This window comes from Lissotriton vulgaris, chromosome 1_1 (assembly GCF_964263255.1).
Source record: "Lissotriton vulgaris chromosome 1_1, aLisVul1.2, whole genome shotgun sequence".
NCBI classification, from domain to species: Eukaryota; Metazoa; Chordata; class Amphibia; order Caudata; family Salamandridae; genus Lissotriton; species Lissotriton vulgaris.
The window spans coordinates 1,384,928,182-1,385,000,270 of record NC_141685.1 but is presented as its reverse complement, the minus strand read 5'-3'; positions in this window follow the sequence as shown (position 1 = coordinate 1,385,000,270).

Genomic DNA, 72,089 nt, shown 5'->3' with positions numbered 1-72,089 from the left:
GATGGAGAGGATGTCGACGGAGAATAAGATATTGCGAGAGAGGCTGGACGATCAGGAAGGGCGCTCTAGAAGGAACAATGTACGTATTCTAGGGGTTCCGGAATCTGAGGGTACTAGATCAATGGACCTCTATGTAGAAGAGTTAATAATGCAGAAACTCCAACCCAAGGGCCTGTCCACTTTCTTCTCTGTTGAGAAAGCTCATCGGGTCCCGGGGGGAAGGCCGAAACCAGGTGCAGCCCCGCGACCAATCGTAGCCAGGCTGTTCAACTTTCGGGACAGAGATGCCATCTTACAGGCGGCGCGAGTGTCTCCGCCAGTCAAAATCCAAAACTCCACACTGGCCTTCTTTCCGGACTATACGGCGGAGGTCGCGCGCCGCAGGAGGACGTTCATGGACATAAAGAAGGAACTCAGGTCGCGAGAGATACCATACTCGATGCTGTTTCCAGCCAGGTTGCGCATTGTGGCTGATAACAAGACTTGGTTCTTCGATAATCTGGAGATAGCCCGCGACTGGCTGGACGGATGGAGGCCGGCCAGTCAACCACATCACTCTAGTAGGACAAACCGAAATCAGGGAGCGCGCAGCTCCCCAAACTCGCAAACCTCGAGGGATGGACTGGAGGAGCGGTCCCCAATCAGAGAAGAGGTAGAAGAAGAAAATACCGAGGAACAATGATTGCCCGGAGCATATGGAATGTAGCATTGAGGCAACAGACTGTCGACTGACCCGTCACTGGACACTGAGCCACGATCGTCCGTGGAGAGCAAGAGGGGCCGCCGTCTCCGGAGAGTCCTTCACCTCAACGAGCAAGTACAATTGGTGTTGGGAATGGGTTGAGCACTCCGCTAAGTTGGGGGGGCCGGCGGTTCCGAGTCCGTATAGCAGGAGGGCAGGGTGGGGGGCAGTTGGGGGAGAGGTTGTTTTTGATGTTTTCTAAAGGTTTGACTCATGTATGGAAGGCACGATGTATCCATTATTTGACACGTACAGCTTGGGTGGGGCACGCAGGCAACAGCATCTGGACAGATCAACACATGGAGACAAGATATAAACTCACGGCGCCCACGTGTCTCACACCTAAGAGAAGTAATGGCAAGCAACACTCTGACAGGACCCGTAGAAAGGGGCTCTAACGCGGGGCAGGTAGCACCTCTACTCTTAATGTCATGGAATGTGCGGGGTTTGGGGGACAAGGTTTAGCGGGGGCTGGTATTGCAGGGTATCAGGAGGGTAGGTCCAGCAATGGTCCTGCTGCACGAGACACATTTACTGGGTGGAGCTAGCCAAGCGCTGGATAGGCGAGGATACCGCATGGTAGCACACTCAGAGTTTACCTCTGGCTCACGGGGGACGGGTATATTGCTTAAAAAATCGTCCCGATTCATACTGCAGTCCGTAAAAACGGATGATCAGGGCCGCTTCGCGGCGGTACATGGACAATGGGAGGGGAAACCATTGACTATAGTATCGGTGTACATCCCTCCAGCGCTTCAGGCGATTGCCCTACCCGAGCTGGGAAAGTTCATACTAGAACTCCCGGAGGGGGACCTTATAATAGGAGGAGACTTTAATGCAGTGGCACACAGCGCGCAGGATAGATTCCCGCTACGTACACCACATACTGACCCCACACGCTTTCACAATTTCCTGATAGCACAGGGTTTGATAGACCTATGGAGGCAGTTCCACCCAGGGGAGCAACAGTACACATATTACTCTGCTGTCCATGATAGCCTGTCCCGTCTCGATTATTTTCTAGCATTAGGGGGTGGTGTCCTTACAGTAAGTGACGTACAAATCAGGCCCAGGGGCATATCGGATCACTCCCTCTTGACACTAACGGTGTCGTGCCCAGAAGTAACTCACAAGCGCATCTTCCCAATCTTCCCAGGTTACCTTAAGATACCGAGTGTACGTAAGGAGCTGAAACAGGCCACCCGACATTATTTCGTGGAAAACACGGCCTCTGTCAGCTCGCCGTCGGTCCTGTGGGAAGCCTACAAAACGGTTCTGAGAGGGCGAGCGATCACGGCCATAGCGGGCCATAAACGCGCTCAAAGAAAGGAATTGCTAGAGTTGGAATTAGCGCTCAGCAAAACAAATTTAGCACATATGGCGGCCCCAACTGAACATACAATGCATGCACTGCAGCTCAGTCAGCGACTTCATAACGATCATCTGCGCCGGAAGACGGTTGAGGGCATTAATGCGACAACGAGCCGAGTCTACGATATTGGTGATAAGGCCAGTAAACTTCTAGCCTGGTTGGATAAAACAAAGGGAGGTAACAAACACATACTGCAATTGAGGGGCTCCAACGGAGAGGTAAATGCGAACCCGTCCGTGATAGTAGAGACTTTGGCTGATCACTTCCATAACGTATATACGCCTGAGGTACTCGTAACGCAGGAGGAGGCGGTAGTGGCTCTCGAAGGAGTGCCAACGCGGTCTTTAACGCAGGAGGCAAGGGAGGAGCTGGACGCTGATCTGTCTCCAGATGAGATTCAGCTGGCCATTAATGCACTGCACTCGGGTAGAGCAATGGGCCCCAACGGGATACCAGTAGAGTGGTATAAGGTAATGTCGGAAGAGCTCAATACACCCCTGCTGGAAATGTATACAGAGAGCATGGAGCGGGGAAGTCTGCCCCCGGACCAGCGCGTAGCGACATTGTGGCAATCCCGAAACCAGGTAAACCACTGGCCGAATGTACGTCATACCGCCCGATCTCCCTCATCAATGCGGAAGCTAAGATTCTAGCGAAGCTGTTAGCCACTAGATTGACGCCGCACATGACGGGGCTGATCCACCCGGATCAGTCGGGCTTTATGCCGCATAGATGCACGGCACTCAATTTACGCAGACTGCACGGGGCGCTAGCAAGGGCCCACTCACTGACGGAACCGGCGGCCATTCTGTCGCTAGACGCCAGGATGGCGTTTGACATGGTGGAATGGCAGTATTTGTTTGCAGTGCTGGAACACATGGGCTTTGGCTCTAAATTCATCCCCTGGATTCGGATCTTGTACGCGGATCCAGTGGCACATTTAGCGGCAAATGGCCATATCTCCCGTGACATTACGTAGGCTAGAGGAACGAGGCAGGGATGCCCACTCTCACCTTTATTGTTCGCCTTGGTCCTAGAGCCACTGGCTACAGTCATCAGAACATCACAACTGCTGAAGGGGATACGATGGGGGGAGAACTGGGAAGGTAGAGTCTCCCTGTATGCAGACGATATGCTCATTTACCTGTCAGACCCAGAGAGGGGCATCCCGGTACTGCTGGCACTGTGTGAACGACACGGGCATGCCTCGGGATATAAGATTAACTGGGCTAAGTCGGTTATTTATGTACTAAGGGATCCACCCCCAAATCTCCCGCATGACTGCCCATTATCGATAGTGAGCACCTCCTTCAAATATTTGGGGATCCACATTACTCAGGATGCTAAGGCTTTTTATGAGCTAAACTTGCTGCCACCTCTCGCCCGGCTGCAAGCTGACGCGAGACACTGGAAGGCGCTTCCGCTGACACTGTTGGGGAGGGCGGCCATGTTTAAAATGATGGCGCTGCCTCGCTTCCTATATGTGTTGGAGAATTCACCGGTGTTGGTGCACCCATCGTATTTCCGCAGGGTAACATCGGCGGTGACTGGTCTGCTGTGGGGGGACCGCCCGGCCCGTGTGGCGCACGTGAAACTGGTCAAGGATTGGTATGACGGTGGGGTAGCGTTACCAGATGTGCAATTGTACTACTGGGCGGCACACCTTAAGGTTGTCAACCAGTGGCTACACGCGCCACAGGATGACCCGGCCTTTCTCGCGGACAGAGCTCAGTTGGGCACGCACAGTTTGCTGGCCCCGCTGTATAACAAGAGCCTAACGGCAAAGCTCATAGGGCCAACCAAACACACAGTAATACTCTGGTATAAAGCTCAGACGAGGATGAAATGGGGAGGTATCATTACAAAGCTTAGGCCCCTGTGGGATACTAAGGCATTGGGACAGTTGAGGCACAGTAAAGGGTTCACACAGTGGGATAATATTGGTATCTCCACGGTGGGTGACATGTGGACCAAAGATGGCGTGATCCCCTTTGAACAGCTGCAGCAACAATATAACCTTGGTAGTAACGAAATGTACCGATATCTACAAATTAGACATGCACTGATGACGGTGATTGAAATGGGTACGGTGGTCCCGGAATCTTCACCGTTAGAAGACCGACTACTTACGGACTACTTGCAAAATAAAGCCACTTCACTCACATACAGGAAATTGTTAAACAATGCGCCAGACCCTCTGCAGAAGCTAAAGGAAAAGTGGGAGAATGAGATAGGGGAGATGGACGAGACAGAATGGAATGCTGCGAAGGCGTCCCCGAGGGAGGCAGGCATCTCAGCACGGTTTCGACTGGTGCAATTTAAGATACTGCATCGGGTTTATTACACAAGGACTGCGCTGCATAAATTTCACTGGGCTGAACACCCGTTTTGCCTTAGAGGCTGTGGGGAGGAAGGTACACTACTACACACACTTTGGGAATGCCCTATAATTGCATATTACTGGACACAGATAATGCGCACCATTTCACAAACTTTGGAAGTATCCATCACACCTAATCCACGAACCTGCTTATTGAATATTTGGGGGCCAAACGACCTGACACGACAGGGGCAGTACTGGGCCATTATAGGCATTGTGGTAGCTAAGCGTGATATAGCGCAAAAATGGGGGGCGGCCGAGGCACCAACCTTGATTCAATGGTGCAAAAACATGGACATGTTATTAGTGGTTGAGCGCGCAGTATATCAGCAAAGGGCCAACCCGTGGAAATGGAATAAGGTCTGGCTGCCGTGGAACAGGTACCGAGGGGACCTGTGTGAGCCTTTGTCAGATGAAGATCTAGACAGCTCAGAGGATGAGGAAGAGGTGGGCTAGCAGCCCTAGATGGAAGATAGGATAGGGGGCCCAGCTGAGGGAGTGATAAGGGGGTGGGGTGACCATGTGAATTTCTGAAGTGGGGGGACGTACGAGCTCGAACAGGGATGCTGTGCTGCCGGGTTGCCCGGAACGTGATGCCTTAGGATATTATGATACCTTGGAGATATTTGAGTCACAAGTTGAGTTTCGTGAGTTCGAGTTTTAAATGCAAAAAACAAAAAAGTAAGACGAACATTTCCCTTAATCAGTACGATCGTATTCTCTGCTACCATATGGGTTCATTGCTGCTGGACTATAAATGTACGGAGAGGAAAAGATTTTGATTGTGAAAGTACTATAAAAAGAACATTTCAAGGTACAATTCAAATGTCAATAGACTCAAAAAGTGAGTTTGAGATCAGAAATTTGGAAAACCAAGAAGGTTTATTAAACTATTAAAGTGCATTACAGAAAGAATAAAAGAAGGAGCATTTCAATAAATCAGTCAAAGGAAATATAAATCAATTGCCATGATGGCTCTCAGAGCTGAAAGTAAATGCAACATTAGGAAAATCCGAAAAATAGGCCAAGTCCGAAATATGCAGCAACTCAATTTAGGGTTCACTGACACATCGATGTCAAAAATATTGATGTAAGAAATATTGCTGAAAAAATATAGACAACAAAAATTTTGACTCCTGTATTTAAACAGGTAAGTACAAAAATATTGATAAAAAATATCGATGTAAAAAATATAAATGTATAAAATATCAACTTTTATATACATATAAAATTATATAATATATATTAAATATATAAAAGATAACATTTTATTTTAACTAAATAAAATAAATGCAATATACATTTTAATAAAATATGACAAATAAACTTAATAAAAAAGAAAAATACACAAACACACATATTTATATATTTATATTTATTTTAAACAATTAATTAACATTTTTTTAATTTATGTTAAAAGATTAAATTATATGAAAAAGAAAAATATATATCAATGATTTAAAATATAAAAAACAAAATTTATAATAAATTAAAAAATTCAACTATTTAAAACACTGTAAACTTAAATTTCACAATACAGTCAGTGCAACAGTAGGTAAAGTGTTGGATAGCGGAGGGGTAAAAATAACCATTTCCACTCCAACGAGTGCAACAGTAGGCTAAGTGTTGGATAGTGGAGTAATTAAATTTACTATTCCAACTCCAGTGAGTGCATTGGATAGGGGAGGGGTAAAAATTACTATTCCCACTTCAGTGACAGAAACAGTAGGGAAAGTGTTAGATAGCAGAGGGGCAAACATTACTATTCCCACTCCAAAGATTGCAACACTAGGAAAAGTTTTGGATAGCAGAGGGGCAAAAATTACTATTCCCACTCCAGTGAGAGCAACAGTAGGATAAGTGTTGAATATCGGAGAGGTAAAATGTATTATTCCCACTCCGATGAGCCCAACAGTAGGGAAAGTGTTGGATAGCGGAGGGGTAACAATTACTATTCCCACTCCAGAAAGTGCAACATTAGAGAAAATGTTGGAGAGTGAAGGGGTAAAAATTACGATTCCAACCCTAGTGAGTGCAACAGTAGGGAAAGTGTTGGATAGCGAAGGGGCACAAATTACTATCCCCAAGCCAAAGAGTGCAACAGTTGAGAAAGTGTTGGATAGCGGAGGGGTAAAAATTACTATTCACACTCCATTGAGTGCAATAGTATTGAAAGTGTTGGATAGCGGAGGCGTAAAAATTACGATTCCAACCCTAGTGAGTGCAACAGTAGGGAAAGTGTTGGATAGCGAAGGGGCACAAATTACTACCCCCAAGCCAAAGAGTGCAACAGTTGAGAAAGTGTTGGATAGCGGAGGGGTAAAAATTACTATTCCCACTCCATTGAATGCAACAGTAGGGAAAGTGTTGGATAGCGGAGGGGTAGAATTTACTATTCCCACTCCAGTGAGTGCAACAGTAGGGAAAGTGTTGGATAGCGAAGGGGAACAATTTACTAATCCCACTCCAGTGAGTGCAACAGTAGGAAAAGTGTTGGATAGCGTTGGGGTAAAAATTACTATTCCCATTTCAATTACTGCAACATTAGGGAAAGTGTTGGATAGCGAAGGGGTACACATTACTATTCCCACTCCAATGAGTGCAACAGTAGAGAACGTGTTGGTTAGCAGAGAGGTAAAAAAAATACTATTCCCACTCCAGTGAATGCAACAGTAGGGAAAATGTTGAATAGCAGAGGGGAACTGTTTTACTATCCCAACTCCACCTACTCCAGTTAGTGCAGCAGTAGGGAAAGTGTTGGATAGCGGAGAGGTAAAAATTACTATTTCCACTCCAGTGAATGCAACAGTAGGGAAAATGTTGGATACCAGAGGGGAAAGATTTACTATTGGTATTCACTTGGGGTAGCTGTTCCTTAAAATAGAGAAGAATCACCACCAATAGTGGTTGAAGATCTAGTTTTGTAAGATGTCAATCTCAATAAAGTTGGGTTTTTAAACAAGTGATGGGGGATCCCTCCTTTTAGGATGTTGCGCCCTTACACACCCTTGTGAGTGTCATGCTTCATCCTCGGGCATTGCTCCATGTAGGGGTGGCGCTGCTGTCCTCCACGGTCCCCGCGAAAGGGCTCTTTATCTGAGATCTTTTAAGGAGACGCTGCAGTTGTGCATGTGGGTATGTGGGCTTATGGTGATAAGAAAGTGAATGAGTTAAAATTACCAAATGATACCCAGAATCCAATTTTATTCGGGGGTCCGTGTGGCAAGGTTAAAAACATTATAAGAGACTGGAGCTACCTCTGTGCAACAAATAAGGAGGGTTTTTTATGTCTTACTCCTGCTCTCAGAATATGTGTGTGTGTGTGTGTTCAAGGGAAAATGATCAACATGTTTCGCACTTCTCGTCGGTCCATAAGTGATCCAGGGGTGCTTCATCAGAACCGTAAAGGGTGTAAATAAAGGAAAGATGTTTAAGGAATCAGGGGAGAAAGAACCCTGTATACCTGTTGTACCCCATGTCAGGTATAAATGCATCTCACGCTGGAACCAACGCGTGGTACAGGTTCCTAAACCCAACCTGGTGAGATAAAAAGAGACAGATGTACATATATATATATATATATATATATATATATATATATATATATATATATATCTATATATATTACAAACAGCACATGTAAACAGTGAATTTCACTGGTACTTTAATTTCATAGTGCTCTGGCATTCCACTCTGCTTGCAATCATGTGTGCATGCTGGACGAAATGTGAATCACTCCACAAATCATGATTAAGTCGACATAAAGTGTAGTGTGGGTCAGAACTAAACTCCAGAGGCCACCGCTGCCTGTGCAGATGAAAGACACAAACCTGGTGTCTGTATCAGTTGGAATCCTAACTTTACTACTCCTAAATGTCTTTTGTGAATGCCAAAAGTCGTAAAGTTAGGATTTTGTCTCAGATTACTTTAGTGAATCGGGTCCAATGTGTTTCGGGTGCATTTTAGAGACAAAGATTTAACGATCTTCGGTAGGAAACATTACTGCCTGACATGAGACGGGATCTAACAACAATAGTCAGAATGCTGGATATCATCTGGTTTGAAACATACCCAGATTTGAGTAAATAGGGCACAAATAAAAATGGGGAAAGGGAGAAGTCAAGCAGAAAAGTTCTGCAGGGACTAGGACTATATATGACACAGGCTAATCAACCTGCGTATGCCAAACCATTATGCTGAAGATAAAGTCCACTTATTTGGGGTGGGCCTGGAATTGATTTTGTGGAACATTAAAGAGCATTGGAGCTCACAGGTTGCGCTTGGTGATGTGCAGGGATTATAACAAAGGGGGAGCAGTAAGTAAGTAAGTAAAGTAAGCTTTATTCGATTTTTCAGATAAAATCATAAAAACACTACAAAAACATTTATATATACAACGATTAAAAGTATCGTATACATAATTGATTCAAAATAGACGATTACTTGATCATTTAGAAAAAATTCCTTGGGAAGACAGAATAAAACACCATATTTTACAAGCAATTCATTAATAGCAGACAACGGTGTGCCACGAGATGAAAATGTTTTAACACAGAGATTTTCTATACATTATTACCGTTTTTAAGAAACATGAGACGGCATAAATGACATGGTCACCTTCTAGCTGTAACATTTTTAGGTAAGCTGGTCTACATTTTCGTAGCCCCCATCGTTTTAAGAACGGCTTCAAGAATTGTTGTCTGGGGTTTGTGTATAGTTTGCAAAAAAACATAATATGAATGTTAGATTGCACCGAGATGTTATCACAAGGGCATGTTAATTTGTTAGAGGACCAGTCATTGGCGTTAGGTAGGGTAACCATGCGAAAGAAAATGCCCAGGCGCAAACGGGACAACAGCATTCGAAGATATGGACTATGTACCACAACCAGGTAAGTTTGCAGACCCTCATTAGGTGTAATTTCCTGGTAATTTAAAACTGTGTGCCTTGATTTTTCACGGTTCCATCTAGCAGTTTCTAGATGAATGGTTATCATTTTTTTCAAGGCTGATCTTGATAGTCCGTCCAGGGTTCTAGGGTTATCAAAGTACTCTGGGTGACCCAGATCAGTAAACATAGATCTCACATACGATAACCATCTAACATTGGCTGCCCCATCTAAGGCCAAACAGTCTTCGATAAGATCTCTATTGAACCTAGCTTCATGTGTAACCCACACTTCATGCCAAAGCAAAATAGGGTACATCTTAATGATGTCATTGAGATATTTAACTCCTACCTCAATATGTGACATGTACAGGGAGGTACTTTGGCCACTCCCAAAAGGTAACAAATAAATTGGTTTTCACAGCCCTGTAGGGAGTGGTCTTTCTCAATACCCCATATGCCCGCGCCATAGGTGGCTGTTGAGACGCATTTAGCCCGCTAGATCTGGATCAGCTCCTTAATTGGCTTGCCGCCAGTTCTATCAGAAAAAACACGCAAGGCGCCTATTGTGCGGCTATAGGCCAGCTATCTAGCAGCTATCGCTGCCTGCCAGCGGCACCGTCTGTCAAAGAGAACTCCAAGATAACAGAATTTATCTTAAGTGCAATTTTTTGTTTGTCTAGAAATATGGTGCAGGGGGCTCTATTGAGCTTTCGGGTACATGGCATAGTAAATGTTTTCGAGATGTTAACTCTGAGGCCTCTGTCCCTCATGTAACGTGCGAAATTGGATACCGCCCTTTGTAAACCAACTTGGGTCTGGGACATTATGGCCGCATCGTCGGCATATAATAAAATTGGGACTGGTGAGCCTTTGACAGTTGGGTAATCATTAGGTAGGGTTGAAAGGTGCTGTCCGATTGAATTAATGTAATATGTAAAAAGCTGCGGGCCAGAATACAGCCTTGTCTCACCCCTCTAGTAATCGGGAATTTCTCAGTACATTCCCCCTGTTTACCAAACCTCACTCTTGCCCCTGCATCTTTATAAAGCTCTTTGATAAAAGTGATGATGCGGTTGTCGATACCCAGTTCACCCAGTGTTACCCACAGCAATGGGTGATCAACGCAGTCAAACGCTGAGCTTAGATCGATAAAAGTTATAAAAAGGGCTCCGCTCTTGACATGAGTATACTTAGAAATAAGGAGGGACAGATTTAGACACTGTTCAATTGTCCCTATTCCTTTTCTAAACCCATATTGTAGATGGGAAACAACATTATGGTCTTCCTCCCAGAGTTGTATTCTCTTTAAGATAATTCTTCCTGCCACCTTCATTAGTCCATCCAATAGGGATATCGGCCTATAGCAGGTAGGGTCATCCCTGTTACCTTTTTTAAATATAGGGACCATGATGGCATCCGTCCAGGTTTCAATGAACCCACTTTGGTTTCCCTTGTTTAAAACATTTGTAAGCAGGGGGGCCCAGAAGTCCGGCTCTGCTTTATAAACATCTACCGGCATACAATCTGGTCCTGCGGCTTTGCCTGATGCGCTTTCCCTTATGGCATCATGAACTTCCTCAATGGTAAAAAATAAGTCTATGGGAAATGGATAGATTGAGGGCTGTTCAAGGCCACTATTGTGTACTCCCTTTTCTGGGAGTGGGCACACCCCTAATGATGTTATAATGTCTCCAGTCATTGTGTGGTTATACAATTGTCTGAAATGGGTTAACCATCTTTCACCTGTTATGGCTAGATCCATGGTGTTAACACTATCCCTTGGCTCGTATAAAGATTTACCGCCCTCCAGAAGAGAGAACTATTCTTCTGCCTAGATGCCACCATCAATGATTCCCATGCTTCCTTTTTCAAAGTCAGCTTTCTTTCTTTAATAGCTGATTTGTATAGTCTCCTAGTCTCACGTATTAAGGGTGGGTTTTTCGGTTTTAAGGACAAGGCTCTTTTTAGATCTTTCAGTGCCTTAGTGCACTTTCCGTTGAACCACCCTTCGGGCCTTTTTATGTTTCCTTTAGGCACTCGAACCAGCATATTTTTAATGTGGAGCTGTATGTTTGAGAAGGCGGACATAACGTTCTTTGGTACGCTATGTTCCTCAAGACAAACAACAACATCAGCAGCACATTGAGTAAGCACATTCTGTAAGAACACTCGGGGAACAATTTTTTCCCATTTAACAACGTATCAGTTGGTTCTGGTTAGATTGATCTTGTATGGGTTGGTGCATACAGTCCCCTTTTTGCCGTGGAGCCCTGTGACATTTACTTCGATTATCAGTGGGTAGTGGTCAATCGATAGATCCTTTCCAACTTCCCAGGAGGTTATAAACCCTGGGTTGACAGGGGTGATTAAGGCAAAATCAATTGTCGAATTACAGCCTCTGCCGTTAAAGGTTGGCTCAAATGGGACTGGTGGTGAACAAATCTGGTTAACAAATGAAAAATCTAAATTAAAAACAATGCCATTAAGAAGGGACCCCATCTTGGTATGAGAGAAATGTATTGGACCCTCCTCCCCATAATCTGACAGACCACACAAATCTGTTTCGGTAAACGAGCAAATGGTGCAATTAAAATCCCCCACCCAGACAATCCTTTTTACCCCTACAAGGTCTTCAGCAAATCGGGTAATACAACTCATCATTTTTGCCATAGTGGGCTCCATTTCACTATTAGACGTATTATTATAAAAATTCACTAATACAATATTCTCAGTGAGTCCCCATTTAAATGATAATATTTGGAAGTGCTGACTAGGAAAAAATTTGTGTACATTAACATCCGCAGTAGTTGAGACATAAATACAGAGGCCACCCTTGTTATGTCCCTGTGCTGATGACATAGCCGGGGAATGAAAGGTCTGATAACCTAGCAAGTGTGCTTCTTCTAGAAGCCATGTTTCTTGGAAGCAAAGTATACCGTGTTTTTGGATAAAATCTAACCAAGGCTTATGGGCAATTTTGCTTCCAAGACCCGCCACATTCCATGAGAGCAGTGAGTGAAATACCTTACTAGAGTCCGCTTGGTTACATCCAAATTTCTCATCTGAGTTAAGAGCATGCGGGAGAGATATATGTGGTGTGGCCGCTGTTATCGCGGAAATGGCAAGGCTACAGTCATTTGTGGGTAATTGGGGATGGTACGGAACAGGGTTAGAGTCCGAAGTAGGTCTCTTTATATTTTTCCCAACTATCTTGCATACCCGTTGCTCCTCAAGCGTGCTGGATGAATCGGTTTGATCTATAGTGCAGCCACGAGTCAGGTACCTATCAGGCGACTTTTCCCTTGTACATGTCACATTAACCCCTTCGCTGCTAGGCCTTTTCCCCTCCTGTGCTAAGCCCTTTTTTGGCGATTTGGGGTAGTGCGCGCTTAGGCCCTTGTAACTTTTTGACCACATAAGGTATCCACGCCAAATTTGCGTCCTTTTTTTCCAACATCATGTGGATTCTAAAGGCGCCCAGGGTTTGTGGATTACCGTGGAGGGGTCCCAGAAATTAACCAAAATATAGTGATTTTTTTGTTTTTTTCAGAAAAATGGGAAAAACGGGCTGCAAATGAAAGCCTCTGGGTTTTTCCCTCAAAAAAGGGTTTGTGGGGCTGAAATCTCCATTTTCTCAGCTTTTAGGAAATGACAGTCTTTTGTCAGAGAACCGACATTTTTCACACAGTTTTGGCATTTTTCTGGGACATAGCCTATTATTGCTATTTTTAGAGCTTTCCACCTCCTTCCAGTTAATGGTAGAAATGAGTTTGAAAGCAATAATGGATCCTAGAAAGCTGTACATTTTCAAAACGTAGACAAAATTCTGAATTCAGAAAGGGGTCATTTGTCTAAATCCATGAAGGTTTCTTTATAGAAACTAACAGTTAAATATTGGAATAAATGAAAAATTGTTGAAAAAAACAGCCTTTTGTCTCAACGTTTTCACCTATAACTTTTTCTAATTTTGACAGCTCTTGGAAAGCAATATACCGTTACATCCGTTAGACCTTCCTGGTTGTGGGGATATATAGGACTTGTAGTTTCACCAAGAACCCGACGAACCCAGATCCAAAAACTGAGCAGCAACTTGCAATGGTATTTTTTCATTTACTGGGTATAGAGCACTTTGTCTTGGAAAATGTATACATGGAAAAATCTGTATGAAAGACACCTATGTATTTCTGAATTGGGTATAAAATATAGAGTTCAGAAACAGTATATAATTGCTAATTTTCAAAATTGGGAATACTCATACTAGCATGAGAATTATTGGTCATTTTTCAAAAATTTTTTTTTTTTACACAATGTCTTTCATTGAAAGGGAGAAATGCGCAAAAGCTCAATTGGTAATAACAGTTGATTTACAAATCTGAATTACCCCAAGTCTTCCGATAAAAACGGTACCTCACTTGTGTGGGTCGGCCTTGTGCCTGCGACAGTAAACGGCGCAAAATGCAACGTGGTGACACCTAAATTTTGCAGTTACAAATTGACCCTTTTTTAGCAAAGTGCCTACCTGTAGTTTTTGCACCCTAGCTCTGCCGGCACCTAGAGAAACCTAGCAAACCTATACATTTTTGAAAAGTAGATACCCAGGGGAATTCAGGATGGGGTGACTGGACTGCCTACCACCAGGTCTTGTTACCCAGAATCCCTTGCAAAGCTAAGAATTTGACAAAAAAAACACATTTTCCTCACATTTCTGTGGAGGAAAGTTCTGGAATCTGCGTGGATCAACAAATTTCTACTCACCCAGCGTTCCCCCAGGTCTCCCGAGAAAAATGGTACCTCACTTGCGTGGGTAGGCATAGTGGCTGCGACACGAAACAGCGCAAAACGCAACGTGGACGCACCTCAATTTCCCAGTGAAATCTTGCCCATTTTGGAGGAAAAGACTACCTTTTGATTTTGAGCCCTAGCTCTGCCAGCACCTAGGGAAACCTAGCAAACCTATATATTTTTGAAAAGTAGACACCCAGGGGAATACAGGATGGGGTGACTTGTCTGCCTACCCTCAGGTTTTGTTACCCAGAATCCCTTGCAAAGCTAAGAATTTGACAAAAAAACCACATTTTCCTCACATTTCTGTGGTGGAAAGTTTTGGAATCTGCGTGGATCAACAAATTTCCACCCACCCAGCATTCCCCCAGGTTTCCCGAGAAAAATGGTATCTCACTTGCATGGGTAGGCATAGTGGCTGCGACAGGAAACAGTGCAAAACGCAACGTGGTCACAACTCGATTTTTCAGTGAAATTGTGCCCTTTTTGGGCAAAGAGACTACCTTTTGTTTTTGAACCCTAGCTCTGCCGGCACGTAGGGAAACCTAGCAAACCTATATATTTTTAAAAAGTAGACACCCAGGGGAATTTAGGATGGGGTCACTCGACTGCCTACCCCCAGGTTCTCTTACCCAGAATCCCTTGCAAAGCTAAGAAATTGGAAAAAAAAACGCATTTTCCTCACATTTCTGTGGTGGAAAGTTCCGGAATCTGCGTGGATCAACAAATTTCCACCCACCCAGCGTTTCCCCAGGTCTCCCGAGAAAAATGGTATCTCACTTGCGTGGGTAGGCATAGTGGCTGCGACAGGAAACAGCGCAAAACGCAACGTGGTCACAACTCAATTTTTCAGTGAAATTGTGCCCTTTTTGGGCAAAGAGACTACCTTTTGTTTTTGAACCCTGGCTCTGCCGGCACCTAGGGAAACCTAGCAAACCTATATATTTTTGAAAAGTAGACACCCAGGGGAATACAGGATGGGGTGACTCAACTGCCTACCCCCAGGTTCTCTTACCCAGAATCCCTTGCAAAGCTAAGAAATTGGAAAAAAAACGATTTTTCCTCACATTTCTGTGGTGGAAAGTTCCGGAATCTGCGTGGATCAACAAATTTCCACCCACCCAGCGTTCCCCCAGGTCTCCCGAGAAAAATGGTATTTCACTTGCGTGGGTAGGCATACTGGCTGCGACAGGAAACAGCGCAAAACGCAACGTGGTCACAACTCAATTTTTCAGTGAAATTGTGCACTTTTTGGGCAAAGAGACTACCTTTTGTTTTTGAACCCTAGCTCTGCCGGCACCTAGGGAAACCTAGCAAACCTATATATTTTTGAAAAGTAGACACCCAGGGGAATTCAGGATGGGGTCACTCGACTGCCTACCCCCAGGTTCTCTTACCCAGACTCCCTAGCAAAACTAAGAAATTGGAAAAAAAACGCATTTTCCTCACATTTCTGTGGTGGAAAGTTCCGGAATCTGCGTGGATCAACAAATTTCTACCCACCCAGCGTTCCCCCAGGTCTCCCGAGAAAAATGGTATCTCACTTGCGTGGGTAGGCATAGTGGCTGCGACAGAAAACAGTGCAAAACGCAACCTGGTCACAACTCAATTGTTCAGTGAAATTGTGCACTTTTTGGGCAAAGAGACTACCTTTTGTTTTTGAACCCTAGCTCTGCCGGCACCTAGGGAAACCTAGCAAACCTATATATTTTTGAAAAGTAGACACCCAGGGGAATTCAGGATGGGGTCACTCGACTGCCTACCCCCAGGTTCTCTTACCCAGAATCCCTTGCAAAGCTAAAAAAAAGGAGAAAAAAAAGCATTTTCCTCACATTTCTGTGGTGGAAAGTTCCGGAATCTGCGTGGATCAACAAATTTCCACCCACCCAGCGTTCCCTCAGGTCTCCCGAGAAAAATGGTATCTCACTTGCGTGGGTAGGCATAGTGGCTGCGACAGGAAACAGCGCAAAACGCAACGTGGTCACAACTCAATTTTTCAGTGAAATTGTGCCCTTTTTGGGCAAAGAGACTACCTTTTGTTTTTGAACACTAGCTCTGCCGGCACCTAAGGAAACCTAGCAAACCTATATATTTTTGAAAAGTAGACACCCAGGGGAATTCAGGATGGGGTCATTCGACTGCCTACCCCCAGGTTCTCTTACCCAGAATCCCTTGCAAAGCTAAGAAATTGGAGGAAAAAATGCATTTTCCTCACATTTCTGTGGTGTAAAGTTCCGGAATCTGCGTGGATCAACAAATTTCCACCCACCCAGCGTTCCCCAGGTCTCCCGAGAAAAATGGTATCTCACCTGCGTGGGTAGGCATACTGGCTGCGACAGGAAACAGCGCAAAACGCAACGTGGTCACAACTCAATTTTTCAGTGAAATTGTGCCCTTTTTGGGCAAAGAGACTACCTTTTATTTTTGAACCCTAGCTCTGCCGGCACCTAGGGAAACCTAGCAAACCTATATATTTTTGAAAAGTAGACACCCAGGGGAATACAGGATGGGGTGACTCGACTGCCTACCCCCAGGTTCTCTTACCCAGAATCCCTTGCAAAGCTAAGAAATTGGAAAAAAACGCATTTTCCTCACATTTCTGTGGTGGAAAGTTCCGGAATCTGCGTGGATCAACAAATTTCCTCCGACCCAGCGTTCCCCCAGGTCTCCCGATAAAAATGGTACCTCACTTGCGTGGGTAGGCATAGTGGCTGAGAAAGGAAATGGTTCAAATTGTACGGTGGTGAATTTACAATACCAAATTGCAAAACAACCTTGATTTTTGGGGGGGGGCACCTGCGTTTTTGGCCCGGGGCTCGGTGGTTTTCTTTGGAAAGTACAAAACCCAAACAGTTCTGAAAAGTAGACCCCCGGGGGAGTCCAGGGAGGTATGGCATGCGTGGGTCCCCGAACGTTTTCCTACCCAGAACACCTTGCAAACCTTAAAATTAGGTAAAATAATCACTTTTCCAAACTTTTTTGCGTGGGATCTCCGTGCCGGCAAAAATGTCCTACCACCCAGCGTTCCCCTTGTTCTCCCGAGTAAAAGGATACCTCACTTGTGTGGGTGCCCCAAAGCAGAACAGTCCGAAAATGAATTTTGAAAAAGTAGTATTTGAGTTTTACAAATTAAGCCCCTCTGCCTTAGACACAGGCCTTTGGCCCACCCACACAAGTGAGGTATCATTTTACTCGGGAGAACAAGGGCATCACTGGGCACACACAAATTTCCTTCCACCCAGCGTTCCCCCAGGTCTCCCGATAAAAATGGTACCTCACTTGCGTGGGTAGGCATAGTGGCTGCAACAGGAAACGGTCCAAATCGTACAGTGGAGAATTACGTTTTCAATTTGAGAGCGTGTGATTCAAGGAAATTGTGACAGACAATTTCAAGTTTGCAGGAGATTCTGGATAAAAATCAACAATAGAATTCACCAGAAAGACATGACCAAATACTTCCATGGTTTAACAATAATAACTAAATTTAGTAAGTTATTTATGGCTATAATGTACACCGTAACAGAGTTACTCAAAAGTCAAACATTCAAGGCACGGCTAACTATTCCTCAAAGACACACACATACAGGTTGGATTTGGCACGAGGGCGAGTGATGGTTCAGTACATAAAATTTAATTAACAAGATATTTCAAAAAATGAAAAGCTCTGTCAATAAATAAATGCATAAAAACCGAACCAGTGACTCGCAACTCGTGAGCTGTAAAGCCACGACAAGGCACCAACCGTTTTACAGGCCATTCACGCGCCTTTCATACCTGATACAAACCAGACCATTGACACCATCCGGAAAGAACAGCAACACATTACAACAATCACAATAAGGGACAAGGTACACCCTACTTCAGAAAGAGATAAAAGACAAACATTACTGCACAGCCATCAAATCCGCAAGCACACACACATTCTGGTTGGATTTGGCACGAGGGTGAGTGATGATTCTGTACATACAATTGTATTTGCAAGTAATTTCAAAAAAATGAAATACACTGCGTATAATTGAAAGTATGATAAACTGAACCACTGACTCACAGCTCGTGAGCTGTAAAGCCACGTCAAGGCACCAACCTCTTTACAGGCCATTCATACACCTTTCGTACGTGTGACACATACAAAACATTCACACCGCCAGCCGCGGACCCATCACATTTCAACACTCACACCAGCAGACAGCGCCATTCAAGGGCCCATCACTTTCACACGCCCACATTTCTGACATTTCAACAACACAAAATGATGGACTGCGTGGAGTGTCACTCACCTAGCAGTGTGTGTAGTGACCAAAGTAACTACTCACACACCGCCAGCCGAGCGCCAGTCCAACGACACCACCACCCAAGCACCAGACCATGCACACCACTAGCCAAACACCACTCAGCGCACACCGACAGCCAAGTACCACTCCACACACACCACCAGCCAAGCAACACACCACGCACACTGCAAGCCAAGCGGCACTCCACACACAACGCCAGCCAAGCACCACTCCGTGCACAGACAGCCAAGTACTACTCCACACACACCGCCAGCCAAGCGCCACTCCACGCGCACCACCATCCAAGCACCGGACCATGCACACCGCCAGCCAAACACCACTCAGCGCACACCGACAGGCAAGGACCACTCCACACACACCACCAGACAAGCACCACTCCACGCACACCCCAAGCCAAGTGCCACTCCACAAACACCGCCAGGCAAGCACCACTCCGTGCACAGACAGCCAAGTAGCACTCCACGCACACCACCAGCCAAGCGCCACTCCACACACACCACCAGCCAAGCACCACTCCACACACACCACCAGCCAAGCGCAACTCCACACACACCGCCAGCCAAGCACCACTTCGTGCACAGACAGCCAAGTATCACTCCACGCACACCACCAGCCAAGCGCCACTCCACGCACACCACCAGCCAAGCGCCACTCCACGCACACCACCAGCCAAGGACAAATCCAAACACAACACCAGGCAAGCGCAAGAGCACGCACACGGCCAACAAAACACCAGACTACGCACACCGCCAGACAAGCACCAGTCCACAGACATCGCCAGACAAGCACCAGTCCACAGACACCGGCAGCCAAGCGCCAAACCATGCACACCGTCAGACAATGGACACTACACGCAAACCAACATCATACTTTAGTTTTTTTTAAATAAAAGAAAAACAAAAACAAATTGCAAATTGATACAAATCTACTAACTCAACAACTACACTAAAAAGACTACACAAATGCAAACTTTGAAACTGAACAATAAGACCAACCAGTTCACTTTACCACTCATTGATACTCCCAAAAATTCTTTTGCGTGTGGTACAATCTATAACAAGCAGGTACACACAGCCCGGGGTTTGAAGGGCAGTCAGGGCAGTACATACGAACCTCCTTCCGCAAACCTCTTCGCCAACAGACTCTACATCTCCGACTGGGAAAGTCTTTTGAGGTTGTAGGAGGAATTTGACCATGAAAATGGCGATCTTTCAATCTGGCAATATCCTCCACCACTCCAACTCTAGGAACACTTGCCTGTTCAACTAAAACAAGGCTGCCTATTACAGACTCCTGAAACTTTTCAAAAGTAATCTTTGACTGGGGACAAGATTTCTGGAACACAACAAAAGCATTAAAGGTTGCCAAGTGGAAAAGATGGATAGCCAACTTCTTGTACCAAATGTAAGCCTTACGAAGAGCAGCATACGGTTCCAACCTCTGATCTACTCTGTCAACACCACCCATGTACTTATTGTAGTGCATTATGCACACAGGTTTGCGCACTTCTGCAACCTGACCCCAAACAGTCACCGGTTCAGTGCTTTCATCATGTATTGTAGTCAACATGTAGACATCTCTCCTGTCTGAAAACTTCACAGCTAGAAGCTCCTCACAACGCAATGCACTACACTGTCCCCGAGCAAGCTTCTGACACACAAGTTCTTTTGGGAAACCTTTACGGTTTGAGCGGATTGTGCCACAAGCAACAGTGTCCACTTTGCCCAATTCCCTGAACAACCGCACACCAGTGTAGAAGTTATCGACATACAAATGATGGCCTTTGTTAAAAAATCCACGACCAAGTTCCCACACAATTTTCTCAGTCACTCCAAAAGTCGACGGACAACCAGGGGGGTTAATCCTGGATTCCTTACCAGTGTACACCCTGAAATTAGAGACATATCCAGTCTCACTGTCACACAGCATATACAGTTTGATTCCATAGCGTGCCCTCTTACTAGGAATGTATTGCCGAAATACCAAGCGGCCTTTGAACAACAGCAAAGACTCGTCCACTGCAATTTCTTTCCCAGGATAAAAGATCTCAGAAAATCGATCAACGAAATGATCAATGACAGGCCGAATCTTGAAAAGACGGTCACAATCAGGGTGATCTCGTGGCAAAGCAAGACTATTGTCAACAAAATGCATCATCCGAAGCAGAAGCAAATACCGATCATGACTCATGACTGCCGGAAATATAGCTGTAGCCATCAAGGGACTAGTAGACCAATATGAAGCCATTGATGGTTTCCTAAGCAAGCCCATCAAAAAAGTTAAACCCAAAAACTTTTTCATCTCCTCCAAATTTTTGGGAGTCCACCGGGTAGCTCTAGCGTGGGGCTTAAGGCTGGCACTGTTCACCCTCAAAAAATTTTCAGCATACAAATTAGTCTGCTCTACAATCTCTGCCACAAACACATCATCCATAAACAACTTGAAAAAATCAATAGGCAAAAAGTTTTCTGTGTTCACCCTACACCCTGGAACACCAGTAAATTCAGGCAATGCCGGCTGCACCATGCCTGGTGCAACCCAGAGGTCAGAACTTTCAACATCAAGTCTTGCAGCCGCAGGCTGCCGCCCAGCTGCCTCTCGTCTCACTGCACCAACTGGAATACTAGCAACCCCAGGCTGCAGCCCAGATGTCTCTTGCCGCACTATTGGCACAGGAATGTCCTCCGCAACCACAGACACAACAATGTCCTCTGCAACCACAGGCGCAGCAACGTCCTCCGCAACCACAGGCACATCATCCACACCAAAAGTAGCTTCATCAGCACTCAGAGTGTCTTCATCATCAGATGAAGCCATGTGTAGAGAAAACTCACTACCTGAATCTTCACCTCCCACCTCTGGTTCAGAATCAGAGTCAGACTCTGGACCATGGTCAGAGGAAGAATCAAAAAGCAATCCAACAACTTGCTGAGCAGTAATCCAGCGGCTAGCCATTATCCTTACAAATAAAGGAGTCTGCACAAACAACTCAACAACCCCAACACTGCGCAAAGTAAGATAAAAAATGTAAGCCTTTTTCAAAAAAAACTAATTTTGAAAATATATACAATTCACTTACAAGACACAACTACACTCACCAGCACCTACTCTGCAAAGACACAGCAAAGAGGCAACAATATCCCACTAGAAAGAAGAAGAAAAAAAACTTACATCTACAGAAGGACACATCAAAAACAAATGCAAAACATGTTTTACAATCACAACAAACAGAAACCAAACATACTCATATTTTACTACACACTTTGCAAAAAAATACAATCACAGTACAATTGAACAAAAAAGAGGTCTCTTACCAAACACATACAACTACAGAAACAGCAGAACAACAGAACCACCAGTAACGGAACCGCACACTGCAACACTCTAAAGAGAAAAAAAACCAATACACATTAGAAGAAACAAAAACAACACACATTACAACAGGCTATGTCACAAATGGGGGGTCTGTCCCCAAGGGGGGGAGATTATAAATCATTATAAACGTGGGCCCCCTGGAAGCAACTCTACGGAGGGCAGAGAGCCCAAATAAAGACACGGCAGAACATACTTTTGAAATGGGCACAAGGAAGCAACCCTTGGCCAAGGGGTCGCTCCCTATAAAAAAAAAACCCTGAAGTCTAGTGGGCTTTTCTACCCCCCCTGGATCCATAAACGGTAAAAAAAGTTGAGGGGGGGGCAGAACAGTCTACAATATTTATAATGCCCCCTGGAAGCGACCCTTCCCCAAGGGGTCGCTTCCTTTTCAAAATACAAACAAATCCCTGGTGACTAGTGGGCTTTTCTGCCCCCCCTGGGTGCAGATCGGCCACAAAATGGCCAATCTGCCCCAGGGGGGGGCAGAAAAGTCTGAAAAATTATTTATCCCCCTAAGGAAGCGACCCTTGCCCAAGGGGTCGCTTCCTTTATAAATATACATTATTCCCTGGTGTCTAGTGGGCTTTTCTGCCCCCCCTGGGTCCAGATGCGGCCCAAAAAACGGCCAATCTGCCCCCAGGGGGGGCAGAAAAGTCTAAAAAAAATATTATGGCCACTAGGAAGCGACCCTTCCCCAAGGGGTCGCTTCCTTTTCAAATAAAAACAAATCCCTGGTGACTAGTGGGCTTTTCTGCTCCCCCTGGGTGCAGATCGGCTGAAAAAACGGCCGATCTGCCCCAGGGGGGGCAGAAAAGTCTGAAAAATATTCTATGCCCCTAAGGAAGCGACCCTTGCCCAAGGGGTCGCTTCCTTTATAAATAAAAATCAATCCCTGGTGTCTAGTGGGCTTTTCTGCCCCCCCCTGGGTCCAGATGCGGCCCAAAAAACGGCCGATCTGCCCCAGGGGGGGGGGCAGAAAAGTCTGCAAAATTATTTTCCCCCAAAAGGAAGCGACCCTTGCCCAAGGGGGTCGCTTCCTATTTAAAAAAAAAAAGTAATCCCTGGCTCTAGTGGGCTTTTCTGCCCACCCTGGGTGTAGATCGGCCAAAAAAACGGCCGATCTGCCCCAGGGGGGGCAGAAAAGTCTGAACAACATTATGGCCGCCAAAGGAAGCGACCCTTGCCCAAGGGGTCGCTTCCTGCACAAAAACATATGCCCAAACACAATCCCTGGTGTCTAGTGGGGCATTCCTGGTGCACGATCGCGACGCTGTGCGCGATCGTGCACCAGGAATGCCCTGCATTGGGACTTCAGGGGAGAGGAAACACAGTTTCCTCCCCCCCGATGCCTCAAGGCACCGAAAACCGGCCCCCCCGCCCCACCGGAGCACCAAACACGCACCTTGCTCCTGGACGCGCTGGAAACAAATGGCTTGCAGCGCGTCCAGCGCTTCCTGATGACGTCGGCGCGCGCTGTGCGCGCTGACGTCACCAGGAAGCGTGGGGGGGCCAGGGGGTGGCAGCGGAAGGTTTTCCGCTGCCACCCCTGCAAAAACAACTGTGATCCCTGCACAAGGGGGGGAGCGCCAGCGCTCCCCCCCAGGGCTGTACTGATGACGGAGCGGTTCCGTCATCAGCACAGCCCTACCGATGCTGATGACGGAACCGCTCCGTCATCAGCATCGAAGGGGTTAAGTCATTCATTCTCATCCAATCCGGAGAAAGGATGGAATAAGTTAGACAAAGGTATGTTCCAAGTATCCCTGGGATTATAGGTTTGTAAGTGATCCCTGGGATTATCGACATAGGAATTGTTATTATTAGGCAGTGGTTGGTTTGGGTACGGAAATGGAAGTCAAAGATCATTATTTCTATTGTAAAAGTCATAGGCCATCGGGTTCATAAATGAATCTGGTCTGTGTGGTACGTGAGGTCTATAACTCTTAGGAGGATAGGGAGTGGGCATGGGTTGGAAAAAAGGAGAGTCATCTCCATTATGATATCTTTGAGCTGGGTTCAAGGTTAGAGTAGGTCTATGTAAACCTTCAAGTCTCCAATTATTTAGGGGGCGATGATTTCTATTACTCGTGGTAGGTTATTATTAAGTGAGGGCTTCATAAGAGCTTCCGGATAGAAATAGCTCAGGTTATGCGTGGAAATCCCCCCTCACCTTTCCCAGGGAACCAGTCACTAATACATGTGACCAGTCTATGGTCTTTAAAATTGACAATGATCACATCCCCTTCAATGTCCTTTGGTCTAGATCCCACCCACTTACATCGCCTAACCGAAACTATGTCACCATTCAGGTGTGTTGGGATTGGTCTATTTTTTCGCAGCCAGTAGATGACCTTATTTTTAAGGCTAGAATAGTGTTCTGGGTTACCATCTGGCATGGGCGGGACTCCTGTAAGAACGATGACATAATTTAGGGATTCCGGGGGCAAATCAGCAACATTTTTTGTTCTTGTTTTGGTTGTAAGGGTGGGCCTACTTGAGGGTTCTTTTATGGTGGGGCATCTTTTTTGTGTCCCTGTATTAGAATGGGAATTTTCCTTATTTGTATTGTCAATAGCTATGGAGGATTTATTGGAGGATTTAGTATCCGCTACTGAAATGGATCTCCCTGCAGTGGGCTTTTTAATTAATGTAGGAGTACCAGTTTGTTGCTTGGATAGGTCAGTAGAAGGTTGTTTAACTGACTGGTTCATATTTCTTTGTTCGTCAGATTTGTGACAGGGTACTACCTTTTGCCCTTGGAGGATCTGGTCCATTTTTTCTCCTAACCTTATGACCCTTTTGGTGAGTGGGAGTATCAGAGCCTTAATAAGGCGGTCAATATCATTTAGTAGACCTTCGTAGCTTGGAACAGATATCAATTTAACAATCAAATGCCCTATTGGGTCCGCTTTCCCTGCTTCTTTAGGGGTCGTGTGCGAAGGGTACATGGTATTAATGGAAGGTCTATTCCCCTTTTTGATTGCTCCCTTCCTTCTTCTCTTTCTCGGTGGTGAACCAGAGACACTGTTGGGTCCCTTATTGGTTTCCTTGATGGGAGATTTTTTAGACTTTTTATCAGGTGTACTGAGCGGATGATAATCAGACCCCAGGGGTGTAAATATAGGGGAAGGTACGTTTATGTCATGGAGAGGGGCTAAGTCATTAGGTAGGGGAGTGCTTAGGTCAATTATCTGATTTTCAATTGACTCAGAGGAGTTAGGGTCAGGAATGACTATGATGTCGTTTTGGGCAGGGTAGTTGTTCTGGAATATAAGTGGAATACCATCTGTACTAAGTAGCTCACTATCAGGTTCTTTGGATTTAGTTAGATCTGTAAGAATGCCTGTATCCACCTTCTGGGTGGGGAGTGGTCTTTGTTTTAACAGCTCGATGGAAAGACGTCGCCCAGCTCGCTTCTCTGCGAGCGTGAGCTCCCTATCGACTTCGCTCTTCACTTTGGCAAAAAATGTATCCAGTGGGCCTAAAATGGGAGCCCCAGCCGTACCCGACAGGGGATTCGCTTCGAGTGAAGACATTTTGAGCATACAAAAAAAGTGACAGCAATGTGAAGGAAGCCTAAGGGTAGGATCAATAGCAAACTCTACTAAGCAACAAGAGTAATATGAGGCAAAACAATTATTAAAACATGTGTGGTACTAAACATATGAATCTATGGTCAGTGTAAAAGGGTGATGTCTATACCGTGGGACCGCTTTCACAATGTAAGGGGGGTGGCCCAGCCCGGCCTCCTTCGGGCTCAGACGGCCACAGACGGTCCTGCCCTTGTCCCGGGCTTCTCCCGGGCTGCTCCCGCGCGCTCCCGCGCTGCGGCACTACTCCTGTGTCCTTATAGGAGCTGGAAAAAAGGGGGAGGAGCCTGCAGGGAGATCTGCCCAGGTGTCAACGATGAGGGCGGGCGGGCGCTCCTGGGACTGGAAGTCCTGCGCCTCGCTGGCTCGCAGCCCCGCAATCCCAGCTGACCGTTAGCCCCTCTGATGCACAGAACAGCTGCCCAGACGACGCGGGACCGGCGAAGCGGGTACCGCGAGTAGTTATTCACAGGCAAGGGGAGCCCAAGGCAATCAGCGACTGCTGCAAGATTCTGCCGGTAAGACGTGCCACAAAAGTATCCCCAGCGAGAGACCAGGTTTGCTGCCTTTTCAAAGGTCCAGGGGGGGAGGAGCCTGCAGGGAGAGCTGCCCAGGTGTCAACGATGAGGGCGTGCGGGCTCTCCTGGGACTGGAGTCCTGCGCCTCGCTCGCTCGCAGCCCCGCAGGCCCAGCTGACCGTTAGCCCCTCTGATGCACAGAACAGCTGCCCAGACGACGCGGGACCCGTGAAGCGGGTACCGCGAGTAGTTATTCACAGGCAAGGGAAGCCCAAGGCAATCAGCGACTGCTGCAAGATTCTGCCGGTAAGACGTGCCACAAAACTATCCCCAGCGAGAGACCAGGTTTGCTGCCTTTTCAAAGGTCCAGGGGGGGAGGAGCCTGCAGGGAGAGCTGCCCAGGTGTCAAAGATGAGGGCGGGCGGGCGCTCCTGGGACTGGAAGTCCTGCGCCTCGCTCGCTGCAGCCCCGCAGGCCCAGTTGACCGTTAGCCCCTCTGATGCACAGAACAGCTGCCCAGATGACGCGGGACCCGCAAAGCGGGTACCGCGAGTAGTTATTCACAGGCAAGGGAAGCCCAAGGCAATCAGCGACTGCTGCAAGATTCTGCCGGTAAGACGTGCCACAAAAGTATCCCCAGCGAGAGACCAGGTTTGCTGCCTTTTCAAAGGTTCGGGGGGGAGGAGCCTGCAGGGAGAGCTGCCCAGGTGTCAACGATGAGGGCGGGCGGGTGCTCCTGGGACTGGAAGTCCTGGGCCTCGCTTGCTCGCAGCCCCGCAGGCCAAGCTGACCGTTAGCCCCTCTGATGCACAGAACAGCTGCCCAGACGACGCGGGACCCGCGAAGCGGGTACCGCGAGTAGTTATTCACAGGCAAGGGAAGCCCAAGGCAATCAGCGACTGCTGCAAGATTCTGCCGGTAAGACGTGCCACAAAAGGGGGAGCAGTAATGTAACGTCTTCGCAACGAAAATCTTGACTCCCAGCATGGTTGGTACGACCAATGGAGGGAAAGGTCCCATACTTTGTGGCCCATTAGATGCCTAATCACAGGGCCACAGGAAGTGAGGAGGGAACTAAGGTGGGATCACAGCGTAGAAATGACAGCTGAAGTAACTGCCAAATGGTAGCAAGTTAAGCCTCAAATCAGTAGGGCTCACCACCAGGAATCTGGCAGTGATCACTGTGCAACTTGAATTTAAATATTGCTTTTATGCTTTCCACCTTCATGTAGATAACAAAAATATGTGTTTTTATGCTAATAAGTAACGGCCTAATATCTCCAGCCAACCATATAGCGTTGTCCATGAGAGAGGGGTTGGTTGGAGACCAAAGGGGACTGAGGGACACACATTTGCGGGATATATCTTGTTCATTATTTCTCGGAAACTAACTCTTAAGCTCTAAGAGGTAAAGAAGCCTCCTCATCCAGTGTTGATACAGAGGAGGTATACCACACCAAAAATCTACACCTATAAACAAAGGGCTAGGGTAGTTTAGGGGGATAGAGCGACCCAAAATAGAAGAACAGAATAGGAAACCCGACTCTGGTCCCATTCCAAGTGAAAAGGTTAATTTGCATTAGAAGGACCTTTAAAGCCATGCTGCAACCAATTATTGCAAAACTCAATAAAATATTGCCTTTTATAACTGCAGTGTCTGATCATGTCAGTCTCTCTCACCAGGCACAAAATGTGCCCAATGCGAGAATTAAAAATATAAAGATGAATAGCAAGGTTGTTCTTATTTGCCACATACTGTCGATTGAACGGTGACAATGGATTTTCTAATCCAGCTATAATATGAAGGTCGAAGTCTCTTCTCGCTGAAGCTTTAGAGGGAAGAAACTTAGAAAGGATTTGATTATTTTCCTCTTTCATCCTTCTCAAACAGCCCCCATCACATTCAAACCTTGGTACTGCACCACTCGACAAAAAGATGGCATAAAAAGATGCGTGTATCTGCTGGGGTTTGCAAAATGTTGATTTTGTTTGCATAACTTCTGGCATTTCAGGTTACTCCTGTTATGTGAAATTCCCGAGGTTGTCCTTACGTGACATCATGTAATTGAGGTTGCATTTGGGTAACAATGGTATTATGGGAGCACGGAAATAAGGCACACGAAAAGAATGTGAGCGACAGTTGTTTGCGTCACTTTCAATGCTGCGCTTTTCTTTTAGCACAAGATGCATCCTTGTGATGTGAGGATGCCTAAAGTGTAGCTCAAAATGCCTCCCCAGCCTTTTGCCCATTCACAGGTAAAGTTGCATCATTTTTCTGGAATTTCAAGTAATTTCAGCAAAGGAAATTATTCAAAATGTGCCCAAGTTTACATACTGTTCCTTGAAGATGGAGCTTCATGGATTGTTCATGAGAAACTTTTAGGATGTGCCCGGAAAATAGAGGGTATATTTCTGCTTGATCAGAAGCTGATCGCAGTTCGAGAATCTGTTATTCGGCGCTCAGGCTAGTCTTCAACAGGTACAAGGGGATTGTCTAAATGCTCAAAAACCCTCTAATACCAGAGCATTGTATCAAAACAACAGAGCCAGCATCGAATCAGAGGAAATGTGTCTGTGTCACTTTGTAGTGCAGGCGCTAACTGTGGCCATTGATACCGATGGAGAGGCAAGATGGGTGGATCAATTTCCAATCTAGCACGGCCACTTCACTGTAGGGAGCTCCTAGTGGGGGGTTCCGCGTGCCTCCGTGCAAATTTCCATTTTCAGTAACCAACAGGAACAATAAATGGTAAAGGAATGGACATCGATTCAAATCATGCAAAAGGTAGTGGAAGTGACATCACTCAAGCTTTGATCCCAATCCAGTGGTAGCAGCTGCTGTTATGGCCTCTCACAGAACCGTATTCCACACACTGATCTCTCCAGCAGATGTTCTGCATGGGTCTGGACCCCAGTGATGTAGGAGTGCGTGGCTTCTTCTCAAGTACAGTGCATCAGCCCTCAGGATTCAGGAAGGGAATCAGAATTCATGGTAAGGGCTGCAGCCCCAGCTCTCCTGGCCTGCCTGCATCAGCCACAGGCACGATAACCGTCCAGTCCTTACTAGGGAAAGATACAGGGCCTCATTTATGAGAAGTGATGCATCGCTGCGTGAAAGCAGCGATGCGTCACTTCTCAGTGCGCACTCCTTGCGACATGATTGAAGCCTTATATTTACTGTATGACGCATCATGTCGCAAGGAGTTACAGATACGTCAGTATTTCTGACGTATCTGTATGGCGCAAAAGTGAAGCATTGCTGGAGTGTGTGTCACAAAAGTGACGCAACTCCAGCAATGTGTCCTTTCACATGGGGCAAGCCCCATGTGAAAGGGCCTGTATCAGTCTTACACCTGCTGTGAGGCAGGCGTAAGATATTGACACATTTGCGTCCTAGAAGTGGCGCAGTGAAATCGTATAGATTTCACTGCGTCACTTCTATGACCCTTTCTTGCGTCAGAATGGCCCCCCAACATACATTATATCTGGCGCAGGTATAATGTGTTTTTTTTGGGAAAGGAAAGAACACACCGGGTTATGTGTACTAATTGTTCATGAGTATCTTAGACATGTATTATATAATAACTCATTTTCCACTCATAGAGATCTGATTGATGTTATTTATTTTTTATGCATCTTTGATATTCTTTATCTTTGATATTCTTTTCTCTTTGTAGTTATGTTACTAATCTATCTTTTTTTCTTTTTATCTCCTTGTTTTATCTTTTTTATATATATATTTTCAATTATTTAGTTTACAAAAGACATTTTCACATACAACACATTAGGATAGTTTCACATAAAATCTGAATCATATAAAAAACATCATTTCTGTTTGAAACTTCATATAAACGCAGAATTAGTTCCTTCAACGCGTTTCGGCGGTCGCCTTCGTCAGGAAATGAGTTATTATATAATACATGTCTAAGATACTCATGAATAATTAGTACACATAACCCGGTGTGTTCTTTCCTTTCCCAAAAATACTTTACCTTGCCAGGGTTCATCCTTTAAGGCAGGGGCCCCAATTTTTTCTACGCAGGTATAATGTGGCGCAGGGGTTTACAAAGTGACGCATCACTTTGTAAATATGGTGCAACAAGGCACATTTTTTACGCCGCTGGTGCGTCACAAAAAGTGACGCACCAGCAGCGTAAAAGTGATGCACAGCCTCATAAATAAGGCCCACAGTCACTAGATGCCGGCAGGGCGCTTTTTGGCCCCTAGCTTCCCCACAGTAGAAATGAGGTTGGCGAGAATCTGAAGAAACACATTAAGAAACATTCGTTTTAGAACTGCATGGCAGAGTTACAGTCAGGGATGAATGTATTGAACTAATTTGTGTAAAGGAACTGTACATGCCATCCTGGCTGATGGCAGGTACTGCCCTACTTATAAAGGAAAATAACTTGAAAATGTGTGTTCGAAAAACAAATCATATGAAAACATCGAACATGCAATAGAAGGCCGAAAATAGAACACTGGATCAATGCGGTTCTAAATCAAGCATTTCTTGAACTATAGCAGCCAACCAGATGAGAGCATGTCAACATTATAACAATTGAAAGCTTAGGCGGCGCTGTGAACCAGGCGCCCTCTCCTCGGCGCTCTGACAAACAAAAACCCAAGACAGGAACAATTACCCAACCTCTGCTTCCCGAAGCCTGTGTTCATCTCTTCTCTTTTGCTTTTTCTTTGCTTCAGACCAACTGCGTCGACCTGGCCATATTAACTGTGAACTATGTATCATGTCCCTGGAATAAAAACGAGGATTTTTTCTTCTCTTTTGAGTCTTTAATTCCTTAAACATATATAATGGTTCTTTTGTCCCCTGCTGTCTGCTCTAACGAGCACAATTCAAGTGGGAAAATGTATGCAGCTAAGTTTTAATTCCTGTATAAATCAAAGCTAATTATATATACATTTTAGCAAAATTAAAAGCCATATGTAATGAAACACTCTAAGCATAAATATATCAAATACGAAATAATGAACAATATAATATGAAAAAAACACAAATAACACCAAAGTAGAAGGCAGTGTAAAGTATGGGCAAAGAAAAGCGAATGCTCTGGTTGGGTATATGTTACTTATTTATTTTTCTGTTTATTAAACTATTTGTCTATTACATTGCTGCCATATGCTTGCTTGTCTATTTCCATGCTGCCATGAGCTACCTTTCTGCCATTTTTCCAGCGCTATACAAGGAAGCGAATAGGGTGATGTTGGACTTAGCTGTTTAATTTTACAGGTTGTACTAGAAACACAATCTTTAACATATTGGCTAGGCCTGGGTGGAATTTCAATTACACCTGAGTATTCGGATCATAGAAATTTCAGTGAGTCAATATTACTCTTTGACACAGAATTACAGACACGCCCACTCGAGTAATAACAGTAATTTGGAGGGAAAAAATCCTATTGCGAGAGTACATTACGAGAGTGCAAGAGTGATTCTCGCTATTTGAGTTCTGATGTATATAGCACTATTTCTAAGTGCAAAATGCATCCTCGTGTCCATTTTGGGTGCAAGGGTGCATTTTGCATTAAGAAAATAGCAATAAATACCATGAGAAAGTTGGGAGAAAAACCATACTTCATGTGCAGATTTAGTGAGTGCGAGCAGCTGCTACTGCTAGCTTTTTTTTTTAATAATGTTTTATTATTTTCTAAATAGCAAGAAAGACATCACAAGCCAAAAGTGAGGGGACAAAATACATTACTTATCCAGCAAATAAGGTGAGAGCAACAATGGTGGCAAAGCTAGATCACCAACAACATAGATTGAAAGAGAAGAAATAGAAAAGAAAAAAAAGCGAAAAATATTTTTTTCCCTTTTTTCCTCTCTCCCTTCCCTCCCTTTCTCTCTCTTATTTTCCAACAAAATAAAAACAAGAAAAACACAATCCCATATTATACATAATAAGTGGATAAGTGGGGGAGAGTATCATAGAAGAAAAAAAATAAAGGAGAGCTATACAGAGAAGTTCTGAGAAGCAGTCTCTGCAGCCAACCAAAACCGGACAGGGTGCCAAATCCGGCCCAACTTTTCCCTCCGAGGATTGTTGTCTAAAAGCCGCATTTCCCACCTACTTTCATTAAAAAGTTCCTGCCGCCATATCCATTTATCGGGAGGCTCACTAGAAAGCAAAAATCATGCCAAGACCAGCCTTACAAGCAAAATAGCGAACAAATATATTCCAGATAGATGAGGTGGAATCGTTGTTGAGTGCCCCAACATGATCAGCTTAGAGTCAAGCACAACCACCAGGTAAGAGATGCAGTGCAGCTTACAAAAAACGAATTCCCAACACAACTGTATTGTTGGACAAGAGGCGAAGATGTAAACCAAGTTAGTTCCCGCAAGACCACACTAGAAACAGTGGTCTTCCGGCCTCAACTTAATAACGAAGAGGCAATATGAGATATCATACCAGTCAGTTAATACATTTAAGATGATATCATTTAATTTGTGATACTTTCTAGCAATATGAAACAACGGATTGCTGTGCCGGAGGTGGGCTACTGTTACTTACAAATTAAGCAGAGCACTCCACTTATTTGCCCTCAGTTGAAACCTATCATCCACATGGCCAAAAAAATAACAGATAAATTGACTTATAAACTATCCAGATGTTTCTCTTTGGTGGAACCTTCTTTTTAAGATCCAAGCAGGGGTTATCCATGCAGCTCAGATCTTCCTTAAGACTTAGAATAAAATGTTGCATCTGCAGATATCTATAAAAGACCTAGGGCCAGATGTAGCAAAATCAGAAATACCGACTCTTAATTACTGAATTTTACCGATTCGGTAATTAAGAGTAGGTATTTCTAATGTAGGTACCAATTCGGTAAATTTTACCGAATCGGTAAAAATCGGTATTTACCGATTCGGTAAATACCGAATCGGTATTTGCTATTGAATCCTATGGGCCTTGAAGCCCATAGGATTCAATATCACATACCGATTCGGTATTTACCAAATCGGTAAATACCGAATTTTGCAACGGTGCAGGGGGTGTCACTTTGACACCCTCTGGCACCCCTGTTTTAGGCTTGGTGCCATGTGGCACCCATACATACCCTAAGGGCATGTATGTGTGCCACATGGCACAGGTGTACATGCACAGATGTGCATGTACACCTAAATCAGTATTTTACCATGCAATTGTATTGCATGGTAAAATACCGATTTTCAAAGCCCTGTGTCAATGTTAAAATTGGCACCTACATACCAAACATGCATTTTCGGTAATTTTACCGACCGGTATATTTACCGATTCGGTAAAATATACAGAATCGGTATTTTTACCGATTCTGTAATTTTACCGAATCGGTAAAATTACTGATTCGGTAAAATTACCGAAAATGCATGTTTTTTATCCCCCTACATCTCCATGGCCATTTACCGGTCGGTAACGGCCAAATTCGGCCGTTACCGGCCGGTAAATGGCCAAAATCACCCACCTACATCTGGCCCCATGTCTGGAAGATAAACCTGTTGCTGAATAAATTCACGTATGAAGAAAGAACATCTCCATCAAATATTTGACCTATAGTTGAGAGATTGACCCTTCTCCAGATCTCCCTGACATGACTATGAATACAGTAATAAAGATTACGATTATAGCCCAGATATGTAAGCTAATTAAACTAGGTAATACCCACAAATATTTACTTGAAAGAACCCCAGATAAGGTGAAAAATGTTTAATGTCTTAAAGAGAGTTTGCTTGAAACATAATGGGACTGATTCACAGAAGTAATCTGAGACAAAAGTCTAACTTTACGACTTTCGGTATTCACAAACGGCATTTACGAGTAGTAAAGTTAGACTTTTATCTAAGGTTAGACCAAAAGTCTAACTTTACCACTACTAAAGTTAGACTTTTGGTCTAAGTTTAGACCCGCCCATCCTGACACTTGGCTCAGTACGCAGGTTAGTGAAAAGTAAAATGGTAATAAATTAACTTTATCACCATTTTATTTTTCATCTCTGGGGCATGGGGGCACTTTAACCGCTTAACTGCTGCAGCAATTTTGCCGCAGTGCGGCAGTTTTATTGAGTGGACAGGCCGCATCGGCCAAAGGACGTTGGCAGCAATATGGAGGTAGTGCTCGCGATGGCCGTTGGCCAACGGGCGCATCGGCGGGGTTAATTAGTTGTACAATGCTCCTCAGCCCTATTGTAGGAGCGGATCCTGCACTTTAGAAGGGTAGTGCTGTGGATCGAGAAGGCTGCATGGGACCTGTAGCTAGCGAGGAGAGGTTTGGGGGTAGCTTATGCCAAACATTGTGTGTCCCATACAAAGACAGTGGTTCTGCTCATACGCAAGGTTCCCCAAAACAAGATTGTGACAGACAGGTATTTCCTCTTTTTATTAGGTTATATGAGAGATGAGTTTGTGGGGTTCACGGTGAACCAGACAGGACCCAACTGTTTTCCAAGGCGACAACCTGTCAGGTAGTTATACCCCAAAAATCCACCGGGATATGAGAAGTAATTGTGAGAGAGACAAGTTGTGCCGTGTATATTTGCTTAAATTAATGGAATAAATGTCCCAATATCCAGATACTCTGTCGATTTTTCTTACTTCTGTATTTATTTCAGGCCAAATGAAAGAAACAAAAAACAGCCGACTCGTATTTCGCCCTTTGGCTAGCACGCCAAGGGCTTTTCCAAGTCTGATTACTACATTATAAACATAAATCATACAAAACATATTTATTGTTTCAGCTCAGCTGATTTTCTCTTGCAACAGAGGAAATGAGTTTGATGGGAGCATGATCAGATACAGTCTCACTGATGTCTTCGGTGGCTTGAGGAAAACCAACAGAAGTGCAGCTCTGACAAGTCAGAAATTGTTTTTTTCGACCTGACCTGTAGTGCACGACTGGAGTCAATGGTGGGCAGAAGAATTCTCTCCTCCTAGTAGGCTCAATCTACAGTTAGAAACTTGGGAATCCATTTTGATAACTCTCTCTCTATGCGTTACCAAGTTCAGGCTTTGGTGGAGACCTGTTTCGGACTACTCCGGATGGTGAGAAAGTTTCTTCCGCTTCTCCCATTGTTGTATAGCGTTTTAGGACCCTAGTGTAATTTTCCCGATTCATGCCCTTATTTAGGTATAATTAATAAGATAAAATAAGAAATGATACCCATATTCAGACAAAGCCCATGCAGTCCTAATACAGGCATGGCTACTTCCACTAGTTCCAAAAAGCCCCAACGATTTCTTGGAAAACTTGGCTTCAGTATTCAGGGACATCCCCTTTCTTGAATATTGATTTGTACTAGAAATCATGGCGTTTTTAACACCTTGGCTGCTAGGTGTTTTCCCCTCCTGTGCTGAACCTGCTTGAATACTATGGTTTCATGACGAGCTCAGCTCGTCATCAGCACAGCTCAACTGTGCCTCATGACGAGCATCAAAGGGGTTAAAGAACTACCTTTCTTTAGTGACGTTATTATGTCCGACTTTACGTCAATCAAGGCACCTTCAAGGTATAAATATGCCTACACTTGCCCTAGCAAACACACAGCAGTTCGACTATCTACTTGCCCGATGCAGCTCGCTACAGCAAGTGCCAAAGGAAGCCGACCCTCCAGCTGACGCACTGACAGAGAGGCTGCCTTTCTCTCACTGAGAATCCAGCTCCAGTGTTTCCAAGCTCCCCTTGCGGGCTGTTGGGAAATCGAGTCCCGAGACAGAGATACCAAACTCCTTCAATCTCAACTAAGGTACGGAGCTGATTAGATCCTAAGAGAAATCTTGGATAGATTCTTGGAAAAGACACTAAACCTATGCTACACCACACTTACTTCTTCCCTCGTACTAGACTTATGTTAGGTACATTGGGGTAGGCGTATTTTAGAAGCACCAGTTGAGTACTTTTAGTCTTTGTTGTTTATGTATGTATTTTATGGCTTAGAAACCATACCATCCTTTTACAGTATTATTTTATAATACTCTTCTTGCTGTACGCACTATACTTTACAGCCAGTATTACGATTATAGCAGTTAATTTCTTCTGCATGAGAAAGAAGACTGTTCAATAAATACTTTTATTGAAAACGCCCATCTCTCTATTTCTCTGCATCTCTGATGAATCGAAGCATGCACGATTGACTGAGTGAAATATCTATCTATTGTTTCTACGACTCTGAAGATCAGTTTTATCTTGGGGAAACAAAGTTGTCATGTTTATGCGGTTGTCAAGACTAATACCTTCTTGTTTATTCGAGAAAGTTTCTAGTGACCTCTGAGCTAGCTGGCACTCACAAATTAAGTATAATATATATAAGTCCAACGTCAATTCTATAGGATATATTATTCCAACGCGCAGAGCCTATTGGGAATATAGGAACTACACTACACCATTGGATTGTAGGAGGATTGTGATACAGGCACTGATTACATCCAGACTAGACTATGGGAATATACTCTACCTGGGCTTTGCAGATTTTCTCCTACAACGTGTTCAGGTGGTGCAAAACTCTGCAGCCAGGGCTATTCTCCGTCCAAAACCGAGGTCCCATATGGCAGCATATCTCAAAGCCCTTCATTGGCTTCCGGTCAGGGAGCGGATAAAGTTTAAGGCTTTAGTAACTTTCTTTAGAGCTCTTCACGGCAAGGGGCCCAGCTACCTTAGACGGGGTGTTGGCTGGTACACTCCGACAAGGGCACTGAGATCAACCTCGGGTCGTATGCATGTGTCCATAAGGTGCGCCTGGCATGCAGGGGCGGTAAATCCTTTAGCTTCCTGGGGGCACAGGCATGGAATAAAGTTCCGTTGCCCCGTAGACTTTCGAGAGATTTGACGAATTTAAAACAATTGTTGAAAACTTTCCTCTTTGGGAGTTAAACCATTTCTTTGTCAGCAGTGTGTGATTCGGCAGCGACGGTACACTACCTTTTTGGAGTAACAGCACGCTTTATAAATTTATGTCATTCATTCATTCATAGTAATCATAATTGTGTAACGACATATCGAACAACATCGGTATAAATAATGGGATCATCATATGATCCAGAGAATACTCATAAAATAATGAAGCACAGAAAAAAGCAAAAATGAATACATGAAGGCACATTAAATATTGTGAAAGAAAACATAAGAAGGGATAGAGCAGGAGAAAGGGAAATAGAAAAGAAAAGAAGAAAATAATAAAAAGGAGTTACCACCAACTTTATATGTTGGTACTGTATAAATAATACATAAATTGTCATTTTATCGAGGTATAACATGATTAGAGTTCTTACTGGCGAGACATGTATCAGGAAAACCCAACGAAGATTCTCTCACATCAAAGATCCAACAGATTCTCTCACATCAAAGTCAGTTACGTAACATTACAACAGTTAGTTGTAACAAACTACAACAGGATGATGTTTAATATTATGTTTATGATTACATTTTTCAATCCTAAAGTGCCCCCATATTGTTTTCTGACAGGAGAATAACTCCTGTTCCCGAAAATCATCAGAGCAAATTTGACAAATTCCAAGTGGTACATGATCAATAGACTCACACAGAGAATCAGATTCATAATGCTGCATCAAATTAGTGTGCTGTGTGATAAGAACCAGTTACACCACAGAGAGATAACACCCATGACCGAAGATCATTGATGGAAACAAGCAACTTCCATGAGAGTACAGGGCTGAGTGACTATGGGAGTGTGTACAAGGTCATACAAATTACTCACCAATAATCCTAAATGATATGTCCAATCTGTTTAAAGCAACAGATAGGAAAAGTGAGAACAGGTACTTATAGATATAGCACATGTTTTTTAAGCGTTAGAAAAAAAAACCCATGGTTATGCAACTTTTAGAAGCCGTAATATCAGCGGGAATTTGTAAAGGAACAGTGCATTGATGCCCGTGAATCGGTAACAGAGTACATCTGAAATCTACCATCTTTTGTTTTTTTACACTTATAACCTTGTCCTATGTTTCTATTACTGTCCTGCTCTCACATGCTCTTTTTCAGGCTTATCTTTCTGCTCCCTCTCTATGGAGCTTTCTCCGTCCTTTTCTGAGCTGAACTTCCTTATCACTCCTTGTCTTATGAATTAGGGGTAAAAGAGAATATAAAGGAAAAAAAATATGTGAAAAGTAATTTTCTTATCATCGGGAAAATTAACTTGAATGTTCCCTTTTCAATACCCTCCACTTGAAGGTTTCTCGTTGTTTCAGAATAAATAAAAAACTCAATTCAAATATGAAAGCAATTAGCATGTTTTGCAAATCAAGCTCATCTCGAAATGTATGTGTTGATTAAATGTCCACACACTCTTCCTCTCCTGGACTGTTACCTCTGCCCCGCTTCAGTTTCCAACTGTGGACCCTGGCACACAACTACGTAGGCCGCACTCCCCTTATAAAAGCTACGGGATGGCGTTATTTTGAGCGAGGCTGAGTTAATCACTACAATACAGTGGCAACCCCCTTCCCACCTGTCAAAAAGGCTCATGGAGCATTGCCTCCTACATATTCTCACATACATTTTAGAAATATTAATTGGGTACTGTATGAAGTGTATGATATTTTGCATTTGTTCACTAATATGTATATAGCACGCTATTTAAATCACATCTTGATAGTTACATAGTGAGTACCGAAAGGATCATTCCCAGTCCTGATAAAGAAGCCTGGATGCTTCGAAACATGTCGACTTGATCAGGAGTATCCGCACATTACACGCAGGACATCTCCGAACCACCCTTTTTAATAGCACCAGCCTCAACCACCTAATAAAGTTTATCAAGTCCACGAGGTCAGGTACTTATTAAACTCACTCCTTGCATTCACTTTTGACCCTTCTTCTCACTATCCCTACACCACACATAGTACTGTAATATCAGTGCTCCCGCATAGTTGCAAGTTGAAGCAGCGGGCCGGGAAGACCCTATGATGAAGCATGACACTAAGGGCCCTTTTGGTGTGGGAGGGGTATTTAAGCAAACACTGTACCCTACCAAGATAGACAACACCCCATTTTGAACCTCTTTCAAAGTGGATCTCTTTGTTTTGTTCAGATTTCTAGAGGACGTATCCACCTCCAGTGTCCATGTCAGACACTACCTTTTCACTCCCCAATCTTGTTTTTTGTAGCTTTCTTATTTCAGACCTGGTAGCAGAACTCTTTCACCAATGTATATTTTTGACTATTCCCCAAGATGGTGCCCTCCACATTTGATCTGCTTCCTTACATTTTATTTTCCCAGATTCTTTCTCAGTAGGGTTTTGATGCATCCTGCAACAGCATCTATTCTCCGTTCAGAGGAGTGGGATCATATCCGTAGGTAGGACTGCTTAAAGAGGTTTCTTGAGAATAACCCATGCCACAGGATGTTGTGCAGCTTTTCCAGCTTGTTTGCTGAGTCTTTTGTTATGCTGATTGAGTTTAATTCTAAACGGGACCTGGCATGTTACTGATTGGAAAGTTCCTCAGTTTTTTCCATCTATCTTTTTAAAGTATGTGGAGTCTGATCTAATGATAGACATGGGATATGGGGTCCCCCTCGCTATCAACTGCGAAACAGGGCATTCCAGGTGGATTTCTTTTTTTATATGTTCGGAATGCTGCTGGAAAGCAACCTTTAATTTACAGTGAGTAATTAAAGGGACTGTCCACTGAAAGATACTTGTAGTGTCTGTTACGAATCTTAAAGCATGCACAGATGCATCTAAATTCTTCTCTTGTGAAGCTAGTGTCTTTAATTCTTTCATGGGTTTTCTCACTGATTCCAGTTCCAAAGAACATTTTGAGATTTCTTCTCTCATCAGTTTTATTTCATCCATGGATTTCTCCATCAGGAGAGCGTTTTTATTATTAACTTTCACATGCTTTGATGTAATCCGAGGCGCTGCAGTCTAAGTACTGCCTTTGTTGGGAAATCTAAAGACTCCATCTGTTTATCCATTTAGGTGTGATTTATTTTTAGCTCCACTAACATCCATTGAAGGAAATTCAGCAATATCTAATTAATGAAAGGCTTTTTAGCCATCAATTTTACAGGGCTACTTAAAAGGGGGAAGCCTATGTCTCTGACTCTACCGATTCTGACTGGAGATGCTGCCTCTAAGTTGAGTAGAGAGATTTCTTCTACGTCCCATCTGCTTGACAGATGTTTTCAGAAGATGTTTTTCAACGGATGGAGTTTAAACCCAATTATTTGTGTGAAAACCTACAGTCAAGATTGTGCGCTAAATACAACGTCCACGTGGTTTCAAATGATTTATTCCGATTATGCCCATGCAATTTTTCATTGAACTGCCCTGTTCCGCTCCACCTTCCAATGCCCGTATTAAGAATTTATTCAAGTTTAGGCTTAGATTGGCTTGATGAAACCAGCACATTATGAATCCTTGAGTGTTTCTTGAATGTCAATCGCACCTATCAGCAATAGTTTGCACCTTTTTCTGAGAGCTGGGGAGGATGCTTATGTTTGTGATTTTTTATCTGTCCAAGTCAGCGTTTGAAAGAACCAGCAACTCTGTAGCCTTAACACAGGTGCTATCCATCACACTGATACTCTTAATGCATCATTTGAATACCTGGGAGAAATTGTTTTCTGATGGATAGTAGACACATTCTCCAACCTTTATCTGGATTATCTAAATTGACCAAATCTTCCACCAGGTCATACTATGGTTAGTTAAGTGACTCACTGGACACCTGTCAGGATTTTTTTGACCTCACTGTTTAATCCTCTGTGGGGTTGTGACCCACCAACCATACATAGGTAAGATACCCAAGGGCAGGGGTGTTCAGTGTATGTCCAGGGTGCCGGACCCAGGCCAGATTTTCATGCTACCTTCAAAAGATAACTGCGTATGCTATGAATCTAAATGGGTACAAAAGGGGGGGTTGTTTCAGAAGACCCCAGGTATTTATTTAGGCGGACCAAAGCTAAGACTATTCAGTGTTCAAGCTTTGAGTGCCATGATCACATATTCTTTATTCTGTTTGACACATTTGTGTAACCATTTGTCCGAGTTAAATACACTTTCAATACTAAACAACTGTGATACATATAAAGTGCTTCAAAACAAACATTGTGATGTGAGAATACTGAACAATCATGAATAATACACAACATTTTTACACATAATGCAGAAATTACACAATCAAAATATTGGTATAAATACAAGGCAATTCCAAAGGGCCCTAGAGTCAGGTGTTGCATCTCTCAGCAACTCGAGCCGTTTCTTTAAAAGCCTTTTGCTGCCGATATATAACACAGTCCTCTCGCCGCTTGAACTGAATAGTCTTAGCTTTGGTCTACCTAAATAAATAGCGGTTTAAAAATCGACAGCCAGGTTGTACTTAACATGAATCTAAGTGGAGTTCATTTACATTGTTAGTGATTATCCTGAATGCCTGTCAAGGATAGAGCCCTACTGGGTCTGTGATAGATAACCCAATTCTAAAGCTTCCTAAGAGCTAGCTGGGTAGGATGACTAGGTGCAATACATCATAAGTACGGGACATACATTTTCCTTGATAAATGTTTTGTTAAAAAAATACCCTGCTCGAGAAGTACATATATTAGAGGCCAGATGTACGACTCACCAATTTACGACTCGCAAATTGGGATACACAACAGTGTCTGAGACACTGTTTGCGATTCCCAATGGGGTCGCAAATTGTATGCCTCATGCATATTAATGAGGATGTCGCAATTTGCTAACCTATTGGGAATGGCTGGCACTCCCAGGGATGGTGGCCTGCTGGGGTCAGCAGACCACCATGTCTGGGACTGCTTTTAACCCCTTGGCTGCTGGGGTCATTCCCCTGCCGTGCTGGGGGGGCGCGCACAGCTCCCCGGTGCTCATGACGAGCTCAGCTCGTCATGAGCCACGGTGGTCGTGTGCTCATGAATAGCTGAGCTCGTCATGACCAAACCTGTTTCATTAGAAAGCTCGCACAGCAGGGGAATTCGCCCAGAGTGCGAGCGTTCTAACGGTCATGACGAGCTCAGAAGGGGGTTTCCAAGGGATGCCCTTGGAAAGCCCCTTACTCATAGAGAGTCGCTAATCCTGTTTTGCGAGTTGCAAATTGATTTGGGACTCGCAAAATGGGATTAGTACATGGGCCACATGTTTTTTGCTGTCACAAACGGGTTTAAAACCCATATGCACCCGCAAAAAATGTTAGTACATCTGGCCCTAGGTGTTATGCAGGGGACATTAACCAGAATTTCTTATTTTTTTTTTAAAGGTGTGATATATGGTGCATTTAAAATACACATGGCTCGTGGATTCATATAATTAAAATACTACCTTGCTGGTGGGGGTAGTTAAACTTAAAATAAGATGGACTTCGTATAAGGTGGGTAAAAGGTGTATTTAAATACATATTTTAAAAATATTTCTAACAGGTAGATTTGGAGACTTCCCCTCAAGGTTGTTATTGTGCTCCTTGTGACAAACTGTGATGTTTTAAAACTTTGGGCCCGAAAACCACGTAGAGGGACTTTCAGCCTGATTCATGAAAAACGAAATTTGCGATTTACAAATTGCGATTAACAGCGAATTGCAATTTAGAAATCGCAGATCGGTATTCATGAAATTTAGCGAGAAAAAAATGCGATTCGCACGTGGCTGCAAAAAGCGTCAGCGATTTTCAGAAATCGCAAAATAATCGCTATTTTCGGCAACATCTGTGTAGGAATTGCGATATCGCAAATAGCGATATCGCTAATTGCGAGATCGCAAAATGCGAGATCGCAAAATTGCGAGATCGGGAAAACGGGAAGTCGCATTTCGAGCACAGTGATGACATCACAACCAGGAAGCAGCCAGTTCCCACCCCCATTCACTACAGTGAGGCAGACCTCGAGGCAGCAACTAACTCAGCTCCTGCCAGGACACCAGCAAACTTGGAATACCACACCCAATCTCACTGCAGCAATGGCAGAGGAGGCTGTCCCAGGGCCCAGCAACACCGGGCGCAAAAGGAAACTGAAGTTCTCCGAACAGGAGTTGGAGCACCTCATCGAAGGGGTGGTAGAGAACCACGCAAAACTGTTTGGGAGAGAGTCAAGGAGGGTGCCTGAGCAGGAGAAACAGAGAATCTGGGTCGGGATAGTGGCCACAGTGAACTCCGTGGGCGTGGCAGACCGGTCACTGGATGAACTCAAGAAGAGGTGGTACGACCTCCGAGGTCGTGCCAAGGAGAAGGTTGCCGAGAGGCTGGGAGAGTCCCTGGCCACTGGAGGGGGGGGGACCTACAGTCCCTCCAAACACCCCCATGGAGGACCGCGTCGAGGACACGTTGGAGCCCGAGGCATGCATTGGGATCACCCGATTGGACTCATCCCGCCCCACCCAAGAGAGCCAAGGTAAGTGGCATGCGACTGCGACCCTGTCCACTATCAATGGCAATGACCCTATAGCCTCCCATAATGTTCCAAAGTCATGCCATCGGTGCACATTAGGTAATGCCCTAAAGCATTGTGGGACATGTCGTCTGCCCACAATGTACAAGTACCCCAATGCAGCCAGACAGGTTCCAAAGTACGCAATGCCACAGCCAGTCAGGGAATGTCATCCAGCATGCATGTAGCAACTGCACGTGTGACAGATACTTGCAACTAATGAACGTCCACTTCCCCTCACAGGTGGCGCAGACAGCAGCGACAGTGACAGGCTGCTCATCGATGAGCAACCACAGGATGCCAAGGAGGAGCCGTCACAAACACTTCCTGCACCAACAGGCGCTGCACCTACCCCTGCAGCCAGGCAAACAGCATCAGCGCCTCCACCATCAGGCGCACCACCAACCCCTGCAGCCAGGCAAACAGCATCAGCGCCTCCACCATCAGGCGCACCACCAACCCCTGCAGCCAGGCAAACAGCATCAGCGCCTCCACCATCAGGCGCACCACCAACCCCTGCAGCCAGGCCCACAGCAGCTGGAGCCTTCACATCAGGTCCAGCGACAGCGGTGACACAGCGCCCACCCACTGTGGCCAGCCAGCAGAGCAGGCATGGCAGGGTTCACCTGCAGAACAATGCACACAGCGGCAGGAGGGGGATGGAAGTGCGCTTGCCGAGCATGAGCATAGAGCGTAGGATGCTACACATCCACCAGCTGCAAGCACGCCGGCCAGGGGCCATACAGATGCAGCTGCATAATATTGGCCGCAATGTGGCAGGTGTGGGGGAGAGGATGGACCGCATGACGGCAGCCATGGAGGCCAACACTGCTGCGCTAATATCACAGCGCAACACCGCCCGCCGCCGACACCGGCAGCTACTGACGCGGCTGTCCGCATACACCAGATCCAACTACGTGATCGGCAATGCGACGTCCCAGCTATCGCGACGGTCCCTGGCGCAGCAGCAGCAGCTAATCCAATGCTGTGAGGATGTGGCCAGAGTGTTAGAGCACCTCACCACTGCCGTTATGGCACTCCATCCCAGTCTACCAGGCAATGTCGGGGGGGACGATGGCAGGGAGGACACCTCCAGCGTGAGCAGCCTGTCTGCCTCACAGGTTGCGGTGTTACGACGTAGCACCAGGCCCACTGCAGGGTCACGTGCGGTGGCAGAGGAGGAGCCGGAGAGGCGCTTGGGTGCTTCGCGCCGGAGGCGCACCTGAGTAACATGTACTTTTACAGGGACTAGCTGACTATACAAGCCTGCCCTGGGTTTTGGACGCAGCAGTATGGGGCAATACTGATTGCATAGGAAATATGGCAACTTGCACTATTATTGTGAATTCAACAATAATATTTATTCTTGCATCAAACATTGGCATCCTGTCATTATTTAAATTTGCATGCAATTGTGATTTGTTGGGTGAGGGGAGTGGGTGCACTAGAAACTGTTCATTGTGATGTGGTTGCGGCGTCTGTGGCCTTCAGCTGGGTTCTCCCCGCGTGCATGGCGTACATGTGCAGGTGGCTGGTCGTCCCCTTCCGACTCACTGCCAGAGATGTCTACAGGTATCCGGCGCTTGGTAGCAATGTTGTGTAGTATTGCACACACAGCCACGATGCGGCAGCACACATCAGGACTGTAGTACATGGCCCCACCTGTCTTGTGAAGTATGCGGAATCTGCTCTTCAGTAGGCCAAAAGTCCTCTCAATGCAATTCCTTGTGCGTATGTGTGATACGTTGTAACACCGTTGCTTTGGTGTAGCAGGGTTGAGGTATGGGGTGAGGAGGTATTCACGCAGGGCGTAGCCACTGTCACTAGAATGAGAGGAGCAGAGGGTGAGTGCCTGTGCAGCGCAGCTACTTTATCGCAGTTTGACATTGTGGGCAAAGTGTACTTACCAAGTAGGTGTCCTTCCCCGAAGTCTCCCCTGGCCAGTCGTGTGTGGAGGCCGCTGTGGCAGAATATGATTGAGTCATGTGTACTCCCCGGGTACTGTGCCACTATGTCCGTGATGTATGTCTTAGCATTGCAGACCATCTGGATGTTGAGGGAGTGGTAGGACTTGCGATTGCGGTACATGTACTCCGTTGCAGCTGGTGGGCAGATGTGGACGTGGGTACAGTCAATGCATCCTATCACGTGTGGGAAATGGGCGACATTGTAGAATTGAAGCTTGGTCTCATCCAAATCCTGTTGGCTTGTTGGAAATTTGATGTGGTGGTGTAGCTGGGTCAGCATTGCGTCAAGGAAACTCCCTAGGCAGCGGGACATGGTGGGCTGGGATATCCCCCCAGCAACCGCAACAATTCCCTGGAAGCTCCGGGAGGCCAGGAGGTGCAGGCTACACAATACCTGGACATTTGTTGGCACAGCATTGGTCCACCTTGTTGGGTGCTGCATCAGGGGGTCAAGGTCCTGAATTATCTTGATGATCATTGCCCCATTCAGGCGGTACTTTGCGTATATTTGCTCTCTGGTTTGGCCCGGCAGGGTGACCCGCTGGCGGAATATCCTGTCCTGTATTCTGCGTCTCCTCCGTGCTGCTCGCTGTAGCCTTCGACGCCTGACCACCATGTACATTCCTGGCATTGTGACACTCCTCATGCTGATGCTGTTTCACCTTAAGTGTGTTTGGTCAGGCCAGCACCAGTTGCTGATTGGCCAACGGTTTTCAAATTTTTTTTTACTATGAGTTTGATGGTTACCACCTGCTTTGGGTTGTCCTTAAATTGCGCCTCGCAAAATGCAATTTTGGGGATTTTCGCTATTTGCGATTTTTCATGAATCCCGGTTGCGATGATATTGCGATTTCGCAATTTTTTTCCGCAGAATCCGTGATTTCTCGCTATTTCCGAATCGCAAATGGTCTACTGCCGGGATTCTGCGAATCTTTTTGCTATTTCGCAATTCTGTGTTAGCGATTTCGCTATTATCGTGGTGAATACCGATTAGGGAAATTGCTCCCGCGATAGCATTTTCGCAGCTATTGCGAGCGCAATTTTGCTTCATGAATCAGGCTGATACTTTTAAAAAATCCTATGGATGTGAAAGCAAATTAGACATTGAATATACATGGACCGAAATTAAATACTAAGGTATGAGAGGTTTTCCTCCTAGCGCAAATCAAGGAATGTTTGTGTTGATTGATGCTCTATAAAAAAGACATTGGGCAGGAACTGTCACAATCCTAGATGCTATGGGTAGAAATTTGGTGAAACAGCCATTACAGCGTGGCTATTACCACGCATAGCATTTACCACGCAGTTGCTACATCGTATGGATCGTTACTAGCTTAACCTTTACCATGTATCATTTTACAATGCATATGCCTTTGTCACGCATGCCTTTGCAACAAATGAATGTTGTAAAGTTATCAATGTTAAGGGCATATGCGTGGCACTGGCGGTAAAGGCATATGCGTGGTAACAGCAGTAAATGCACCAGCATGGTAAAGACTATCAACGTCGTTAGAGGAGCGAAGAGACCTTTCTCGTCCCTCTTTAGGGGCAACACAACTTGAGCCACACGCAAGCCTTCAGGAGCTGCCTGCCTCGTCTTGAGGTAAGGGAGATCGTACAGGAGGTCTTGGGGTGGGGGTGAGTTTCAAGGATGGAGCCTCGGCGGGTCGAGGTTTAGAGTTCTGGGCTGGGGGGGTGTTTTTGTTTAGGGTGGGGACCCATGGGGGGGGAGGGGTTGTGCCAGGGGCCGGTTTTATGATTTAAGGCTGCAGCCTGGGGTTTTTTATATGTCTGAGGGCCGGGGAGGGGGGGGGTTATGGCTGTGAGGGGGAGGGGGTCACGCCAGGGTCATGTTTTAGGGCTTAGGGCTGGGGTTGAGTATTTGTTTTAGAAGACTGGGGCTTGGAGTTGTGCCAGGGTCCGGTTTTCGTGCTCAGGGCTGGGGTCATTTATTTTTGGGGGGCGGGGCACGGGGTTGGGGGCCTAGGAGGGGGGATTGCACCAGGGTCCAGATTTAGAGCTCAGGCCTGGGATCCGGGAAAACCGTTACCGGGCATATGCCTTTAACATTCATGCTTCTACAACAAAATTTATTGTGAAAGCATGTGTGGTAAAGGCATATTTGCTGTAAAAATAAGAGTGGTAAAGGTGTTCACGTTGTAATAACCACGTAATGGTATGCGTTGCAATGGAATGCATTGTCCCCTCATAATCCAGAAATTAGATAAGCGCCCAGATCTCCACACAAACCAAATAATTCAATAATATGAGTACTCAGGATGTTATCTAGTGAAGAACAGAATGTGTATGAGAAAATAAAAGACAGAGCAGCATGCAAGGTGTAAGTGACATCCTAGAACAATGGTCCCTCCTCCTTCCATATAAAACTATTTCATCAAAGCTCCTCACAGTTACAAACACTTTCTTAGTAATATTTTTATAAAATGTTAAATAATGCAAGCAAGTTAATTAATTTTAAGGGCTACGAGCTCAAACTGTCTTACAAATATAGAAAGTGCTGATTTGAAGTAGTGCTTCATGTGCTGAATATATAAAGTGTAAAACAAAGCAGGCTAAACATTTCAAGTGAGAATTTTCCAGTGGCTACGTTCTCTCTCACTTCTATTTTTAGAATACCTCCTATGTATGAAACTGAAAAAAAATTGTAATCAAAGGATTCAAAATGTGCAAGGGAGTTTAGAGGTCATCAGAGAAAACTATGTAAAAAGAACAATTGATGGATGGAATGCTGAACAATGTTAAACATTCACCCCCAGTACATAGATCTGGTCCTAAATCCATTGTTTTTTTGCTCACCACATCATTCCAGTTTGGACCCAGGCATATGCAAACCAGTGTTGACCCTGCTTTCCATGGTAACAGTCCAGGCAGAACTGCCAGGCCAGGTCCTCCCTGGACTGAATACAAGAATCCTAAGACCAGGTTTGGGTGTCACCCCTCGTCAGCCTAGCTAGCTTGACCCCAGTGGCATGGTGAGTATGGGACCCACATCTAGGCATACCGTCCCAATCGGGGTGACAAATGCAAAAAGAACAATTGATGGGCGGAATGCTGAACAATGTCAAATATTCTCTCCTCATCAGCCAGGCTAGCATGGTGAGCATGGGACCCAGGTTTGGGCATACTCATCCCACTCATTGTGACAAATGCAAAAAGCTGGCAACTGAAAGATGAAATTCTGAACATAGAAAACTATCACAACAACTGATGTTTATTCTTGCCATTTATTTTTTCACAATTGTCATATTCATCTGGCAACTAGCCTCATGCCATTTGTGACATTGCCAGCCAGTCCTAGATTTTCCCAAAAATCACTTCACGTGATGGAAGTTTTGAACCAATCTTTACAATATTAAATACTAACTACTAGTTCCAAAATGCAAAACCATGTTGTCTGAAATAGCAGGAGTGGTTGAAGGTGGTCCATATGGAATGTTGCCACTTGGCAGTTCTGCATATGTTTAGCGATTCCAACACTGTAGTTATATGTTCAGTTATCCCCTTTAAATGCTTAGCTGCAGTAGACAAACTGTTCACGTCCACTGCACTACAAATCCTTCTGGTGTAAACATACGCCAAGCAAAGACCACAATGTTAGTACCTTGACTTCTTATAGTCACAGTTTTCATCTGTTCAACCACAAAAATGGTGTGCCAATGTTAAAGAAGAAGAGTGAGAATGTTGTGTGGCCCAAATACCGTAGCTACTCTCATTGCCAGAACGCAACAATTCTGAAGGTGCATTCACTATTGCATTCAGGAAAGTCTGATTTGCAGAACTGTAGGAACACTGTGTGGTACCAACTTTGTGGATCTCCAAAGATTCCAGATCTTTTCCTCAGACATATGAGGAAAATATTAGATTGTTGTCAAAGTTTTTAGTTTGCACAGCACTCTGGTTAAGAAAAGGTGTGGTATCCATGCAGGTCACATCACCCTGGACTCCCTTGGATGTCTAGTTTTTCAAAATATGTGGGTTTGGTAGGTTTCCCTTGGTGGATGATGAACCTGGGCACACATACCTCAACTACCCACATCGCCATAAAGGATACATTTTCGAAGCAAATGTTTGATGTCTTTACATTGCATATTGGAGCCTTTCCTGCCATGGGTGATATAACTTGCCACACATGTGGGGTACCATTTTTATCAGGAGAGAATATCATAGATGCCTCCAGATTCAAGACCTTTCTCTCACAGACATTTGAGGAAAATGCATACTGTTGCCAATGTTTGATGATTGCAGGGCATTCTGGGTAACAAAAAGGTAGTGGGATTCAAGAATGCCACACCACCCTGGACACCCCGGAGTGCTTGGTCTATAGAAATACCTGTTTTGGAAAGTAAACCTTGACAGGAGCCAGGTCTTGCCCATGTACTGCAGCTACTCACATCACCAGAATGGATACATTTGCAAGGTGAAATCTTGATGTCTCCATCTTGCATTTGGGTGCCCTTTCTGTGATGAGCAATATACCTAGCTAACAAGTAGGATAACATTTCTATTGGGAGCAGTGTGGGAATGCTGGGTGGTCAAATATTTCCGCTACCCTCATTGCAAGAGTGTGTCAGTTTTCAAGGTGAAAATTGGATCGGGACAAATGTGGGAACACTGTGTGGTAGGAATATTTGGAATCCCCACAGATTCTGGAACTTTTCTCTCAGAAATATGTGGAAAATGCATCCTTTTAACCAAGGTTTTGGGTTTGTGGGTAAAAAAGGCTACTAAGATCCACACAAGTGACACCACCCAGGAGTTTCCTGGGTGTCTAGTATTCTGAAATGTCTAGATTTGGCAGGTTTCCATTGGTGGCGGCTGGGCATGACCCCAAATACTACAGCTACCCACATTGCTAGATGGGTCAATTTTCAAGGCAAAATGTTGATATTTCCTTGTTGTGTTTTGAGGCATCAGGAGTGGTTTGGGAATATGTCATCCTTCTTCAGCCAGGCTAGCTTTAATCCAGTGGCACAGTGAGCAAGGGACCCACGTCTGGGCATACCCATTCCACTTAGGGTGAAAAGTGTTACAGCAAGCAGATGATGGGCGGAATGCTGACAATGCAAACATTCTACCCCAGTCAAAGGATCTGGGTTGAATCCATCGTTCTTTTGCCCACTACACCACTTCAGTTTGGACCCAGCCATATACAAATCAGTCTTGACCCGTGGATCCCTTGCTCACTGTGCCACATTCCAAGCTAGCCTGGCTAAAGAAGGGTGACATACCCTGAAACCGGTCCCAGGATGCTTGTTTACAGTCCAGGGAGGACCTGGCCTGGCAGTTCGATCTGGACTGTTCTCATGAGGCACAGGGTCAAGACTGATTTGCATATGGCTGAGTCCAAACTGGGGTGGCGTAGTGGGCAAAAGAACGGTGGATTTAACCCAGATCTTTTGACTGGCGGAGAATGTCTTCATTGTCAGCATTCCGTCCATCATTTGTTTGCTGTAACATCCAAACATGATGTTGGCATGCCTGTTGCCCAAAAGTGATTACATCGTGATTGTTTATCAGGAATGAGGAGTTAGGGTTATTTGGAGCCCTCCCTTTTGACACATACTTTCAGCCTGAGCATCCCTGAGATATGGACTGGTTCACCTCCACGTTTTCTTTAAATAAAATCCCAGCGCTGTTTATCAGCATATTTGTTTGTTCTCCCTAGATGGATAATAAAAGTTCATCTTGACAAGAACCTGGCACTCCTGACATCAGTTCATGACCAGCTACCACTATCTATCAAGGCATTGTAAGGAGTATAAGGGGTGAGAAGTAAGGGCCCCCTCACTGATGGCCCCTCCCCGATGCATCACACAGCATGGAGCCATTGCACACCGCCCTGACAAGGTCTACGACTATGGCCTACATGTGGCTGTGAACAGCGGAGAAGACCTACTCCCCCGCACCCTAAAGAAGCATACCCTCACTGGTCCACCAGTCCTGGGGCATAGATTGCCTTTGGTGCTACGTGAGCGCACACCATCCAGAGCCCACTGTACAGATGCATATGGCCTCCATCGGCTGCAGACTGGCCACATCCCTTGAAGTCAATCCTCGTGGAAACCCCAACTGCCTCCAATAATGCGGGCAATGATTTTCTGGGAGCATGCACTTGGTCCACTACAGCTTTTGCTCCCAGAAGTTGGACACCAGTGCAGATATTCTGCCTCTGATCTGGAAGGCCACCACCCACCAACGTCCTTTTGGACTACTCAGCCCGGCCTGGTGATCTCAGGGGGGAGACTTCTGATTTTAGAAGAAAAGCGCTGTGCCCATCCCACTTTCTCCCTCTCCCCACATACCACACTGAGGACATCTAAAATTGAATCTGCAGGAAACAAAAGCAGATACATTTTTGACATTGTCAAAAGCTTCTCTTCACCTAGGGCGGCGACGAGGCTCTCTCCCCCCTCTGACGAGTGGATTGGTAATCTAGCTAACTTCTTTTATACAAACATCATAACTATACAATCCTTGTATGATGGCCCAGATGTGAAAGATATACTGAACTCCCTACGGACCGCCCCCCCAGTGTCAGGAAGATAGGGCCTCCCTTTCCATCTTTCCACCTTTGCCCTAAGAGACATCCCTGGCAATAATGAAGGGTATGAAATCTGGCTCACCTGTAGTCCCATGCCCGTCAAAATACTTGGCATCTATGGCAGAGATTTTGAATCCCTTTGTAAACAGTCTTTTGAACATGTCTCTCCTCAACGGCCAGGTCCCAGTGAGCTGGAAGAGTGCGAAAATCATTCCTTTATTTAAAAAAACCTACAGCCGATCCCATGGTCCTAACTAACTACAGACCAATCTCTCTTCTGCCCTTCTTTGCAAAAACAGTTGAGAAATACGTTCATACAGTGACCAGCAATTTCGCAGAGGCTAACATCCTGTTTCATTGTAGTCAGTCTGGATTCAGGCAGAATCTTAGTACAGAGACGGCACTGCTGGAAGTCTCTGAATCCATCAAAAAGACTCTGGATGCAGGCGGCAAAGCGGCCCTGGTCCTCTTAGACCTCTCTGTGGCTTTTGACACCGTGCTCCACGGCCACCTTCTGCAGAGGCTGAGGGAGTGCGGGTTCGAGGGCACAGTGTTGAAGATGTTTGTCTCCTTCTTAAAGTGTAGAAATCAGGAGGTCTGGTTGCCTCCATTTTTGACCAGTATGCCACCCTTGGGTGTGGGTGTGCCACAGGGCTCTATCGTGAGCACTGTACTTTTAAATCTGTACATGGCCCCCCTGGCTACCCTGGCTGAAGAGAACAAGGTCACAATAATATCGTATGCCGAGGACACTCAACTGCTGTTCACCTGCAGGAAGGGAGAGGAGTTCAATGGGGAGAAGATCAACAAGCGCCTGAAAGAAACTTTTGCCTGGTTCAAACATAACCAACTGAAATTTAACACAGACAAGTCCAAAATCATCTTCTTCGGCTCAGTTGGACCCCTGGAAACAATGGTTGCCACAAGACATGTCTCCTCCCCAGGCTGCAGTTAGGACTGTAAAGAACCTGGGAGTAAAAATGGACAACGCCCTTTCTATGATATCTCAGGTCCAGTCGGCAGCTGGGACTTGTTTTGCTCTCCTGAAGATGCTCCGGAGGTTTTTATTTTTACTACAGATCCTGCATAGAAAAACAGTCATTCAGGCCCTTATCATCTCCAGATTGGACTATGCCAACATCCTTTATCTGGGCCTCCCAGACTTTTTACTTAACAGACTGCAGGTGGTGCAGAACGTGGCAACCAGGGCCATTTTGAGTCTCGGGCCCGGAGACCGGACCTCCCACCATCTAAAGTATCTGCACTAGCTACCTGTCTGTAGCAGAATACGCTTCAAAGCTCTGGTCCTGGCTTTCAAGGTTCTTCAAGGCTTGGGAGCAAAGTACATCAACAGAAGAGTCTTATTTTACGTTCCTGGCAGATCTCTTAGATCTGCTCATCAACATCTTATGGTTACTCCTAAGTATCTCAAAGCCCGCAAAGGCGGTCGCTCTTTTCAAGTGCAAGTGGCTGGACTTTGGAACTTTCTGAATCGTTTTTGGCCACTATAGGTGTGGCAGGGTATACTCAGACATGAGTCCCTTGCTCACTGCACCATCAGGATTCAAGCAATCCGGGCCGACGACGGCTGAAATGCCAGAAACCGGTCCCCGGAAGCTTGTCTCCTTTCCAGTGAAGAATTGGCTTGGTAGTCTGGTCTGCCCTGTTCCCATGATGCACTGGGCCAGGAACAGACTAATTTGCATGTAGCCAGGTTCTGAGCTGGGATGGTGCAGTGAGCTAAAAACGGTGATGGATCAAGCCCTGATCTTTGGACTGGGTAAGAGTGGTCTGCTTAATTCAGACACTCTGTTCATCACCACCCCCTTTTCTGAATCGTTTTTGGCCACTATAGGTGTGGCGGGGTATACTCAGACATGAGTCCCTTGCTCACTGCACCATCAGGATTCAAGCAAGCCGGGCCGACAACGGCTGAAATGCCAGAAACCGGTCCCCGGAAGCTTGTCTCCTTTCCAGTGAAGAATTGGCTTGGTAGTCTGGTCTGCCCTGTTCCCATGATGCACTGGGCCAGGGACAGACTAATTTGCATGTAGCCAGGTTCTGAGCTGGGATGGTGAAGTGAGCTAAAAAACGGTGATGGATCAAGCCCTGATCTTTGGACTGGGTAAGAGGGGTCTGCTTAATTCAGACACTCTGTTCATCACCACCCCCATTTCTGAATCGCCTCTTCCACTTAGACAAGTCGTTAATCTGCTTGCATTGAGGAAACAATTGAAAACCTGGTTGTTCCAATTAGCAATATAACTGTTTCCTCTTTTTTGGGTTTTGCTCTCTTTTTCCCCCCTGCATCTGTTCTTTCTGTCTCAGCGCCGGGATACTCTATTGAGTAGCTGTGCGCTTTATAAATCTATTTTAACATAACATAACTTCAAGAACTGTGACACAGGTGACCAGGGTCACATGAACTAGGGTCACAGGATTCTGACTTTGATTGCCTGAGAGTGTGGGGAACATTAAGGGGCTGAGCCTGCCCATCCCTCGTCCAGCACTGGGGATTACAGCGAGCCTATCCTCTGCCTGTATACTTACTGCTGCATCAATGTTCTCTGTTTTGGCATTTTGGAAGCCAACCCATTAACTTCTCTTCAAGGTGTTCTGGCACAAAATACAAATCATCTGCTACATCAATGGTGGGCCATCAAGAAATAACGATGGGTCTAATCTTCAAAGAAATCACTACAGTGGGGCACCGACTAGAAATGATAGAGACTAAAATCAGAGACCTCTCGAAAGACATGAAATCCATCTGAACAGAGATCAGAGCCTTCCATGATTAACTGGTTGGTATGGACAATCGTCTCACCACACTGGAAATGTGGATGGCCCACTCAGATCCTGGGACTCAGAACTATGGCGCCTCCGGCACAGAATCATCGATCTGTAGGACAGGAGACATAGAGATAATGTCTGCTTCTTTGGTCTTGCGAACATATGGAACAGGAGGATATTAGGGGCTTCTTCTGTGATTGGATTTCCCACATCACAGATTTCACCTTCACGTCGCCACTAGTGCTGCAGAAGGCCCACCGAGTAAATTCTTGCAGACTGGGCACTAGGGACAATGCTTGTCCGATCATCACATCTTTCCTCTGACATAAGCAGATCCTCCAGGTTCTAGCTGCAACCCGTAAACACAGCCCTACAACTACAAGGGTCATAAACTCTGTATGTCAGCTGACTTTTCCAGAGAGACAATTGAGGAAAGGAGGGATTACCTTTCCCATCTCCCAGTGCTATGAAAAAGAAACCCACATGCATGTGGATCGCACTGGATGCCAAGTCCAAGGACTTTCATGAATCAGAGTATATATGCGTCTTCCTCAAAAGACTTCAAGAGTCTGTTATGGATACATCATCTACATCCCTCACTAAAGTCACACACACCACCAAGGGTGACGGGAAACCTGCTGTATGGTCAGGCTACAGTACAGAGGCTTTTACTCCCAAAGCAGGCAGGACAGAGCAATCAGAATAGTGGTAGAATTCAGGCAGGGCTCTGGGTGTAATAAGTCTTGGGCATTGCAGAAGATAAGCCGGGACCCTGATCGGGACAACACTGATCATTGACGTTACCCATGGCCTGCTGTCTAGCCCAATGGCTGAGTAGCTGTTGTCTCTGACTATGCTTTTGCATTTACTTTTTACTTTATGTGTGGTTTGCATTGTTATGAAGTTTATCCGATTTGTCTGCCACTGGTTGCGACTCTCTAAGATACAGTCCACCTGTTACTTGGTTGCATCCCAATCTCCCATCCCCTCACCCAGGGCAGGCCTCTGTCCCTTCCTCCTTCTCGTGTTTCAGTGGCCTGGGGCACAGGACTGACACCTTGCACAGATGAGAGTCTTTTTGACTGCCCCTCTTCAACTGAGGGGTGGTGCATACTCTTCACCTAGGGATGTTTATCAACCTGCACCACCCTCCCCCTCCACGTGGTATGAACCCCTGGTTGCGCTCCTTGTTGACTTCCGTTTAGCCTAATTTTTCACCTACAGCTCTCACTGCCAGCCCTTCTCTGACATAAATACTTGTCTCTTCCTTCCGTCCCCCTGGGGTCTCATGGGCTCCTGGGATTCAGACATCTCTGAAGTTTCAACTCGTCGATCAAAGTTACCTTTCCACACCTTAGGGGGGGGCTAGATTTCATGTCCTGCAACCTCCCCTCTTTCTCCGCTCACCTCCTTCCTCTCCCCTCCCTTGTTCCATCATGCACGCTCCCCCTTCACCACCACTCCTCCCCCTCACACCACCACCGCTCACAAATGCACCATTTGTGTCCCCCTCCCTGCCACCCTGAACCAGACAAAGGCAAGGGCTCCCTCCCCTCTGCTACTCAAGAGACCCCTATTGCCTCCTGCTGGCAAGACCCACAACACAATAACTAACCAGAAAATGCATTTACTCCCCTCCTCCTGGTCCTACCATTACAACCCCCACTCTCACTGATGCGCTGCTATACTTGCTCTACCCAGAAAACATCTCCTGCTATTACTGCTATTCTCTGACTCCATACATTGTTCCTACGTTATGCCGACAAAGATTTTGACTGTTCTGTCATGGAATGTATTCAGCCTCACACATTACATTTAGCACAACAATTTGCTTGCATACTTGAATTCTAAACATATAGACGTTGTCCTATTGCAGGAAACCCACCCTACTATTGCAGAAGGAGACCAAACTGAAGTAGAACTGGATGGGCAAGGTTACACATAGCAGCCGGTTCACCTCAAATGGATGATGGCAAGGCTAACATGCCTAGGAAATGCAGGGTGGCCATTCTTTTGTGCAAAAAGCTCCCTCAGCGGGGGCTTGGTGTATGCTGCAGTGAGGTATAAAGTGTCCTTCTTACTTCAACAGAACTGTATCCTGATGGAACTGGGCATCACACCCAGGTTCATTGGAGGTGACTGAAATCTGAACCCTGGTGCTATTTGGGACTGCACAGGACCAATTAATGTGGCCAAAAATGCGATCATGTGCTACTTATTATCTGACCAGGGACTCCTACATGTCTGGCGCCTCCTCCACCTTTCAGAAAGGGAATATAACTATGTCTCCTCTATGCAGGGTACTCTATCTTAATTGGTTTACTTTCTCCTCTCTCACTCCCTAGTCAGTCAGTCAGTCAAATACACTTTATTCGATTAATTAAAATCATAAAAGATATAAAAATTTACATACATACAAAAAATTGAGCGATTCATATATTTACAAACTCAGTGCAAGCCCCTTTAGAACAAATACGCTACAGTTAATCAAGTTAAAATCAGAGTGGTTATTAAAAATCGATCAGGTTAATACATTTAATGACTCCCTAGTCTTAATGGTTGAGGATGGCACGATCCTGGAAGGCGCACTTTCAGACTGGTCAGGCTGGTCAGATTGTCAGACAACCTCAGTGAATACCGTTCAAGTTCGCTGACTATTACACGGACCTCTGTACCCCAAAGACTCATGCTGATGTCACTCAAAGAGACAGGTTCCGCAAACCCTGATGTCTCAACACCTCCCACTACAAGAAGCTTGCAAAGAAGGAGCACCTCCAATCGCACCTTATAACATAATTGGATCATACCACTGGGCTGGTCACATCTGCACAGACACTATGACTAGCAGCAAAAACTACTGTTAGGGAGCAACTAACCAACAAATGCGCAATGCTGCTTTATACAACAGCCAAAGAGCTGCTCAACAGGTCTCACTTGAGTCTGCAATCCGGGATCCGACTTGGCTATACTCGGCCCACACCTCTGATGCATTTAGGCAACTGCTTGAGAAAGTGAAAATGGAGCTTAATGCTCTTTTCACATCAAAGGCGAAGTACGAACACCATAGACTACAATCACGCCACTTTAAGCAAGGTGAAAAGGTTGGTAGATTGCTGGCAGCGCAGCTGAAACAAAGGGAAGTGATGGAGGCCATACCGGCCATCAGAAACCAGGCAGGTCACATTGTCAGACAACCTCAGTGAATACTTGTCAAGGTTTTATTCCAAACTCCCATGATCGGTTCAATGCTCAAGGTCATATTGCAGACATAGCACCGTAATAGTTAGAAAGTTGATTTGGGCCGCCCCCTCCCTAATTCCAGACTTAAAAGTACCTTTAAACAAGGCGTTTGTTGCTATGCAATAAAGTTCCAGATTTTTAATCAAGCGTAGAGTTAACTTCCAATGTAATCTTCAGAACAGTGACCGAGTCACCCTTACCGCCTTATCACCAGGGTTTTTCCAGGACGGATTCTCTGGCAATGAATAGGTCCATATCAACACAGAATACGCAGCAAGTGACAAACACCGGAACAATTCCTTTATCGTCCATGTCACAGTGTCGTCACTTGCACATCAGTGAGGGTGTCCCCTGGGGCTGCTGGGAATTGTGGTCCATGACTCTTGGCTGCATTCAAATGAGAGAACAGTGCCCTAAGACGCTGCTCCTGCGCATCTTGGTAGGGTTTGACGACAGCATATACTGCTATGTAGCTGTTGGATTTAGAAATGTCTAACAATACGTACACATTCACTGACTTTTATATGGATCTCTGTACCCCAAAGACGTACGCTGATGCCACTCTGTTGGAAGCTGGAGTCCCAGTCCTGCACTGCTGTCACCAAATGTGAAACCCGGGACTCCTCACTCAACTTTATGCCAAGTAAGGACACTGTTTTAGATAACCCTGCTCACCCCCTTAGTAGCCTGGCATGAACAGCCAGGCTTATCTCCAAGGCACAAGTGTTCAGTATGTGCAACCACGCTCACAGCAACCCACTAGTGACACCACAAATGGACTCCACACGAGTTTGATAAAACGAGTATAAACTTTATATAAAAAGATATACGATCGGACTACACGATACAAAAGCCAACATATAATAAAGAGTACTATTCGTTCCAGATGGCTGGTAGGTTCAAATCCCAACCACCGCTTCCTAAATGCTATGCTGGTCTTAATGCTAGAATCACACATGTTACAATAGACAAACAATAGTACACTGCGTAACAATACAATCCTGTGCTTGCCAAAAGAGAAATAATACAATGTGTAACAACACACCCCGGTACCTTGCAATGGGAGAAATAATGCAAAGCGTACCGCTACACTCATGTACTGCGTAATGAAGGAATAATGCAATGCGTCACACCCCAATCACATACTTTGCAATGAAGAAATAATGAAATGAGTAGCTATAATCATGTACTTTGCAAGGAAGGAATAATGCAATGTGGGCCACTACAATCCTGTACTTTGCAAAGGAGAAATAATGCAATGTGTAGCGCTACAATTGTGTACTTCGTTATACAGAAATAATGTCAGGCGTCCTAAGACAGTCCGGCAGTTCATTAGCAGCAATATTGGCAAGGTCTATTACAACAATCAGCCTCTTCGATAACAGTTACCCCCACACGTATCAACAATGACATAAATTACAGCTTCTCACTCTGGCCCCAGTACTGCAGCTCCTTTGGTCTGTACGGGCCCCCAATCTGAGCTGAAACAAAGGCTCATGTTGCCTGAAGGACTAAGAGGCCGAGAGAGTGTCCCTCCGTGCCCGCACCCTGCCCAGGTAGTGATCTACGTTACCTGGGGACACAACCCCACTCTCCTCTCCTCCTTCAGCGAACTGGGCCTTCCATGCAGAACTTTCTAAATGGGCCTCAGTGGCTCAGCCTGGCAGCTCAGATCCTCCGAGGCTGCCGGTCCGGGCCGTGACTGTTAGGAAGGTCTTAGGCGGCCACAGGGCATGCGTACCCCACGCCCCTGAGATTACATTACTTCGTGTGCACATTCACCACAGCACCCTCCGGGTCTCCTCTGGCACGAAGCCACACACCCAACGCTGATGGGAAGTCATGTCAACTCTGAGTGCACGTTCACCAGGCACTCCTTCCTGTGGTCTCAGATGGCATCAAGACACACACACCGCACTGCAGAGACTCACTTTCTTCCGGTGCATACCATGATCAACCGATCACCTCCAGAGTCCCAGGTTTCACCAAAGCACGCACACTGCTTCACTGAGACTTACTCCAACTCCGGTGCCCCGATATCCAGGCGCTCTTCATGAACGCCTTTGACCAAACAACGACAGGCTCACCATGTCCGAGCCTCACTTCTCCTCTGGTGCACTCGATAGCCAGGCGCTCTTCACCAGCGCCTCCAGTGTACCCTGACACGCACCCTGTGAGTCCGAGACTCCCTTCACCTCCGATGCACACGCTGACCAGGTGTTCTTCACCAATGCCTGTGGTTTACCACGACACACACTCTGTGTGTCCGAGTCTCACTTCACCTTCGATGCACGCGTTGACCAGGTGCTCTTCACCAATGCCTGCGGTGCACCACGACACACACCTAGCAAGTCCGAGTCTCACTTCTCCTCCGTGTGTTAAAGATCACAGGGCACACCTTCCGAGGTTCTCAAGCTGCCACAACATGCGCCCACCGTATTGCTTGAAGCTTCTCTGGAAACTTTTATGTTCCTGTGTTTCCAAACAGGGAGCCAACTCACCTCAGGCCCTTGGGGTAACAAGACACAGCACGAAGCACAGTCTTCTTCAAGCAGGGGGACCCAGCGCACAAAGCACAGTCCCAACAGCCTCATCCTTGGTTAAAATTGCAGACCAGCTCCAGATCACGAAGCAAGGGTTGATCCTTCCCAGCGGTCTCTTCAGTTGTTCCTTCCTTAGAAGAGGTTCCTCTTGACCACAAAATGGGTCCAAATCTTTTCAGTCTCAATCCATTTCTATTCCGATGTTCAGGGGTCTCAGCTCTCATAGTTACACCCCTAAATGTCTTTGAGGTTTGTTGTGCTCAGGGGTCCTTGACCCCTGCCTAAATTAGTTCTGGGTGTCTCCCTACTGTGGTAAATATTTGATTTACCGTCCTAATTTCTATGCAGGTAAGTACTTAATCAATAATAACTCAATCGGAAAGAAAAAGGCAGAGTCCGTGGTGTTAGAGTTCTTAGGGGTTTTATTCCTTAAAAAGGAATGGTCATGACTGGATATCTTGTTCCTGCCACCACTGGGGTGCAGGAAGGGATAGAGCCATATTTTATTGACAATACATAGCTTATATACTTGAGTTACATTATAGAAACCAATACAGTAGGCGTAACAGCTGAGAGAAACAAGATAAAACACACACGTGGTAATGATACGTAATTAGAAGGCGTGAACTAGGCGTGAACATAAAGGTGTGTGCTAGAAACGTCATAAGTAGGTGTCATAAGTGGGTGGCAACAAAAAGCAGAATCTTGCAATGTCAGCAGAAATCTGAGGCCTGGATGCGCGCGCAGCTACATGACGTGTGATTGACGTGAAACTGGAGGGTGCAGGGGACTTGACATTTACAATGGCGGAAAGAGACAGAAGTCTGGCATGTCAGATCAACTCGTACCTCTATCATATCTGATATCTAATGTTTGGGAACCATACTATCTGGGCGGAAAGGTCTCTGGGGCAGAAGCTATTCTATACTGACTGTGAGTGCGTGTATAAGCGTCTAAGTGTCTGCATGAGGAGCATGGGGGCATGGGCCTGCCATGGTAACAGAGGCTATGAATTACTTGCACAGAGACAGTAAGGCCGGGCCCTTCGCTCTGCAGCTGGGGGGATGTTTACTTAAGCTAGTAGGCAGGAATGCATTTTCGGAGAGTGGAACAGATAACTCGAAGGTTGAATTCAGTCTTGGCAGGCAGCAGGCTGAGCTAAACGCGGTGAGCCGCGCAGGGAGTAAGGCAGAGGTCACGGGTACAGAGACAGCCTGGGCTGAGGCGCTCAGAGTCAGAAAGCAGAAAAAGGCTCGATGGCAGATTTCAGGGCCTGCTTCGCCAGAGCTGAAAAACGTGTAAAGTACACCACAAAAAGACGTTGGCATGGCATACTTAGGAACGGACTATTCAACCCATTCTGGGTGGGTCTGAAAGAGGACATGTTAACGTTGGACGCAAATGTATTTGCGTCTTCATAGCTGGCACAGGAGGGAAGTTACATGCAGTTTAAGCTCGTACATGGAGACGGTGGGGTACACGATAGGGAACATAACTTGACCAAAAATTTATATTTCCTCATTCCCTCCTTGTTCCCTACGGACCCTTCATGATATCTCGATCCTCATGAATCGATCAGTCTGTTCTTGTAACATCATTTGCTCGTCCCTCTTCCGTTGTCGGTTTGAGAGAAAACTGGAATGTTCAATGCACGATGTGGCGCACAGTCCACAAATCGCTGGCCCACACTGTAGGCACAGGCAACAACTGAATACTATGACAAGGGCAATGCCTAGGAAGGATAGGATCTTCCATCCCCAAGCAGTTAACGTTGTCCAGAACCAACCGGACCAAGTCCAGGTGCCTGGATTCTGATGTATCGAACTTGCAATCTTATGAAGACGTGTGATAGCTTTGTAGACAGTTGGCGCGTTTTCTGGAATGAAAACACAGCAACTTGACCCGATGACCTTACAGGCTCCACCTCTATCTGCCAAGATGATGTCAATAACAAGACGATTCTGAAGAACAACAATCCGCATAGCAGACTGTTCTTCTGTTAAGTTACCTAGAGCAGAGGCAGTTTAATTTACTACTGCTTCGAGTGTTCTGGTTAATCTACGTATTAATTTACTGTTTTGGACTGGGCCTGTGAAGAAAAAGAATCCCTTATTGAAATCTGTGTATTGCTCCCATGCCGTTTCGGTATAGTCGACAATCGGGAGATCTCTTCTGAGTCTACTCTTTACTAGATTTGTATTTCTGTGATAATCAGGAGGGGCTAGGAAAACAGGTGGCAGAAGGAAGGCAATGTAACAGGTACCATCCCAATCTGGAGGTAAGCGTATGTATGCGGTATGGCCACAAACAAAGTAGGAATGACGAGTAGCTTTAAAGGAGGACTTGCCATGATCACTGAAGTCGACCACGGTAGTACATTTACTATGACCTAAGTGTACTGAACCCTTCTTTCTGACACATAAGTCACCTGTGACTGGTAGTACTGACATAGCAGGGAGAACTGGTGCGGCTTCGGATTCAACAGTGAGAATCATAAGGTTAATTGTATAATTACCTAATCCATATACTTCATTCTCTAGATCAGTTCCTACTCTAGTGGGGAGTCCCTTCTTGTCAGGGTAACAGGCATTAAGCAGAACTAAGTTCAAGTTTCCCCAAACCCAGTTCCCTTTAAAAACAGCAACATCAGGATCTAAGGAATTGATTATTCTAAACCATGCACCACAGGAACCATTATGAGTGAACGGGTACGGAAAGAGGGGCAGAACTCCCTTGTATTTCTGGTAGGGAGGGAGTCGGCCACATATCCAACAGTTTGTAGCATTGTTAGTCTGATGGGAATGGTGTAACATACTAATGAATGTGTTGTTGCGCAGCGCGAGTCTGTGAGAAAGTTCGTGGGGAGGTAATTCGCTAAAAGAATGTTCAGCAGTAACATTGAAAGCAGATTGTTCACATTTGAAGATAGGGTAGTATATGGGAAGCAATATGCTAGCAACAATAATCAGGAAACTTAAAAAGAACATAATCAATAAAGTCACTATACAGTGACTACGGAGTGATTTACAATATGCACGTTTCTTGAATTGTCTCTCTCTCTCTCTATCTCGATCTAGGGGATACATGTCAGAAACTATTTAACCGATTCACCTAGGGGAGGACTTAAACAATTAAACTGTCTGACTTGCTAGATCGAAGTTTCAGTTTGTACACCTCTTGGGGAGTTTTCTCTCGTTCGGGAACCTTAAAGTCACTAGGTTCGATACAGTCTTTGGAGGGGGTGGACGAGTCTGGGTCTGGTTTCAGTTTGTTGCACTTTTTAATATGACTCGTATGGATCCACCCCTTTCTGCCTTCCACCTTGATCGCGGTCTTCGTAGTAAGAAGGACGGTCTTCGGCTCTTTCCAGCGGGGCTCCAGCGGACTTTTCCTGTCGAAGTTCCTAATCAGGACAATGTCTCCTGGTCGGACATCGTGTGGCTTTACATCAGTGTTGTCAGGGAAGGCTGCAGCAACCTGTGAACGACATGATTGGAGTGCAGACATCAAGGAGGCAAGGTAATCTGTCAGCATATTACAATCGACATCAGTAATTTTCTTAGGCATGGGCGTCCCCCACATATTCGGTGGTCTGCCAAAGACCACTTCGTACGGGGATAGTCCTGATCTCGAATGGGCAACCATTCTCATGTAGAATAATGCAACTAGCAGGGCGACTATCCAGTCGACCCCTTTCTCTTTACAAACTTTGGCAAGGCGGGTCTTTAGTGTCTGATTATGCCTTTCTACAAGGCCTGCGGCTTCGGGATGTCGGACACAATGGAATCTCCACTGATATCCTAACAGAAGGGAAACATGCCTCATAAGTTCGGATGAGAACGGCTGTCCATTATCTGAGTACACGACACGAGGCAAGCCGTATCGTGGGAAGAATTCTCGAACCAGCTGCTTGGCAGTGGTCGGGGCAGTGTAATCTGGGACTGGATATGCTTCGGTCCAACGGGAAAGTGCACAAACAACTACGAGGACATATTTGAATCCTCGACAACGGTCCATCTGGATATAATCCATCTGGAGGACTTCAAAAGGGTGATCAGGAGGATGGAATCCACCCTGCTCTACAGGAACGCTTTTACCGGGGTTGAACTGACAACAGATCATGCAAGTACGCACTTTCTGTTTTGCTGCTGCTCGTAAGTGTTTGTTGTACCAGAGATTCTGTAAACTGTCTAACATAGCTTTCTCTCCTAGATGTGCCAGACTATGTGCTGTATTTATCATGATTTGAACCATTGAGTCAGGGAGAAACCATGTAGATTTTCCCTTCGTGACCCATCCTTGATCTGTCTGGATCCCTCCTAGTTCAGTCCATTTCTTTATCTCATCTGAAGTAGCATGTGTCTGGATATCGATTACATCTAGGGTGGGATCCCTGACTGACATACACTGTGTTGGTACTATTGTCTTTGTCACATCGGTAGTCTGGGTGTGAGTCAATGCTGTATGTTTTGCTGTCTGGTCTGCCAGGTCATTACCCTGGGAAACAGAATCCGTGACTTTAGTATGTGCTTTACATTTCATGACGGATATGCCTGAGGGCAGATGTATTGCTTCTAACAGTGCTTGAATGAGGGGACCATGTTGTATCTTGGCACCATGAGAGGTCAAGAAACCTCGTTCTTGCCATAACATTCCGAAGTCGTGTACGACTCCGAACGCATAACGGGAATCGGTGTATATGTTAACATTTCTGTTCTTGGCTAGTATACAAGCTCGGGTCAGAGCGATGAGCTCCGCCGCTTGAGCAGACAGTGTGTCAATACGATGTGTTTCTTTAACTTCAGTTTCAGTGGTCACTGCATACGTGGCCACTTATTCTCCTGTACTTGTTCTCATGCATGAACCATCCACGTAAAGTGTCAGGTCTGGATTTGTCAGTGGGACATCTGTTAAGTCTCGTCGAGGCTTTGTTACTGCATTAATGATCTCTATACAATCATGCGGGGCTGGATCTGTCATAATTGTAGGTAACAATGTTGCAGGATTCAGAATGCTGCAGCGTCTGATTTCTATGTGTGGCTGGAATAGTGTCAATTCATAACCTGTCAGTCGTGCTATAGTCAAGTGCTGAGTCTGAGTTCTGTTTAAAAGAACCTCTACAGAATGTGGAACTTGTACCGTTAATTGATGTCCTAAAACAATTGAGCCGCTCTGTCTGATTGCTAGTGCTGTTGCTGCCACTGACTTTAAGCACGCAGGGAGTGCCTGGGCTACTGAATCCAATGTACTTGAAAAATAAGCGCAAGGCTTATGTGAACCTGCTTGGTCTTGAGTGAGGACAGACAGTGCTGTACCATCACGTTCTGTAACAAAAAGTGTAAACGGTTTGCTGTAACATGGTGTCGCTAGAACTGGTGCTTGGCATAAAACTTTCTTTAATTCCTCAAAAGCCTGTGTATGTTCCTGAGTCCAAGGGAGGGCAGTCGAAGTCGCTGCCTCCTGTGTTGTTAACTGAATCAGTGGTTTAGCTAGAAATGCATACTGGGGAATCCATTGTCTGCAGTACGAGGTGAGGCCTATAAAGGCCCGCACTTCCTTTTGTGTCTGGGGTTGTGGCATATTTACAATTAACTGAATGCGATCGGGAGTGAGCTGTCTCCCCACTTTGGACAGCAAGTGACCCAAGTACACAACTTGCTGAACACAGAATTGTAGCTTCGAAGGAGACACCTTGTGTCCCTTGTCGGCCAGAAAATGTAAAACTGTCAGTGATGCTTGTTCACATTCAGGCTCACTTCGTGCGGTGATCAGCAGATCATCGACGTATTGCAGTAAGGCAGTGTTAACTGGCATTATGATACAATCAAGTTGTCTTTTCAGTGCTTGGCTATAGATGCTGGGGCTTTCAGTGAATCCTTGAGGTGCGCGTGAAAATTTGGAACTTCGTCCATTTAAACTGAATCCGAAGAGATATTGGCTCTCCGGGTCAATAGGTACACTGAAGAAGGCGTTCTTGAGGTCAATTACAGTAAAGAACGTTGCTTCTGAATCAATAGCAGTCAATAGGGAAGAGATGTCGGGAACCACAGGGTACTGTGGAACAATACATTTATTCAGTTCTCTTAAATCAATCACCAGCCGATATACTGGCGGTGCATTGGGATCAGTACGTTTAAGAATCGGAATGATAGGGGAATTACAGATATTGGAGTCGGTCTCTACGACCACTCCTTGGGCAATGAGCTCTTCAATGATTTCCAGTAAAGCCACTACAGGATCGTGTGGTAACTTGTATTGTCTGATTCTGGGTAGAACAACACCTGGTTTGAGTGTAACACGGTATGGTGTAATGTGCATACAACCTACGTCAGTTGGGCCTTTTGCCCATAAGTGATCTGGTACATTTCTCAATCTGATATCAAACTCTCGTAATACATAATGACCCTTAAAGTCTCTCAAGAAAAGTCTAACTCCTTCCGGAGAACAACAGATCACAGCTCCTAGAGCCTTCAATGTTTTTATTCCTAACAGATTTTCTGGACAAGATTTCGTAAGTAACAAGTCTGTAACACGTGATAATGGACCCACAGCCAGGGGGACTGGTTTCGATACCTCATTTACAATAGGCTGTCCTGAAAAACCAAGGGAAACATTCTGTGAGCCTGAGAGGGGTGCCCCTGGGACTTCATCATGTCTGATTGTGGTGCGACTTGCCCCTGTGTCAATTAAAAACTTTCTGTCTTTTCCCAATACTTGACTGTGTACATAAGGACCCTCTTGATCTACAGGAATTTCAATAAGAGGCAAGCCACCCTCCCTCTCTAGGCTGTTTTATGTGTAACGTGGATAATCGGGGTAATCAGATTGGGCATACTGGTACATCTGCTGCGAGACTTGCTGAGTCGCGGCAATGGGCTGTGGCTGTGACTGTCTTTGTGGTACCGCTACTGTCTGTGCTGCATGTGGTGAAACATGCATAGGCTGTGTATTCTGCATGGGCTGTATATTCTGTGAAGTTTGTTGCTGAGTCTGATTTTGTCTAGGTGGATGCGGTCTTTCTTTAGTTTTACCTGTGGATATATTATGTTTCAGAACTGGGCATTCATGTACGTAGTGACCTGGCTGCTTGCAATAATTGCATGTCCCTTTAACGGGAGCTGCGGCGTGACCTGTCTGGGTCGTACCCTTTCTCTGACCGTCGGCTGGAACCGACTGGGCCACTAACATTTTCATTTTCGTGTCTTTCATGCGTTTCTGTTCCTGATCCTGTTCTTCTCTAATTCTGTTCTGATGGTATTGCAACATCTGTAACATCTGGGATGGCGTATTTGCTTGCCAAGTACTTTCAACTTTGTACACGCGGTTCTTGACTAATGGCAGGGAATTCTCGACTAATTTTGATACAAAAAGATGCGGGTACGACTCGCTACTCGGCTTAAGGCCACTATTGATAATAAAACATTTCTCGAATCTTGAATAGAAGTCACTAGTATCTTCATCGTGTTTCTGTTTACAGGCCGAAATTGCGTCCCAGTCTTCCTTTCTAGTTGTCAGTAATCTGGGCAGAACCTGTACTATTAAACCTGGTAATGCTTTAGTTTTCTCCCCAAGGCCTAGCCCAGGGGTACGAAGTTTCTCCTCGTCCTCTATTTCTGTCCACACAATCTTTTTATCTCCCACCTCCCATTCTCTTTCCTTCAGCTTCTCGTAGATGCCCGTGGGCAGCAGTACCTTTAACATTTTCATAATATCTTCATATGTGTAATCTCCCATCAGTAACATGTCTTTAAGTTCTCTGTGAAAACCTGCAGGGTCTTTATCGTGACACGGTACTAGTTTCTTCATTTCCAATAGTTCTAACTTAGTCAGAGGTGTGTGTACATACACACGTTTCAGGGCGTTATCAGTACCCATGACTGGGTGTACTTCTCGTAAGGGGTTCTGACTTTCAATGCCATGCAGACGCTCCATATGATACATTTTTCTTTCTGGGGGCGGAGCGGGAACGTATTCGGAGCTTAAGAATGTGTTATATCTGTGCCGTTGTTCTAGAATTATTTGAATTAACTTGGTACTTAGGCCTCTCCATCTATCCATGAGTAGTGCTTCTAATGTATCGCGTAAGGGACCTGGGTCAGAATGTTGATATCTGAATAACGTGAGAAGGTGCTGAATCATGTATACACCTGCTAACTTCTGCTCGTCTGGGGAAAGGTTCAGGAATGTCTGCGCTACTGTGTCATCATTGTATATGTTCGGATTGTCAGCCCATAATACGGCTGACCTGGCTAGTTCTTGTTCATCCATAGAATTTAGTACATGGTACCCCATTCGTTCTCGAAGCATTTTATCAGTCTCTTGAAACTGATGCTCGGGAGAATTCGGTTTTGTTATGCCAGAGAGGAAGACTCTCTTGCTTTCTGGACAAATGCCTTTCCTAAGATAAGTTCCTTTACCTACATACGCTATTGTGTCTGTAGTCCTTTCTGGTTCTTCGGATCCTTCCTCCTCTTCAGAGGAAGCTTCTTCTTTCTCATTCTCGTGTACTTTTATTACTGCACTTCTTATTTTCCTGTACATACTGGCTATGCAATTCTGTTTATCATGCTTTCCTTCGGCTATATTTTGACCCCACTTTGTTAGGGCATCCATTTCATCCTGTTCTGTCTCAGGCCTGTCTCGTTCTCTTATTAAGCAATTTATGAAAAAACGTAGTATATATGCTTGAGTGTCGACTTTCTGATGTGCCATGGCTTCCTTAATACTTTCAGGATTTTCCCCAGTTCGGACAAAATGATATATCCTATCTAGGTGCTGTTTCATTCCTGAGAATAACACTAGGTAATCTGTAGCTTGTCGTAAACGTAGCGATGCCATCAACATCCTATCGTCTTTACCGGGTACTGGATCGTATCTGCAAACTTGAAGCGGTTCTTTGAGTATGTCGAGACGGGGTGATTGGAATGTAAAAGGCTTCTGCATGTCCCTAAGGTTTAATCTGTGTGTTGTTGGCGGGGTCTGGTAACCCCTGGTCGCACCTCCTGAGGCGGAGGCTTGAGCATTATCTCTCTGTGGAGTCTGTATCTGTATTTGAACTTGTCTTTTAGGATGATCTTGCGCAAGCGGATTCGGTATCTTAACCTTAGGTGAGGGAAGTGGTGGAGGTGGAGGAACGACTGGCTGTCGGTCAGGGGGAACTTGTTGCGGTAATGGCGGGGTGCGGTCTGGAGGCGTGTTGCCCTCTCCGTCACCGTCAGTAGGCGGGACGAGGGCACGTGTATTGGTGTAAGCGGGTGCTACATCATTTAGATAGGAATTCAGAAAGACGTCTTTAGTAGTCCTGTGCTTTACTTTAATTGGAACCAATGGTGGTGGCAGATTTTTTGGCATTTCTGAAGTGGCCTCAGGCGTACCTTCGGCTACTAAGTACATACCATTTACAAGATTGTTTCGTGCGCGGTCTACTTGTTCTGATTTTACTCGAATCCCTTCAGTAACTAATTCGTTTTCTCGGGCTTTATCTGATTCTTCTCTATGTCTGTCTTCTCTACGGAGTGCTTTTTCAGCACGTTTATGTGATTCTTTACGCCAAAATTCTATGGCATCTTTCTGAGATTGTCTGGCTTTCTTTTTCCATAATGCTTCTTCTACCTTCATGATGCACTCGGCATCCCATGTTCCGGTAACAGGCCATCTGTGTCTTTCGTCTAGATGCTTAGTATAATCGGCCCATAAATCTAGATACAATATGGCGTCTATGCCATGTTTCTGATACATGAAGTTTCCAGGAGTGTCCCTAGGGGGGATAGGAATTTCTTCCTCTAGTATCCCTTTTCTAGTTCCTATCTGTTTTAACTTATTGAAAAACGGCATCTTGTTTACTTAGTAATGAATGCTCAATCCTTGCTACTTAATTCTAGACACAACTAGTTACACAAGAACACAATAATGCACATTAGAAACAGTCACTCATACCACGACATTAAACACATCAAAAAGACATTTGCAACATATATGACTACCCCTTATACTGGATGTACTGCTAAACAGCACAGATACACTGCTGAGAACGGTGCAAGAACTAGGATAACTGATATACTGCTAAACAGTACAGATACACTGTCTAAAACAGTGCAGACCGAATTTGTGTACCCAAACCCGTCTAGATACGTCCCAGCAATGGTACTCACCGGGAAGCACGGAAAACAGAAGGCCTCGGAAAACTCGACTGGACTGGACCGGACTCGACTCGACTCGACACGTTGATACTTCGGAAAACTGGTGGGCCTCTTGACACCTCGGACCTTGCTTCTTTCGACTAGGCTCTGGTCGGGATCCTCCGCGCTCCTCACCGCCTCGTCTGGGTGCTGATTGCAGTCTTCGTCGCCTCCGTGGGCCAGAGGGAGATACAGGAAATCCTGCCAGTACGCGTAGTTTCCGTCTAACTGATGGCAGGGGACAGAGCTTGCAACGCACCAACCGGCGCGTGAGGTGGGGGAGGGGTCCCTGTTCGGGCGCCAAAATAATGTGGTAAATATTTGATTTACCGTCCTAATTTCTATGCAGGTAAGTACTTAATCAATAATAACTCAATCGGAAAGAAAAAGGCAGAGTCCGTGGTGTTAAAGTTCTTAGGGGTTTTATTCCTTAAAAAGGAATGGTCATGACCGGATATCTTGTTCCTGCCACCACTGGGGTGCAGGAAGGGATAGAGCCATATTTTATTGACAATACATAGCTTATATACTTGAGTTACATTATAGAAACCAATACAGTAGGTGTAACAGCTGAGAGAAACAAGATAAAACACACACGTGGTAATGATACGTAATTAGAAGGCGTGAACTAGGCGTGAACATAAAGGTGTGTGCTAGAAACGTCATAAGTAGGTGTCATAAGTGGGTGGCAACAAAAAGCAGAATCTTGCAATGTCAGCAGAAATCTGAGGCCTGGATGCGCGCGCAGCTACATGACGTGTGATTGACGTGAAACTGGAGGGTGCAGGGGACTTGACATTTACAATGGCGGAAAGAGACAGAAGTCTGGCATGTCAGATCAACTCGTACCTCTATCATATCTGATATCTAATGTTTGGGAACCATACTATCTGGGCGGAAAGGTCTCTGGGGCAGAAGCTATTCTATACTGACTGTGAGTGCGTGTATAAGCGTCTAAGTGTCTGCATGAGGAGCATGGGGGCATGGGCCTGCCATGGTAACAGAGGCTATGAATTACTTGCACGGAGACAGTAAGGCCGGGCCCTTCGCTCTGCAGCTGGGGGGATGTTTACTTAAGCTAGTAGGCAGGAATGCATTTTTGGAGAGTGGAACAGATAACTCGAAGGTTGAATTCAGTCTTGGCAGGCAGCAGGCTGAGCTAAACGCGGTGAGCCGCGCAGGGAGTAAGGCAGAGGTCACGGGTACAGAGACAGCCTGGGCTGAGGCTCTCAGAGTCAGAAAGCAGAAAAAGGCTCAATGGCAGATTTCAGGGCCTGCTTCGCCAGAGCTGAAAAACATGTAAAGTACACCACAAAAAGACGTTGGCATGGCATACTTAGGAACGGACTATTCAACCCATTCTGGGTGGGTCTGAAAGAGGACATGTTAACGTTGGACGCAAATGTATTTGCGTCTTCATAGCTGGCACAGGAGGGAAGTTACATGCACTTTAAGCTCGTACATGGAGACGGTGGGG